Source organism: Muntiacus reevesi, chromosome 5, assembly GCF_963930625.1.
Source record: "Muntiacus reevesi chromosome 5, mMunRee1.1, whole genome shotgun sequence".
In the NCBI taxonomy this organism is placed as follows: Eukaryota; Metazoa; Chordata; class Mammalia; order Artiodactyla; family Cervidae; genus Muntiacus; species Muntiacus reevesi.
The window spans coordinates 43,122,171-43,176,463 of NC_089253.1; the positions used below are offsets into that span (position 1 = coordinate 43,122,171).

General features: G+C 52.5%; 3 protein-coding genes across 5 annotated transcripts; 2 read left to right on the forward strand and 1 right to left on the reverse strand.

Annotated features, from left to right (window-relative positions):
- Positions 1 to 221: 221 nt before the first annotated feature.
- On the reverse strand, positions 222 to 5,682 carry CABP2 (calcium binding protein 2). Of its 3 annotated transcripts, XM_065936663.1 has the most exons (7): positions 4,649 to 4,705; positions 3,970 to 4,158; positions 3,366 to 3,396; positions 2,406 to 2,540; positions 1,609 to 1,718; positions 1,361 to 1,508; positions 222 to 247 (listed from the first exon to the last, which is right to left on the reverse strand). In XM_065936663.1, exons 1-7 carry the CDS (start codon positions 4,703 to 4,705, stop codon positions 222 to 224), a joined length of 696 nt encoding a protein of 231 aa, XP_065792735.1. The 3 variants fall into 3 exon arrangements, with proteins under 3 accessions (XP_065792735.1, XP_065792736.1, XP_065792737.1); XM_065936664.1 differs by lacking the exons at positions 3,970 to 4,158; positions 4,649 to 4,705 and adding an exon at positions 5,518 to 5,682; XM_065936665.1 differs by lacking the exon at positions 3,970 to 4,158.
- A 7,191-nt stretch (positions 5,683 to 12,873) lies between these two features.
- On the forward strand, positions 12,874 to 15,436 carry GSTP1 (glutathione S-transferase pi 1). Its single transcript, XM_065936590.1, has 7 exons — positions 12,874 to 12,890; positions 13,022 to 13,057; positions 13,456 to 13,562; positions 13,656 to 13,743; positions 14,732 to 14,835; positions 14,931 to 15,038; positions 15,204 to 15,436. Coding segments are annotated over exons 1-7 (633 nt in total). The 5' UTR covers positions 12,874 to 12,889; the 3' UTR covers positions 15,393 to 15,436.
- A 26,688-nt stretch (positions 15,437 to 42,124) lies between these two features.
- Positions 42,125 to 45,354, forward strand: LOC136168871 (glutathione S-transferase P). Its single transcript, XM_065936591.1, has 7 exons — positions 42,125 to 42,247; positions 42,448 to 42,483; positions 42,756 to 42,862; positions 42,984 to 43,071; positions 43,891 to 43,994; positions 44,812 to 44,919; positions 45,086 to 45,354. Coding segments are annotated over exons 1-7 (633 nt in total). The 5' UTR covers positions 42,125 to 42,246; the 3' UTR covers positions 45,275 to 45,354.
- Positions 45,355 to 54,293: the final 8,939 nt, after the last annotated feature.

A 54,293-nucleotide genomic window follows, 5' to 3' on the forward strand; every position in this document is an offset into this window, starting at 1 on the left:
TGTCCCCAGCTCGAAGATGCTTTATTGTCAGAGAGAGCTGGGTTTGGGGGCTCGGTGGAGGAGTGGGGTGGGGGTGTTGCAGGCAAGGGCTGTGCACACAGGTGCGGGCAGGGAGGAGAGGGAGAGGGGCCCCAGCTGGAGGTGCGGGGCTCCAGGAACACACTGGCAGGCAGCGGCTCTCGTCCCCAGTCCTGTCTGCTGCTTCCAGCTTCTGTGCAGGCTCAGCGAGACATCATTCGCACAAACTCTGCCAGGACAAAGCCAACATTTCAGTCTGCTCTCTGGACCTCGACCCCCCGGAGTGAGGCGAAGATACTGGCTTCTAGCGGCCAAGGGCAGGGCCTGCAACGGAGTTCCCTGAATTTGGTGGAGAATAGGCCAGGAAGAGGGGCTTTGTCTTATGGGGGGAAAAAATCTTGTAACTGAACCGACTTTCCTCTTTGCTTTGGCTGCTAGGAAGCTCGGGAACACTTCTGGGCCTACCTTGGAGAATTTCTACACACTGACTTTCCTTGTGTGTGTTTAGTCGCTCAGTCGTGTCCGACTCTTTCAGACCCTATGAACTGTAACCCACCAGACTCCTCTGTCCATGGAATTCTCCAGGGAAGAATACTGGAGTGCGTAGCCATTGCCTTCTTCAGGGGATCTTCCTGACCCAGAGATTGAACCTTGGTCTCCTGCATTGCAGGCAGATTCTTTACCATCTGAGTGACCAAGGAAGCCCTGACTTTCCTTGAAAGTGAAAGTGAAAGTCGCTCAGTTATGTTTGGCTCTTTGCGAGCCCATGGACTGTATAGTCCATGGAATTCTCTAGGCCAGATTACTGGAATGGGTAGCCTTTCCCTTTTCCAGGGGATTTTCCCAACCCAGGGATCAAATCCAGGTCTCTCACATTGCGAGCTGATTCTTTACCAGCTGAGCCACAAGGGAAGCCCAAGAATACTGGAGTGGGTAGCCTTTCTCTTCTCCAGCAGATCTTCCCGACTCCAGGAATCAAACCAGGATTAGCCGCATTGCAGACGGATTCCTTACCAGCTGAGTTATGAGGGAAGACTTTACTTTCCTCGGCTTCCTTTTATTATTTAATCCTTGTTTTCCCTCTGTTGGGAATGGGTAGGCTTCCTGGATCTAGATGCTGGCTCCATCCACTTCTTTTGCTAAGCACCCTCGCTTCCCTAGGAACTTTCTCCTCCCTAAGACTTTGTCCTCCTTATGGGGTTAAGCGTAGCTTCCTCCTAGGTTCTCCAGATGGTTAGCTGGGAGAGGAGGTAGGTGTGCTTAGCGCAGAGCCTTGCGGCTCTTCCTCTGAAAACTCGTGCAGGGTCCGCGGTGCTGAGCGTAGGGGAGCGGTGGGCGGTACCTTCGAAGTCCACCAGGCCGTCCCCGTTGAGGTCAATGTCGCGGAGGATCTCGTCCACCTCCCGTTGGCTGAGCCGCTCTCCCAGCAGGGCCTTCAGGGCCGCCCGGAGCTCACCCAAGCTGATGCAGCCGTCCCCGTTGGTGTCGAACTGCGACGACACCGGGTCACGGACCGAGTCATTAATTAGCGCGCCCCCTCCCTCACCGCAGACACGCAGGCCCCGACCCCGCCGGCCCCGGGGACCCCACCTCCCGGAAGGCGTCCCGCAGCTCCCGGACACCGATCATGTCCGCGGTCTCCGCCAGCAGCTTGGGGCCCATCAGCTCCACAAAGTCTTCAAAATCCACCTTCCCGCCACCTGGGGGCCACGCCCATAAGAGACCCGGAACCATCAGAGACCCCTGCCCAGCCCTGGGCTCCTCCACCCTCCTGGCCTCTGTCCCTTTCCCCGCCCCACTGAATGGGACTTTCCCTCCCTCTGGGTCTCCTAGGCTGTGTCTCCAGCTGGCTTCCCTTAATTTTCCTGAAGAGCTCAGTTGGGCTCAATTCCTGGCTCCAGTGGCTAGGCTGTGTGACCTTAAACAAGTCACGGGAACCTTTCAGAGATGGTGACTGCGTGCTAAGTCGCTTCAGTTGTGTCCAACTCTTTGTGACCCCGTGGACTGCAGCCCGCCAGTCTCCTCTATCCATGGGATTTCCCAGACAAGAGTACTGGAGTGGGTTGCTATTTTCTTCTCTAGAGGATCTTCCCAACCTAGGGTTTGAACCCTGGTCTCTTAAGTCTGCTCCATTGGTAGGCAGTTTCTTTACCACTAGCGGAGACTGTTCCCTCACCAAAAAGTGGGCCTGCTGGCCCTTGACCCACCCTTCTCATGGGGGATGGTGAGATTCTCTGGAGGCAGAGAGCTTGCCGTGAGAATGACCAAAGTCCCGGGTTCTGGGAGCCAGCCTGTGTAGACACCTCGGTTCCCTGGGCTGCCCGGCTGCCCTGACTGTGGCCATGGCCTCTGGAGAACTGGGGGTGGGACAGGTCTCAGGCACATACTGATTTGCTGGGAGATCTCGATGAGCTCCATCTCGGTGGGCATGTAGCCCAGCGTCCGCATGCAGGCCCCCAGCTCCCGGTAGCCGATGTAGCCGTCCCGGTCTCGGTCAAACTCCTGGAAGGCGGCCTGCAGCTCTGCCAGGCAGGGCGGGGTCAGTCCTTTCTGCATGTCCCCTGGGACCCCAGCCTGGATTAGACCTTCTCACCTTGGTCTAGTCATGTCCATGCTTTCTAAACAGCCGTTTCTCTTTTGCTACCCCAGGGCCTTTGCATATGCTATTCCTTTCATTCACTCTGCAGATATTTAAGGGACATCTGCTCTGTGCCAAGCGCTGCTTTAGGTACTGGGGATGTGGCAGTGAAGAAAGAAAAAGATGAAGGAGAGAAAGAGAGAGGGAGGGGAAGAAAGAGAGAAAAGGAGAAAGAAAAGGAAGGAAGAGAGGAAGGAGAGAGTGAAGGAGGTGAGAAAGAAAGAGCGAGGGAAAAACAATCCTTGACCTCATGAAGCTCACATTCTGGAACATTCTTGGTCTTTATGCCACCTATTCAAGGAGGTCTTCTCTCTCAATTCAGTCCCCTCTGGCTCCTTTGATCACTTCCTTGAGAGCACATAGCACCATTTGTACTGGCAATTGACCTGTTGACGTCTCTCTCCAGAGGACACAGGCCAGATCTATCTGGTTGGCCACGTTTCCCAGCGCTCAGAACTGTGCCAGGCCCACAGTGGGCACCCAGGAAGTGTTTGCTGGATGAATTAAAGGGGACCGTGTCCCGCAGGGAAAATAGAACCAGGAAACTGACAGCTGGGGATTCTCTCAACCCCGCCCTACTCCTTCTGGTCCCCGACTTCCCAATCGGATCCCCTGCAGCCTGCTTGCTCCTAGTTCCTCCTGGAGACTGCTCAGACTCCCGCCCAGTGCCCCCAACCCGGAAAGTCTCATTCTGTCCCCAACCCTTTACCTTCAATCTCCTCAGGCCGCAGCTCCCGGTCCTGAGGGGAGACAGAGGGGTTAAGAATTCCCTGGACAATCCCCCAGGTACCGGCACCTCCTCATTCTTGTTCTCTGGGGCCCCCCACCCAGCCCACACAACATGCAGGCACTGCTGTCCTCCCACCATTCCTGCTGATGGGCTGGGCATCTGGGCCCCCTTCCCTGTCCCCTGTGCCCCGCCTCCTGGAACTCCATTAGTCGGAGGTGGAGCTGGGGTTGGGCAGACCCTCGGGCTTGGCCATGGGGGCCTCGGGGTCACCACATCTCTCTGGTTCTCTCTCTTCCTCTTTGGGGGCCCTGTCCCCTCCCTGCCCGTCCCCTTGGTGGCTCCTGTCTCTGCCGTTTCTCCGAGTCGCTCTCTGCCCCACTCTCCTCTCTTTCCTGGCCTGTTTCTCCAGGCCCCCCATTTTGATCCTATGTTTGCTTCTCCACGCCTCTCTGTCCCCCACATCCCTAGATCCGCGAGCCTTTGCTGTGAGACCCCCACTCAGTCCTCTCCCCGCGCTCAAGGAGAGGCAAAACCTGGGGGCAAGGGCGGGGCCCGGAGGCAGGCAGGTGGTGGCCGTACATACGAGCTGGGTGGCGGCGATGCTGGGCCGCAGGAAGATGCAGGCGGGCCCCACCACGGTGGTGAGCGCGGAGTAGCCCTGGACGCCAGGCCCCAGGGCCCCTGGCTCCTCGGGACTGGGGCTGGGGCTGGGGCTGGGGCCCAGGCCATGGCGGGACCCCCCTGGGGGCGAGCCAGGCCACTGCCAGCGGTCCTGCAGCAGAGCCAGCCATGAGCTGGGGCAGTGACGCCTCTCCACCCTCACTTGCCAGTCTCTCCCGTCATTTAGAACCCAGCACAGGACAGTGGAACCTCACTATCAACACTCTTTACTAGAAGGGGCCACTCCCTTACTGTCCAGTGGGGCAAATCGAGGCCCAGAAATGGGGCAAGGCACAGGGCCATGGTCACTCCAGAGGGCAGGGGCAGCAGCAGGAAGGGGGCAGTTGGATGGGCAGCCGGGGTGGGGGGGGCCTGACGAGCTTGGCAGGGGGAGACCCAGAGGTCTGCAGGAGCCAAGACAAGGATGGGTCAGAGTCTGGGGTGTGCCAGGGAAGATCTTGGTCGACGGTGGTGGGTGCCAACCCCTCCATCCCCCTGCTTTGCCCACTTGCGACCCCAGTCGGGCCCTGCCCACCCCATCAGACCCTTTCAGGGTCCAGCCCAGCCTCCCGGCTTTGGCTTCTCCCCCTTAACCCTCCTACCTTAGGCCCCCGGTGCCGGGGCCGCTTGGCACAGTTTCCCATGGGCCCTTGAACCATGCCAGGCCTGGAGTCCTGGGGGCAGCCCAGGGCTGGGCCTCAGAGGATGCTGTGGGCTCCCACCAGCCCCCAGCTGCTCCCAGTGAGAGTCTGGGATCACTGCAGGGGATTTTCCAAGGGTTTTGTGGGGAAGATCGCGGGCGGGTGGGCAGGCGGGGAGCCCGGGGCACAGGGGCTTGGGTCCTAATCCGGGATTATCTCTGAGCATCTCTGCTGGTGAGGGGGGCCACTCGGGGCGCAAGGCTCCCCCTGGAAGGCACAGTCTCCGTGTGCTCACTCCTGAGGGTCTTGCAGACACTCCCCCTCCAGCATCCTCTCCCCCCAGCCCAATCTGGAGAGATTTAATGTCTTCAGAAGCAGGGCCTGGAACTTGGAGGAGGAAGCCAAGTGCCTTGATTGCCGGGGTGAGCTGGGTCATCTCTCCAGGGAATGGCAGACCCAGGAAGCACCTGCCCCTCCCCGCTGGACCCCTGCTGTCACCTCAGAGCATCCGCCCAGCCTGCCTGCCCTCGGCACCCCTGCCTGGACCTGTCCCGGCCCTGCTACTTGGGCAAGGACCCAAGGACAGCTGACTCTGGGCTCCGTGGACTGGAAACAGGGCTCAGTGATGGCAGAGGTGTGGGTGGGGATGCCAGCCTCCCTCTGGGCAGCTGAGCGGCTGCCGGCCCCTCCATCAGCGTGCGTGTCTGAGCTCCCCTCCCTGGGTTCAGCCCTGGGTTTGTCTGATGGGGCCCCAGCTAAGCCGTGGGGTCCTCGCTGTTCCCCCAAGGTGCCCTTAGCTGAGGATGACCCCACACCCCGTCCCCCTTTACCTGCCCGTAGGCGGCCTGCACCTGAGCCTCCAGTTCCCGGAGGAGCGCCCGCCGCCTGGTGGCTGCTGGGCTGGCAGGGGCCCGGCTAGGCCCTGGAGTGCCCTCGGAGGGGGTGGGGTCCCCCGTGGGGAGACTGCCATCTGCCGGGCCCCGGGGAAGGGCCATGGAGACGAGCGCTTGGCACCTCCTGCCGTCTGAGTGGCACTGCCCCACTCCACATTCCCAGGGCCTGCGGGAGGGTGGCTTTGTGGGCAGCTGCGGGTGTGGTCCCCGCAGGGTCCCTGCTACTCTTCTTCCTGATTCCGGCTTCAGGCGCTGGTGGGCCCCAGACCCTCCAAGCACCCTGTCTTTCCTAGCTCCCCGGACCCCTCGCACAGCCCCTCCCTGAAACCCTGCCTTGCCACCCGCCGCATTCAGGCTGCCACAGACCATGCCCAGGGCTCCTCGTGTCACAGCGGCCTCTCTGCCCATCTGCCCAAATGCCACTCCCCTCTGAGTCTGTGTTGCTCTCTGCCCCTCCCTGGCCCCTCTGCCCCAGGGGTCTCTCTGTGTCTGTCTCACATGCAGCTCTCGCTCCGCCCCCTGCCCCCTGCTGGCATCTGCCCAGCAGTGTCCCCGTGGGTCCCTCTGCCTGCCCGTGCCCGTCTCTTTGTCAGTTTCCTCCCTCTGTTGGGTGAGACTCTTTCCCACATCGGTCTGTCCCTCTTTCTGTCTGTGCATTCTTGCTCTTCCTGTTCTCCATAGATGCCCTCTCCCAGGATGGCTCCTGGACTCTGGAAAGACCATCCCCCTAAGCCCCATACCAGATCTGCCCCTCTTTCCCCCACCCAGAGCCCTGGGGTACCTCTGCACTTGTCCACCTCCCCACTTCCGCCCGCACCTCCCACCTAACCTGTGCCAATCTCCAACTTCCTGCTTCTCAGGGAGAAGGGTGGGGGTGGGCCAGGCAGCCTGCAGAGGCCTCTTGTGCGCCCCTCCCTCCAGGTTTTGCCCCCCAGCCCACTTACCGCCCAGCTGCCGGCTCCTCACCTCCCAGAATGAGGTCAGTTGTCCTGCCCCGGCCCTGCTCCGGGCCCCTCATGATTTATTCACCTGCCCCCCGCCCGGCCTTTGTCCAAGGGAACCAGATCTCACCAAGAACCTGCCACCTGAGCTGGTGGCGCTGGCCTCTCTTGGCCACAACATGGCCATCCATTCATGTATTTCTTTTGCAAACACCCGAGGTCTGCCGGGATCCAGCCCCGGGCCAACACGACAGATCCCGTCTGCTCCGAGGGCCCTGTTTTCAGGCACATCTAATTCAGAAAAGGGCCGAGAGACAGTCTCCAAGAGCTTTGGGGCATGGACCCAGGCATCAGGAAGGCATCATGGGGGAGATGGGCAGATGGGCAGCATTCTAGGCATTGCCCACTGATGTTTACCTGGGCAAGTCCCAGGGTCCCAGCAGGGACCAGCTGTGGACATGGGGTATTCAAAGGCACTGGAATCCAGCAGGGTCTGTGGGTGGAGGCCCTCAGGAGGGAGGAAGGGTTTGTAACCCCCTACAAAGGCTGCAAGAGGTAGGAGAAGACTCCCGGGAGACTCGATTTCAGCAGATGTTTGTGGACCCCCTGCTGTGTGCCTTTCTGGACCCTCCCACCTGGTTTGCACCTTCAGCAAACCCAGAGAGGCTGTGGAAGGGTGGGTGCAGGGAAGGGCCTGGCCGGCTGTCAGAGGAGGAACGTGGGGACCTTGCTGCGATAGGGGCTGGGAAGTGACCTGTGAGCCGAGACCAGAGGAATGAAGGGAGTGACCGCATGAAGGGGGGTGGGTGGACTTGCAGGCAGAGGGAACGGCCTCCACAAAGCCCTGAGTGAATCTGAGCAAAGGCCAGGGTTGAGAGGCAAGTGGATGCCGGCTGGTGGTCAATGGTGGCTCATTGTGACCATTCACATTGACCATCTGAAGGCTCAGCTTCAGCATCCTTAAGTCCCTCTGCACCCTGAGTCATAGCTCCTCCCAGAGGCCAGGCGTGCACGGCGTGCACAGCATCCCCAGCGGGACCGGAAACCTCCCTCAGAGAATTCTCCTGTTTTCTGCACGGTCTTAGAACTGACCTGCAGGCCTGGGATCCCCCTGCATTTGCTGTGTGACCCTACGCAAGGTATTTCACCTCTCAGAGTCTTACTTTTCTTATGGAAAGTAAGTTCCATGGTAAGAAAGTTTCCTTACCTGGAAAGTAGGGGCTGACCTAGTATTTGCCTCATGGTGCCTTTGTGAAAATTAAATGAGAAAAGACCAATCAGGTTCCTGGCATATTGGAAGGGCTCAAAAAACTGTGGATGTCACATGAGATGAAAGAATACATGTCCAAATAACCTCCTAAGAAGGTGGGGAAGTGTTGAGAAATGTGTCCCAAAGTATAAGCCAAAGAAGTGGGGACTATCACTGGTCAGGGTATGTGGGCTGGAAGCATTTTCAATGAAGTAGCAAAGCCTTCATGTCTGACTCCAGGGTCCAAGATGACCAGGTGGATCAGTGGTGGACAAACGAATGGATGGATGGTTTGGTAGATAAGTCAGTGGTTGGATCGGTTGCCAGATTCTGTGATGGGTTGATGTTTGAATGGTTGGTGGTGAGAAGGATGAACAATTGAGAAGATGGATGGATAGACAAACATGGATGGAAGGATGAATGGATGGACAGGTGGATGTATAGTTGAGTAGATAGATGGAAAGTTGGATGAATGAATGGATGGACAGTTGGGTGACTGACTGCATGGAAGGATGGGTAGATGATTTGATGGGCTAATGGTTTAATAGACAGATGGTTGGTTGGATGGATAGATGGGTGAATGAAAAGATGGAGGGATAGACAAGTAGAGGATGATTGGGTAGGTAAATGAGTAGTGGCTGGATAAATGAAATGGTGGGTAAATGGACAGGCAGATGTTTTGATGGACTACTGGTCTAATGTTTGGTTGTTGAATGGCTGAATAACTGGGTGAAAGTGAAAGTCGTTCAGTTGTGTCTGACTCTTTGTGACCCCATGGACTATATAGTCCATGGATTTCCCCAGGCCAGAATACTGGAGTGGTTTCCTTTCCCTTCTCCAGGGGACCTTCCCAACCCAGGGATCGAACCCAGGTCTTCTGCATTGCAGGTGGATTCTTTACCAGCTGGGCCACAAGCGAAGCCCAAGAATAATGAAGTGAGTAGCCTATCCCTTCTCCAGAGGATCTTCCTGACCCAGGAATCAAACCAGGGTCTCCTCCATTGCAGGTGGATTCCTTACCAGCTGAATAACTGGTAGATGGGTATATAGATGGACAAACAGATAAGTGGAGGCAGAGAGATGGCTGGGTGGATGGACTTGCTGTTGAAGGTCTTACATTCTTTATTCAAAGAGTTCATTAGGGTAAAGACCATATTTTACTTGTTTCAGTGTCTCCCCTGATGTCCAGTCCAATCATTGCTGAAACACACTAATTAATGTGTGAATAAAGACCTGTGCTTGGAGACTTCCCTGGTGGTTCAATGGTTAAGACTCTGCACCACCAATGCAAGGGGTGTGAGTTTGATCCCTGGTTAGGGAACTAAGATCCCACATGCTCCACAGCGCAGCCAAAAAAAAAAAAAACTCAATAAGAATTTCAAAAAAAAAAAAAGACTTGTGTCTATCTCCTCCTACTCCGAGTTGAGTTGTGATTCCCCTAAAGGCAAAGATGATGACTTCTTCTCTACCCTGTTCCCCATAAACCAAACCCAGGCATGGCTCGTGGTAAGATATCACTTAAGATATACACAGATCCATATTTAGATATCACTTCACGGTCACCAGGATAGCTACAGTGAAACAGACAAACAATAACAATCATTGGTGAGAATGTGGAGAAGTTAGAACCTTCATAGGCTGCTGCTGGGCTTATACAATGGTGAAGCCACTTTGGAAAAGAGTTTGGCAGTTCCTCAAAATGAGTTACCACATGACTCAGCAACTTCACACTTAGATATATACCCAAGGGAACTGATAAGTTCACACAAAAATTTCTGTGTAGCACTGTTAGAACTTTCATAAAGTGAAAGTTGCTCAGACATGTCTGACTCTTTGTGACCCCATGGACCATACAGGCCCTGGGATTCGCCAGGCCAGAATACTGGAGTGGGTAGCCTTTCCCTTCTCCAGGGGATCGAACCCAGGTCTCCTGTGTTGCAGGCGGATTCTTTACCAGCTGAGCCACCAGAGAAACCCAAGAATGCTGGAGTGGGTAGCCTGTGCCTTCTCCAGCAGATTGTCCCACTCAGAAATCGAACCGGGGTCTCCAGCATTGCAGGCATATTCTTTACCAACTGAGCTATCAGGGAAGGTGTTACTCATAACAGTCAAAAAATGAAGCAACCCAAATGTTCATTAATACATAAATGGGTAAACATAATGTGTATGTCCAGACAATGGAATATTATTTGGCCATAGAAAAGAATGATGTCCTGACCCATCCTACAACATAGATGAAGCTTGAAGACATTATACTAGGAGAAAGCAGCCAGACGTGAAAGGCCACATCGTGTATGATTCCATTTATATGAAATATCCTGAAGAGGCAAATCTATAGTGACAAAATAGATTGTGTGCGTGCGTGTTAGTCACTCAGTTGTGTCTGACTCTTTGTGACTGTAGCCCACCACGCTCCTCTGTCCATGGGATTCTCCAGGCAGGGATGGCAGGAAGAGGAATGAGGCGTGATGGTCCAGGGTTTCTTTTCGGAGTGATGAAAATGCTCTGGAATTAGTGGTGATGATCACGCAACACTGAGTATACCAAAACCCACAGAACAGACACTTTATAAGGGTGAATTTTGTGTAGCAATAGAGCTCTTACATATACTTTAAACCCCACCAAACACAGGGGCTGACATATACACGGGCTGGAGGTGGGGGATGGACACAGGAAGCTGCCTGCCCCATGCGACTGGGAAAGCTGTGCTCTGGGCCTCAGAGGAAGAGGCCCCAGGGTGGCCACAAAGCTAGACCACAGGCTGGGCTGGGGGAGCCAGAAGCCTGTGGGTAAAAGCAGTCACCAGAATACTGCAGCATGGTGCTAAGGCCTGCCCGGCGGGCCCGAACCTGACGGCGGGGGTGTGAGCTGGCGGGAGGCCTGCTGGCTGTCAGCATGTCTCCAAGCTCCCAGGTGTGTGATGCTTGTACACAGAAGGTGTGCAGGCGTGCTCCAGGCCAGAGTGGCTAACCGAGTCTTTCTGAGCCTTGGTGTCCTCTTCTGCATAATGGGAACACGACCCCCTTCCTCCCAGGCTGCGGTGGAGATGACATGAAACCATTTATGCAAAAGCTCTTTGTAAGCTGCTAAGTGCTGGGCAGATGTTCCTGCAGCTGTGAGTCAGGGATAGATCCCAGCTCTGGGGCCACCTCGCCCACCCCCTCCCAGACCCAGGCAGCTGTGGGCTCCATGAGGCTCAGGGATGCTCCTAATCGGGCTTGCCTGGTGTTTTCCCACGCTTGCGCTGGGTGCTTCTGCACATGAGGAAGGACAGCTTCCTCTTTCTGGTGGCTCTGATGGGAAAAGCAGGCTCAGTCAGGTGCCAGTTCCCAAGAGGACCCTACCCACTGCCACCCCCAGCACCAGGAAGGGGCAGCCAGGAGAACCGGGCTGTGGGTGCAGATGGGCCCGTAGGGAGGCTGGTACAGGCCCCGCCTGGAAAGACACAGCCCTCCCAGGTCCAGAAAGTCTTGCTCACTCCAGTTCATCTGTCTTTCCATTCACCCGTATCCCTGGGCTCAGCCTGCATTTGAAGAGTACAGAGCACTTTGTTGTTGTTTAGTCACTAACTCATGTCTGACCCTTTGCAACCCCATGGGCTGTAGCCCACCAGGCGCCTCTGTCCATGGGATATCCTAGGCAAAGGATACTAGAGTGGGTTGCCATTTCCTTCTCCCGGGGATCTTCCCGTCCCTGGGATTGAATTCATGTCTCCTGCATTGGCAGGGAGATTCTTTACCACTGAGCCACCTGGGAAGCCCTCACAGAGCCCTTCAGTTCAGTTCAGTTGCTCAGTCGTGTCTGACTCTTTGCGACCCCATGAATCGCAGCACGCCAGGATGTCCTCCCTGTCACCAACTCCCGGAGTTTACTCAAACTCATGTCCATCGAGTTGGTGATGCCATCCAACTGTCTCATCCTCTGTTGCCCTCCTCCTCCTGCCCCCAATCCCTCCCAGCATCAGGGTCTTTTCCAATGAGTCAAGTCTTCGCATGAGGTGGCCAACGAATTGGAGTTTCAGCTTCAGCATCAGTCCTTCCGATGAACACCCAGGACTGAGCTCCTTTAGGATGGACTGGTTGGATCTCCTTGCAGTCCAAGGGACTCTCAAGAGTCTTCTCCAACACCACAGTTCAAACGCATCAATTTTTCGGCACTCACTTTCTTCACAGTTCAACTCTCACGTCCATACATGACCACTGGAAAAACCATAGCCTTGACTAGGCGGAACTTTGTTGGCAAAGTAATGTCTTTGCTTTTTAATATGCTGTCTAGGTTGGTCATAACTTTCCTTCCAAGGAGTAAGCGTCTTTTAATTTCATGGCTGCAATCATCATCTGCAGTGATTTTGGAGCCCCATAAAAAAATCTGACACTGTTTCCCCATCTATTTCCCATGAAGTGATGGGACCAGATGCCATGATTTTAGTTTTCTGAATGTTAAGCTTTAAGCCAAATTTTTCACTCTCCTGTTTCACAGAGCCCTTAGACATAGTCACATAACAAGGCCCTGCAGAAGAAAGAGTGAGGGTTGAAAGTGATACCCCGAAGCCAACCTGACGTCTTCACGCTCTGACCTTGGGAACGTCACCCTGTACTTCAGTTTCCTCCTCTGTAAAATGGGATCTGAACAGGACCAAGTCTCCGGGTTGTAAAAGATGTAAATTTCTCAGCGGTAGCCCTCGGTCCCTGAGGGTTTGCTATTATTATCAAGGAGAGAGGCTGCGGAAATGGGTGTTTATTGAAACAGCATTCATTCAAGCAAAAAGCATTTAGGGAGCACCTACTGTGTGCTGGTGCTGGGACGCTCAGCCCTGGCCCTCTGGGGGCCCTGAGGATGCTGTGTTCAGGTGTGGTGAGGAGGCCGGTAGTGGCTGCTCAGTGCTGAGTGTGGGAGCCTCTTGTAAAACCGCTGCAGCAGCAGGTGGGGTGCAGGGCTGCAGAGACCCGGTGGGCCCCTCCGGCCGGGCTTCACCACACCCACACCTCGCCCCAACCCAGATCCGCTCGGTGACTCGGCGGATTCCCGGGGTGGGGCGCCGGGGTGGAGCAGGACCTTAAATATAAGGCCTCCGGGTCCTCCCCACTTCCTGCCACACTTGAACTCCGCCGAGGCCTCCAGTGAGTAGGGTCTGGACCGGGCGGGGGGAGGCGCCGGCCGAGCCACCCCGCTCTCCGGGCGGCCTGAGCGCCGGGCTGCCAGCCCCTGGGGTCCTTCGTCCCGCAGCGTCCCGTCTGTCTGCCTACCCTAGTGCCGCCCTACACCATCGTCTACTTCCCGACCCGAGGTGCGGCCGCTGCTCCCTTAGGAGGGCGAAGGGCCCCGGCAGGACGCGCAGACTGGACAGCGCCCGAGGCGGAGGCGGGACCCCGGGGCGGCGGGGCAGGATCGCGGGCTGGGGTCCCGCCGCGGCGTCGGCTGTCGGGGCGGGGGGCCCGCGGGCGGTGCGCTCTGTTCCTTCCTGGGGCGAAGTGGGCTGGGCCTCCACCCCTGTCCCCCTGGCCCAGACGCTGCGGGGGCCCGGGGCTCCACTCTGTATCCGCAGCTCATCTTCTCAGCGGGCTCAGAATCTAGTCTGTGTCCTGTCTCCGCATCCAGCTCCCATCCACTCCTGACTTCCCCAAGGGGCTGCTGTGAGGCTGGGGTCTCTGCCCACCCCCACTGCCCCGTCCTCCCCTCCCCCAGGGCGCTGCGAGGCCCTGCGCATGCTGCTTGCTGACCAGGGCCAGAGCTGGAAGGAGGAGGTGGTCACCAAGGAGAGCTCTCTGCAGGGTCCACTCAAGGCCTCCTGCGTGAGTGACGGCGCCCAGACAGGTGGGGCAGCCCTTGAGGAGGGGGCAGCTAAGCTCAGTGTCCCTCACCAAACCGTGCCCCACCCCTCCCAGCTGTACGGGCAGCTCCCCAAGTTCCAGGACGGAGACCTCACCCTGTACCAGTCCAATGCCATCCTGCGACACCTGGGCCGCTCCTTTGGTGAGTCCCGAGGCTGAAGGCAGCCCAGTCCAGGAAGGCACCTGAAGGGTCCCACCCAGATGTCCCGGGATCCAGTCCTACGGCTGGAGGACAGGCCAGATGGCCCTTCAGGAAAGGGCAGGGCCTGGGTTAGGAGGGCTCTAGGTTACAGAGCTGGGGTCTCCAGTCCCCCCAGGGGCAGGGGCCACATGGCTTGTGCCGGCAGCCCTCCTGGGTTCATTGCTTCCTGGATGACAGCTCAGAGGTGGTCACTGGCCCCCACATGGTGCATGCTGCTGTAGGCTAGAGTCACTGTGGGTGTGACCAGGAGCTGCAGGGCCGGTCTCCCTGCCCTGGCCTCACCTGAATCTGGAAAGCTGGGGCACTCAATGAGCAGGCCCGTGGCCTTGTTTCAAAGGTGGCAGGAATGTGGCTTGGGGAGGTGGCTGCCTCTTTTTCGGCTAGCTTGTGGGAAGGGGATCCCACATCAGGGAAGTCAGGGAAGGGGAGTGGGAGCAGCCAGGCCCAGGCCCACCCTGACTTCGGCGAGACCCAGGGTGAGAGGACGGAGGCCTCTAGCACAGCCTGCCTCTCGTGGTCCCGCCCTGGGCAGTCCTGCTCTCAGAGGGACACGCCAGTCTGCAGAGCTGCGTTCTGGCCAGGCCCCACAGTGGGTACCCCTCAGGCCTGTGGTGGGGGCGTGATCAGAGGCCTGGCCGGCCCTTGCAGGGGGACAGCCTGGAGGAGGGACTGGGGGTGGTTTGGGCTGGGAGTTCCCGAGTCCCAGGGACCAGGGTATGGTCTCAAAGACGAGCGCCTGGGCTCCTGCTGGTACGTTCCTGGGGCTTGTGGAGATGGGAGTGGCAGAACTGGGCAGAGGGGATCCCCCAGCACAGGGGACCTGGGTGCCCAGACCTGAGGGCTTCAGGTTTTGGGGGAGAGGGGAGCACTGAGTGGGCGGGAGGCCAGCCCGGCCAGAACGTGACCCTCCGCCCGGCCGCTGGTGCAGGGCTGTACGGCGCAGACGAGCGGGAGGCGGCGCTGGTGGACATGGTGAACGACGGCCTGGAGGACCTTCGCAGGTGCTGCGGCCACCTCATCCACCACAAGCGTGTGAGCTATCCGGGCTGGCGCTCAGGGCTGGGGCGGGGAGGCTGCATGGGGCCAGGCCCACCGCAGGCCGCCGTGGGCATCCCTTCCTTTCGCAGGAGGCGGACAAAGCCCAATATGTTCAGGAGCTGCCGGCGCACCTGAAGCCTTTTGAGACCCTGCTGTCCCAGAATCAGGGGGGCCAGGCCTTCATTGTTGGCGACCAGGTGAGCGCTGGGTCCAGCCATCGGAGGCCCATTTCTCAGATGGGCAAACCGAGGCCCAGAGAGGGCCGGTGAACTGGCTCCCTGGAGCAGCCAGTGTTCTGCATCCCCCAGCCGCCCGCCCTGTCTCCTGGTCCCACTCAAGCCCTCCTGCCCCCTGCCCTGCAGATCTCCTTCGCCGACTACAACCTGCTGGACCTGCTGCTCAATCATCAAGTGCTGGTCCCCGGCTGCCTGGACCCCTTCCCCCTGCTCTCGGCCTATGTGGCCCGCCTCAGTGCCCGGCCCAAGCTCAAGGCCTTCCTGGCCTCCCCGGAGCATGTGAACCGGCCCATCTTTGGAAGCCGCAAAATATGAGCCCAGCCTCCCCCGGGAGAGGGACTGCCCTTGAGACGAATAAACACAGTGAGAGGGAAGCTGTGCTGTGGTCACTGAGGGCCCGGGTGGCCGCTGGGGAGCCCCAGCCCTTCCCAGACCTTCTCAAAGAGGATGAGGGCTGGGCTGGGCCTTGAAAAAGCTCCATGCCCTCAGAGCTGCCAGGACACAAAGAGGAGTTCCAAGTCCAGAGAGAAAGATGAGATTCCACACCTCCAAGATCCACCCTGGAGGGCTGCCTGCAGGAGGGGGTTGACCCTCCCGGGGCCGCGGCAACCTGGGAAGCGTCTCCATCGGAGAGAAGGGCCGCCGTGTGGGGGACGCGCAGTTCCTGACTACTGTGGGATGAGCTCCATGACCCAACGCAGGCAGGGTGACTGGTCTCTGCACTCTCCGGTGCTGCGCACACGTGTCACTTGGAGTGACGCACACACTCGAGTGTTCCACACGCGTGTCCATGCTGCCCGTTCTTGGGTGTCACCCACGGTCGCCCCCAGGCAGTGCGGCAGGTGGCCGGCAGGGCCCTGGAGTGTGGCTGAAGACAGACCTGGGAGCTCTGGGCATGCCGTGCTGCTTGGGGACGGGGGTGGGGCTGGTTAGTCATGTTCTCCTCCAGCTCCTGGGGCCTCTGTCAGCTCCTCCCCCCGACTGTGGGAGCACCCCACCGCCTGTCCAGTCCCAGCCCAACTCTCCTTCCTGCGGGGCTGTGGCTGCTCAGCCTGGCCCGGCCCTCCTGGTGCTCCTCAGACAATGTGCAGGCAGATAATTCCAGAAGGCCTGCATTCCCAGTGCAGAGCTCTCATGGCTCCTCGCTGCTCTCCAGGCAGAGTCCTCAGAATGATGAGCCTGCCGGGCCTTCCTACGTCAGAATTCTCTGGTTTCCAGAACATTCCCCACCCCCAGCGGCCGGGTTCACCCTCAGAGCTGCTCTCTGCTCTCCGGGTAGCCCAGCTCTCCTGCCCCTCCCCGCCTTTGTCCAGCTGATGGCCCACGTCCCCGTCCACACCTCGCCTCCCCCACTTTCCCCGCCACCCCCCACAGTCACGCCCCTCAGCCCTCACCTCCCTGCCCCTCTTCAGCCAGGTGCCCTGGGCACCTCTGCCTCTCTGCTCTGTGGGGTCTGGCCGCCCAGTTGTCTCCCCTCCAGCCCTCCCCCTGTGAGGTCAGAGACCGGATCAAGTTCGTTTCTGTCTCCCCTGGCCCCTGAGGTGAGGTGCTGCTGACTCGCCTTTGTTGTTGCTCAGTCGTGTCTGACTCTTTGCAGCCCCATGGACTGCAGCACGCCAGGCTTCCCTGACCTTCACCATCTCCCAGCTTGCTCAAACTCATGTCCATTGAGTCGATGATGCCATCCAACCATATCATCCTCTGTCACCTGCTTCTCCTCCCACCCTCAATTTTCCCAGCATCAGGATCTTTTCCAGTGAGTCGATTCTTTTCATCAGGTGGCCAAAGTATTGGAGCTTCAGCTTCAGCATCAGTCCTGCCAGTGAATATTCAGGCTTGATTTCCTTCAGGATTGACTGGTTGGATCTCCTTGCTGTCTGAGGGACTCTCAAGAGTCTTCTCCAGCACCACGGTTCAAAAGCATCAATCCCTGTGGTGGTGGTGGTTTAGTCACTAAGTCGTGTCCGACTCTTTGCAACCCCATACACTGTAGCCCGCCAGCCTCCTCTATCCATGGGATTTTCCAGGCAAGAGTACTGGAGTGGGTCACCATTTCCTTTTCCAGAGGATCTTTTGAAACCAGGGAGCGAACACAGGTCTCTTGCTTTACAGGCAGATTCTTTACCATCTGAGCCACCAGGGAAGCCCATAACCTCCTTTAAGATGCCACAAGCCAGGATTTGAACCTGGGCTCTCTGGTCCCAGAGCCTGTGCTTATAACATTTCTCCCAGCTTGAACCACTATTTTTTTATATCCTGGCCCAGGGTGACTGCAGTTACCAGGTTCCCTGTGAGCTGGTAACTCTGGTGACCCCTTCCCCCACTCAATTATATGGAGACAGGAACCCTAACGGGTTGGGCTTCCAGCCTTTCAGGGTCGGAGTGGAAGTGGAACTGGTTCCAGTTTAAAGGCTGGATCAGGAACTTCCCTGGTGTCACAGTGGACAAGAATCCATCTATGAAGGAAGGGGACACGGGTTCGATCCCTGGTCCAGGACGACTCCACATTCTGAGGAGTAGCTATGTCTCTCTGCCATAATTACTGATGCCCACACACCTAGAGTCCGTGCTCTGCAACAAGAGAAGCCACGGCAGTGAGAAGCCTGTGGACCGCAGTGAAGAGTAGATCCCACCCTCGACAACGAGAGAAAGCCCGTGTGCAGCAACAAAGACCCAGTGTAACCAAAAATAAAGAGTTGCAGGGGAAAAAATGTGGGGTGGGTGTATGGAACTGGAATATTTAAAGCCTGTTGATTGGATTTGCTCTCCAGCTGGGGAGGAGGGACAAGTAGTTAAACGGACTCAAAATGCCGGTCCTTGTGGGTGCTCCCAATCCTCAACCAGCTGCAGTGGGTCAGAAGAGGCGGAATAAAGGGGTTGATCCCAGTTCCTGCGAGGATTTGCCCTCTGGTGGCAGCTCTCGAGAGTCTCCCTCCCTGGGGCATTAGCCCAAGGAGGTTGGGGGTGAGGGGTTCAGGGAGCCACCCCAGACCTCAGAGGTAGAAACCCAGCCTGCTATATCGCCTTGAGTCCAGGTCTCAGCCTATGGGCCTTGCTCTGCCGCCACTCCAGAAGCTGCTGGAACGTCAGCTGAGCCCTTCCCAGGCTCGCCTCTGCCCTGCACCACCTTCCCCCGGCTCTGTCAAGGTCCCAGATGGCTCTAGGTTGGGCTCCATTCCCCGCCTCCAGCCCATTCCCCCCGAGCCCACTTGGTAAGCCACCTGAAGACTCTTCCCAGCCCTGGAGGTTGGAACCCCTGGCTGCCTTTCCCCAGGTGTATACCCTCTCTGGGCCTGTTTCTTTTCTTGACGTCACAAAAGGCCACAGTGTTTACCAAGCACCTTCTGTGTGCCAGACACTCGGTGGCTCTTAAAACTTCCATTTTACAGATGAGAAAACTGAGGTCAGAGCTGGAATTTGCACCCAGGCAGACTGACGGCCTAGCCTACATTCTTTCCCAAAGAGCCCCAGCAAATGCTCTCAAAAGTGCTCTGCACGAATCTAGCCTTCAGCGGAGTGGTTATTTGCAATGTTAATGTTAGTGAAATGTTAGTGTTAGTGAAATGTTAAATATCCTGATTGCAATCAAGAGGGAGCCACAGGAATTTTAGAAGCCGAAGTACAGGTCATGTTCAACCGCTGGCCTGCTTTGTGGTTTGCTGTCAAGGCCGAGAAGCTGGAAACCAACTCTGCAAACATGTGGAGATGAAAACAGGGTGAGCACGAACAACTGGGAGGAGCCTCTCATGACCCTATGGAGACGTTTACCCTCAAGAACTGTTGTGTTTCTCCAGAAAGTGCTTTTGGCAGGAAAACTTGAACTCCAAATCTTCCTCTTGGAAGAGTTTCCACTGGGGTGGAGTGGGGAGCCTATACAATCTCCAGATGGGATTTTTCACAAAGTCAGGAAAATAGCCCAGGATCCCGCGAGCTCTGGTTACTGTCCCTCCAGCTTCCTTGCCTGAGCCTTGATCTTAAGAGAAGCATCTAGGGGAGAAAATAAAACGAAGGCTTTTAGTTCACCCATTGGCTGATCCCCAGCTGGGTTCTGGCTCAGAAGTGTATCAACCCTGAGAAAATGGTGGTTTCCCAAAGATTTGGCCTCAGTATGTTTAAGTGTCCAGCTAGACCTACTGATTAGGCCGCATCTGGGGCAAGTTGGTGGCTCAGTGGTCAAGAACCCGCCTGCCAATGCAGGAGATGTGGGTTCCATCCCTGGGTCAGGAAAATCCCCTGGAGGAGGAAATAGCAACCCACTCCGGTATTCTTGCCTGGAAAATCCCATGGACAGAGGAGTCTGTTAGGCTACGGTAAGTGGGGTCACAAAGAGTCGGACATGACCTAGTGAGTAAACAACAACGAGAGTGGAAAGTTACCATTTTGAGAGTTTGAAGCAGTAGCTTTTTCCTCTTATGCCAAAAATAAGACAACTGGGAGTTCAGCTCATAAATCAGGCCCCGGGAGACAGACACACAGCTGGCTTGGTCGCTCAGCTCTAACCTGGTGATGTCTGTGGGCTTCTCTTCCTCTGACTCTGCCAGCCCTCATTGTCTCCTGCTGGCAGCAGGCTCTGCCCTCCAGACACATGTGACCCAAACCCAACCCCCAGCCCTGGGCACAGTGTGGTCCAAGGGCTGAGCCCTGGCAGGGAGCTGGGTCAGTGCTGGCCAGGCACCAGGAGATTTCTCTGCAACCAGAGCTTTCTTTTCTTCACAGAAGTCCATGAAGGGACTTCCCTGGTGGTCCAGGGGTTAAGAATCTGCCTTCCAATGCAGGCGACACAGGTTCAATCTCTGGTCAGGGAACTAAGATCCCACACGCCACTGGGCAACTAATCCTGTGTGCCACAAGGTCTGAGCCCGCTCGCCACGAGGACGACCCAGCACAGCCCTTGCACAAAAAGAGTCAGTGAGGGCGTGACTTCAGAGCAGACTGTGGGGTTGGTTATAGCTGAGAGAGTTGAGCCCATGCGTGTGTCTGTGTGTGTGTGCGCATGTGTTTGTGAGAGAGAGAGAGAGAGTTTTCAACCATGATTCCAGTCCCCCAGAGGCCATGTCCTTGCTCTGATTTGTTCATGTGACCTCATACACGCTTCTTTTTTGGAGCTGAGCTTCTGTGATTTCAGCTGAAAGAGGCTGCGACAGTTTTCAAATATGTCCACAGATCCATTTTCCCCATCGGAATTTGGAATCAATCTCCTACCCCTTGGGTTTGGCTGGACTTAGTGACTTGTTTCCAGCTCACAGGTGTGGGAGAGATGGTGCAGATTGTCTGGGACTAGGTCGTGGAAGGTCTGTGGCTTGCTCCAGGCTCCCTCTCAGGGAAGTCTGATTTTCTGTATTCTGATGCTCTCTGACTGACCCTGCAGGGTTAACTAATTCTTACGGGAAAAGACTCTGATGCTGCAAAAGATTGAAGGCAAAAGGAGAAGAGGGCAGCAGAGGGTGAGATGCTTAGATAGGATCACTGACTTAATGGACATGAATTTGACTAAACTCTGGGTGATAGTGGAGAACAGAGGAGCCTGGTGTACTGCAGTCCATGGGGTCACAAAGAGTTGGATACGACTTGGCGACTGAACAACAACAAAAGTGATGGTAAACAATTGGCCTGACAGTGTGCCTTTCGAATGCAAACCAACCAATTCGGAGCCCATGTCCCACCTCCCTCAATGGGCTCTTATACCCTAGCCATACACCTGCCATAGTCACCCCAGGGCCAGGTAACAGACAACCAGAGATGGCTCCTATGCTCCAGAGCCCACTGCAATGATCCAAACTCACCAATCCTCAGCCTGCTTACCTGCCTTGTGTTTCTTTCCATGGAAGCCACAGCAGAGGCTCTGCCCAAAGTTTCCCTTCTCCCTCTGCCTCCTGACCACCCCTGGTGCACCCTTGGGTGGACGTCCCCCACCGCTACCCCAGAATGGCGTGCCCCGTTCTCTTGGGATTTGTGGGAAACTAACTATCTCTTTGATGGCAGATGCCTCTTGATCTGTTGGCCTTGCCAGACCTAAATAATAATAAAGCCTATATTTAAAACAGTGACTCTGGGCAACAGCAACTCAGCCAAGCCACTCCCAAATTTCTGACCCGGAGAAGGAGATAATACATGTTTATTATTTTAAGTGAATAAACTTTAGGGTCATTTGTTAGACAGCAATAGATAACTAATAGAGGGTCGGAACCAGGCCAGCACCATCTGGTCCCGGCGTAGGATGGACGTGGAGCAAATCTCCAGGTTCACAAAGCAAGGCAGGTGCTCTGAGGTTTCATGAGCTACTTTCCAGAGGTTTTCTGGTTCCTTTGGTTGAGGTTTGGTGTCTTCTCTGACACCACTGGGCATAAGAGCTGGTTAGTGCTCGGGATAAAGGCGCATTCTTCAAACAGGAATCTTTCCTTTGATGATCTATCTCAATTCCTGGTTGCAAACCCAGCATGGTCCAACACCCCAATGCATATTCCAATGATTAGTTTTTCCATGCAGGTCATTCACATTGAAGAGCAGCTAATGAGCTTGACTTCAGGTCCCATCCCTTTCCCTCATTTGCTCTGTGATCCTGATCATCATACCCAAACAAGGCAATACATTTAAAACAGCTCGGGACTTTCCGGGTGCTCCAGTGGTGGTTAAGAATCCGCCTGCCAATGCAGGGGACACAGGTTCGATCCCTGGTCAGGGAAGATCCCACATGATGCGGGGCAACTAAGCCCATGTGCCCCAACTACTGAGCCACATGCCTTGAGCCTATGCTCCACAACAAGAGAAGCCACTGCAATGAGAAGCCGTAATGAAGAGTAGCCCCCGCTCACCGCAACCAGAGAAAGCCCACGTGGCAAAGAAGACCCAGAGCAGCCAAAAATAAACAAATAAATCATTAAAAAAAATCTTATCTGTGTCTCCCCTACTGGTTCTGTTTCTGGATGCAGCGCTGACTAATACACTATTTAAACAGAAGAATAGGATACTTCCCTAGTGGTCAAGTGGCTAAGACTCCACGCTCCCAAGGCACAGGACCCAGGTTCAATCCCTGGTTAGGGAACTAGATCCCACACTCTGCAGCTGAGACCTGGAGCAGTCAAATAAATAAAAATAAGCATTTAAAAATAAATTAATAAAATTAAATTTAAAATAAAAAATACAGAAGAATCACTTATTGAGGGCTGTCTCTGAAAAGATCACTTTTCTTTCTGTTGTGATTAGAACAATCTGTTATTTATTTATTTTTAATGGAAGGACAATTGCTTTATATTATTATATTGGTTTCTGCCATACATGAACATGATGGCTTTAATTCTTGCATTACATGTTGATTTTAAAAATTGAGTAATAGAAAACTTGATTTAAAAAGCTTTACTTGAAGAGGAAATCTCAATGTAGTAATATTTCTTTGTTTCATTCTAGACCCAAGTGCTCAAATGATGACTTGGCTGAAAATGTTGAACTTCAAGTTTTGCCAGAGGTCAACATACCATCAGTTGTTTTTTTTCCCCTCTTGCTCGCTCAATTGCATATTTGTGCAAAACGTATGGTGAAAGAAGAGATGCCACCTTCTGAAGATGTTGAGATAGCCCCGAAGGTAAGGGTGATGAAAATACCTGCAGAGCTGGCTTCTTACAAAAATTGTGTTCAGCTATTTATTGAACATTTATTATGGGCCAGGCATTGAGCTAAATGTTTTCTTTATTTTTTAAAAAAATTTGGGGGATCTTCCTTGCATCCTGCGGACTGCCCTCTACTTGTGGGGCACATGCTTCTCCCTGAGATGGCTTCTCTGGCTGCAGGGCCTGGGCTCTAGAGCGCAAGCTCAGAGTTGTCCTGAGCCAAGTGGAGTCTTATTTTATACCTAGTAATTTGTATCTGCTAATCCCAAACTCTTAATTTACTTCTCCCACCCCTTTCCCCTTTGGTAACCACAAATTTGTTTTCTATGTTTGTAAGTCTGCTTCTGCTTTGTAAATAAGTTCATTTGTATCATTTGTTTTTAGATTCCACATATAAACGATATCATATGATATTTGTCTTTTTCTTTCTGACTACTTCACTTAGTATGATGATCGCTAGGTCCATCCAAGTTGCTGCAAATGGCATTCTTTCATTTTCCCACTTTTCCCTAGTGGCTCAGATGGTAAGGAATCTGCCTGCAGTGTGGGAGACCTGGGTTCAATCCCTGGGTTGGGAAGATCCCCTGGAGAAGGGAATGGCTACCCACTCCAGTATTCTGGCCTGGAGAATTCCATGGACTGTACAGTCCAGAGGGTTGCAAAGAGTCGGACACGACTGAGCAACTTTCACTTTCACAATTTATGGTGGGTGTGCATGTGTGTGTGGGTGCTAAATTTCTTCAGTTGTATCCGACTTTTTGCAATCCTATGGACTGTAAGCCCTCCAGGCTCCTCTGTCCCTGGGATTCTCCCGGCAAGAATACTAGAGGGGGTGGCCATTCTTTTCTCCAGGGGATCTTCCTGACCCAGGGATCAAACCTGTGTCCTGTGCATTGCGGGGAGGATTCTTAACCACTGAGCCACTGGGAATCCTCCAAACTAACACAGATATCCTTCAGTGGGTAAGTGGTTAAACATACCAAGGAATACGACTCAGGAATAAAAGGAATGAACTGAGACTTCCGCAGTGGTCCAGTGGCTAAGACTCCACACTCCCAATGCAGGAGTGGGGGGCAGGTTTCGATCCCTGGACAGGGAGCTAGATCCTACATGCTGCAACTAAAAAAAAAAAAAAAATACTCCTCATGCTGAAACTAAAAGATTGAAGATCACAGGTGGGGCAACTAAGACCCAGTGCAGTCAAATTAATTAATTAATTAATTTTTAATAAGAGGAATGAACTATTGATTCACAGGGCGTCCGGAATCCAGAGAAGTGTGCTGAGTGGGGGAAAAAAACTGATCCCAAAAGCTTACATACTGTTTGATTCCATTTATATAACATTCTCGTCATGACTAAATTATAGAAATAGAAGACAGATTGTGGTTGCCAGAGATTAAGGACAGGCGAGGGGATTGCAAGTGGTGGGGAATGGGGGGGAGAGACGTGCGTGTGGTTATAAAAGATGATGTAAGAGATTGTGTGGTGAGGAACTGTTCAGGGTCCTGACTGTGGTGGTGGATGCGTGAAACTACACAGGTGATAAACTTGCATAGAACTAGACACACACACATGCACACAGACACACACAGGCACACAGGAATCCAGCTGAAACCAGGGCAATCTGCACACAAGATGTTAGATTGTATCAATGTTAATATCCTGGGTGTGACATCACACTCCAGTTTTGCAAGATGTTATCTCAAAAGGAAAAGGTTAGGTCAAAAAAAGTAAACAGACATAAAGGTTCTAATTAAAAGACACAGGATGTCAGAATGGCAAAAGAACATTAAATTACACTCTCTGTAGAAGAACACATTTCAAGCGTAGGATACGGAGAGGTTGAAAGTGAAAGGATGAAAAAGGCATGCTGCGCAAACACCACTTGAAAGAAAGTGTAGCTGCATCAATATCGGGACAACAGCACTTGGAAGCCGCAAGTCAATACATAACAAGCGAAAAACTTAAAAAAATATATAGAAGGAATTTTGTTGATGTGAAAAGCCTCAATATTTATCCAGAAATAAAAAAATTCTAAGTTTGTATGTATCTAATATCATGGCCTCAAACTTTATAAAGCAAAACATGATGGAATTGCAATGAGACATACCCAAAGCTGAACTCATTACATGTGTGTGTGTATTTTCCAATCTTGTTTCATTTATATTTTCTTTCAGTCTGTATTCAGATATTTTAACATGCTTCTCTTAGCAACTGATAGATCGGGCAGAGAAAAAATGCAGAATAACATGAAAAAGTCAGACAACCACAGAAAACACTTTTCTTTCTTTATCTGGCTGCGCTGGCTCTTAGTTGCGACACGCAGGATTTTTCCTTGCAGCACACGGACTCTCTAGTCGTGACGAGCTGGCTCAGTAGTTGAGGAGTGTGAGCTTAGTTCTACTGCATTTGGGATCTTAGTTCCCCGACTAGGAATTGAACCTGTGTCTTCTGCATGGCGAGGAGGAGTCTTAACCACTGGACCACCAGGGAAGTCAGAATACACTTTCTTTTCAGCTCGTGTATAACCTATACCAAAATTGATTCCATAGAAATGTCAGGGCATTCCAGTGGATTGAAATTGTAGAGTTCGTTGTCTGTGCACAGTGCAAGTGAGCTAAAAGCCAATTTCCAAAAAGACAACTTAGATGTTTGTGTTTAAAGGACTATTTCAGGAGCTGAGTCCTCATGCCAGCGAACCACAAGTACCACAGAGAATCATTGCTTCATAGAAAGCAAATCAATATGCAAAATGGTAAAAGAAAAATTTACCTCAACTTTTTTTTAGAAAACTAGTTTATTTATTTATTTGATTTTAATTTAATTTGGGTCTTCATTGCTGCGTGGGCGTTTCTTTAGTTGCGGCCAGTGGGGGTTACTCTCTAACTGCAGAACGCAGGCTTCTCATTGCAGTGGCTTCTCTTGTTGTGAAGCATAGGCTCTAGGGTGTGAGGGCCCAGTAGCTGTGTCTCGAAGGCTCTAGATCACAAGCTCAGCAGCTGTGGTGCATGGGCTGAATTGCTCCCTGACACGTGGAATCTGCCCAGATCAGTGATCAAACCTGTGTCTCCAGCTTTGGCAGGAGGATTCTTTACCACTGAGCCACCAGGGAAGCCCAAATGTGTATTTTGGTTTTTGTTTTTTAATTTTAGGGATAAATTTTGCTGTTGTTGAGGTATTATACATCTATAAATACATTATTATGCCTATACTGCACATACGGTAAAGTGCACTCCTCTTTAAGTGAATTTTGTGAGTTTTCCTATTCATGCAGACCTCTGCAGTTACCACCAGATCAAGAAAGAGAGAATGTTTCTAATATCTCAACCGCACAAAGTTCCCTCAAAGTTAGTGCTCATTCTCCCTCAAAATTAGTGCCCTCCAAACCACACATCATTCTGGCTCCTAACACCATAAACTAGTTTTGCATGTTTCTGAATTCATATAAATGGAATCGTATACCATGCATTATTTTGTGTGGCTTCTTTGGCTTAGTGTAACATCTGTGGGTTTCATCCTTGTGTGTGGCAGCGTTCCATTGGGTGTTTTAGTTGCTTAGTCATGCCCGACTCTTTGCGATCCCATGGACTGTAGCCTGCCAGGCTCCTCTGTCCATGGAATTCTCCAGACAAGAACACTAGAGTGGGCTGCCATTTCTTTCTCCAGGGGATCTTCCCGACCAAGGGATCGAACCCAGGTCTCCTGCCTTGCTGGCAGACTCTTTACCTTCTGAGCCACCAGGGAAGCCCTCCATTGGGTGACCATATCATAACTGATTGGTTGACATTTGGGTTGAAAGTCTTGTTTGGGGCTATTATGAGTTAAGGATCAGCTTATTTGATTGTGGAAGCTTGGTAAATCCAAAATCTGAAGGGTAGGCTGGCATTATCTACTGATTTAAATGTCAATCTCATCTAAAAAAAAAAATACCTTCAGAGAAACATCTAGAATAGTAGTTGACCAAACATCTGGGTACTGTGGCTTATTCAAGTTAACACATAAAATTAACCATCACAAATATATACCCAGGAGTGGAGCTTTAGTAGAGAACACAATTTTTCCAAGTAATTGAATCATTTTAACACTCCTACCAAGAAAGCATGAAAGTTCCAGTTGCTCTATGTCCTTGCTAACACTTAGAATTGTCAGTGCTTCCAATTTTTCTAATGAATGTATAGTGGTAATCTAATGGTATTGTAGTTTTATTTTTTCATTTCCTTGATGACTAATGATGTCACACGCCTTTTCTTATGCTTGAGGGTAATGTAATATTGCCACACAAAATATTTCCAAACAGCAAACTCTTTTCCCCCCTTAATTTTATTGAAAAATAGTTAATTTACAATGTTTTGTTAATTTCTGCCCTACAGCAAAGTGATTCAGTTATACCCATTTATGTATTTTTTTCATATTCTTTTCCATTTGGTTTATCACAGAATATTGTTTGTAGTGTTTTATGCTATTCAGTAGGACCTTGTTGTTTATCCATCCCATTTATACAACAAGCAGTTTTATTTTATTTATTTATTTTGTCTTTGCTGGTCTTAGTTGTGGTGTGTGAGATCTAGGGATGGAGCCTGGGCCCCCTGCGTTGGAAGTGAGGAGTCTTTTTTTTTTTAATTAATTAATTTATTTTACTTTACAATATTGTATTGGTTTTGCCATACATTGACTTGAATCGGGAGTGCGGAGTCTTAACCATTTCCCTGGGCCACCAGGGAAATCACAAACACTTTTTTGTGTTTTAACTTTTTTTTTTTTTTAATGATGAGAGTTGAACTCTGAAATATGGGCACAGGTGGCTAGTAATCTGCTCCCCTTTCAAACCAAAGTTTTTAAATATTTAGTCATCACATATTAAATATTAAGTTTGGCCATATAGAATCTGCTTTAAAAAAAAGAGATTGTTTACACAAACATACTCACTTTCATGGGGTGAAAAAAACCTTCATAGCCATTGCCTACCTTTCTGCAGTTCTCATTCTTGCTTCTTTGTTATTGCTCTTTGGTTACTCAGTCGTGTCTGATTCTTTGTAGTCTCATGGACTGTAGCCCACCAGGCTCCTCTGTCCCTGGGATTTCCCAGGCAAGAATACTGGAGTGGATTGCATTCCCTTCTGCAGGGGATCGAACCCACATCTCCTGCATTGCAGGTGGATTCTTTACCACTGGGCCGCCTGGGAATTCTTGCTTCCAATTGTGTGTTAATTGGATATAAATTCAACTGAGGTTACAAAGCTTTCAAATAACAGAAGCTGAAACAAGTTAGTTCTTTTCTTGCTCAACTAACTGTCCAGAGTCATCTGGATGGGCTGGTATCCACTCCCGTGGTGTTGGAGACCCAGGCTCCTTCCAGTTGTCACACAGCTGTCCCATCTCCTCTGAGTTCCAGCCAGGGGAAGGGGGTCTCTGAACCACACCTGCTGGGGAGGCACCTTCTGGGGTTTACCATGAAACTGGTAAAATAAGTTACTTACTGCCAATACCCAGCATGACCCCATGCAGCATTCAGTAAGGAAGTTCTGACTTTCAATTGACAATGATTTCTAGTGAATAGGCCTTGCAAAAATCCTCAGCAAAGAGGCAACGTTATCAAGAAGTCCCTTTTTCTCCATTTTCAGCTTTTGGGGGAGTGCGGATCAATTCATATTCAACCAGTTATTTAAGGAATCAAGGTTGGGGGAGGTAAGCTGCTTGCTGTATAACTGGTTTATTTCAGTTCTGTTTCATTTATGGGCCCCCAGGGAAGCTCCCCGTGGGCTCCGCCCAAGCCCCCGTCTGACTAGGGTGACACATCCCTGGTTTGAAGCAGCGATTCATTCACACTCTACCAAGCATCCCCTGAAGCCCACAAACGTGCCACCACCACGGCGGTGGAGGGCTCACTCCTAACACTCTCCTCCACTTGTATTAGGACGATTTGGACTGCAAGTCACAGAAACCCCACTCAAAGCAAAGTGAACGGACTGACCCAGCCCTCAGGGAGAGGACGGTGCTCCTGACTCGAGGCTCACTGGCTCAGCTCCATCCTGTCCCAGTCTCCCTGCCCCCTCACCCCTGCTCCCTGGACTGCCCCAAACCAGCGGCCTGCCCCAAGCCATGTCCTGGTCTCCGACTCTGCCTTCTGGGGAGTCCCAGCCTGAGACAGAAGGGGCTTGTTATGGTAAGTTTTTGGGTGAGTTTTTCCAACCTTGGGAAGGGGAGTGGCTGATATATTTAGTCCCGTGGGTATTTATTGATATGATCTGTCAATGCGCGGGGAGCGGGGGATCAGGCAGGTTCCATGGGCTCAGGGACTCTGGCTCACCCCCTGCTGAGTTCTCAGTGCCTTGACCTGTTCCTGATATTCAGTAGACGCTCAAGAAAAAGCTGTGGGGGGCGTGAGGGGGTGGGCGATCCCGCTGTTTTGGGGCAGCATCTTCTGGTCCTGTCTCTCTGTGCCGAGTTTCTTCCTGGGTCGCACCTTCCTCCTGGCCACTGCACTCCCCAGTTATGCCTCAGGAGGGTGCCAGAGCCTTGGCATCTAGAGAGGAAGGGCGCTCCCCACAGCCCAGCACCTGCAACTGATGGTCTGGGTGTCTCAGGATGTGTCAGGAGGGAAAATCCTCACCAGCTTCTCCTACACGAGGCTGGAACTCATCAGCCCCTGGTAGGTGTGGGGATGGCTCTAGGGTGGGGTGTGCTCTCTGGAGCCAGTCTCAGGGAGCAGAGATCCTGAGAGCAGAAAAGGCACCCAGGAATATTTCAGGATAGATGGGCAGGACCAGAGGTCTAGATCTTGAGTTGGCCCAGTGGGTTCTGACCACCTTCCCTCTGCAAACTGGGGAGGTGGGAGAGAAGAATCTGTGGCTCTGTTTGGAGTGCGGGGCAGCGGGCAGGGACCAGGCCGAGTATGAATGATACCTCTGTGTGCCAGTATCATCTCATTTAATCCCTACAGCTTGTCCCCACTTTGCACGTGAGGAAAGGGAGGCACAAAAATTCTAAGGAGCGAGGCCAAGGTTCCTGAAAGTCCGGGGGAGCTAGGACTTGAATGCAAGCCACTTGACCCCAAGAGTACACTCTTGCCCTTGAAGCCCAAGATGGGGAACTATAACCCAAGTGCCGCGAGGGCAGGGGACTTGCCTTCTTGATTGCTCAGTCTGTGGAGGCCTCTGCTTTCAAACTGTGGTTCTGGGGAAGACTCTTGAGAGTCCCTTGGACTGCAAGGAGACCAAACCAGTCAATCGTAAAGGAAATCAACTCTGGATATTCATTGGAAGGACTGATGCTGATGCTGAAGCTCCAATATTTTGGCCACTTGATGCAAAGAGCTGACTCACTGGAAAAGATCCTGATGCTGGGAAAGAGGGTAGAGGGATAGGGGGGCGACAGAAGATAAGATGATTGGATGGCAACATGGACTCAATGGACATGAATTTGAGCAAACTCTGGGAGATAGCGAAGGACAGGGAAGCCTGCGTGCTGCAGTTTATGGGGTTGCAAAGTCACAGCTTAGAGACTGAAACAACAGCTCAGTTCTGCACCCTAACTGTGCCTTCCCGGGCCTTTATTAATGCAGGCTGCGTGTAGGCTGGTCCCTGAGAGCTGTGCAATGCTGAGGTCGGGTCTATCTGGTGGCAGGGCTATTATTTTTCAATTAAAAATTTTTTTCTCAAATTTATTTTGGGCTGCACTGGGTCTTTGTTGCCACACACGGGCTTTCTCCAGTTGTGGTGCACATGCTCCTCATTATGGTGGCTCCTCTTGTCTTAGCGCACAGGCACACAGGCTTCAGTATTGGGGTGCACAGGCTTTAGTTGCCCCCAGGTGTGTAGGATCTTCCTGGACCAGGAAGTGGACCCATGCCCCCTGCATTGGCAGGCCGATTCTTAACCACTGTACCACCAGAGAAGTCCCGGGGCTATTATTGTTTTATTTATTTGTTGGCTGCACCACTTGGCATGCGGGATCTTAGTTCCCCCTCCAGGGATCGAACCTGTGCCCTCTGCAGTGGAAGCACAGACTCCTAACCACTGGCCCTCCAGGGCTGTCCCAGGACTGTCGCTGCTGCTTTCTCAAGGCCTGTGCGGGAGGAGCCGTGCCTGCAGCCTTCACCTGCCCCCGAGGGCGGAGAACGCCCGCATCCTGGCACTAAGCAGACACAGACCCTGGAAGAACCTCGCTGCCACCAGCTGGCCCTGCTCCAGTGCGGCTGGAGATGAAGGCCCTTCTGGGGTTTCCGGTTGCTCCGGGAGTTTGGAGGGGATTACTCTGAATGCTAAACTGCTACACGAGCTCACCCCGGTTATCTGGTTGTGCTGGGACACCACAAATGATGTGAGCAGGGCCCCGGAGCCCCAGGAATCTAGCCCCAGTCCCTCTCAGCCCTCTGGGGAGCAGTGGGGTGAAGTCATCTTCTCTTCGTGCCCCTGGCTTGGCCTCCGAGGCCTGACCGAACCCGAGTCCTTGGTCACGCTTCCATGGGAGGCTGGTGGGCACAGCATGGCGCTGGATCAGCCCAGGGCCGTGGGCTTTCCCTGGCATCAGCCCGCTCCTGGGGACCGGCTCTCCCGTGGGAGGTGGAGCGCCCGAGATGGGCTGCTGTCAGCCTCTTTCAGCGAGGCCCACGGCTGAGTCCCCAGAGGCCAGGCAGTCATGGTGACTGGCCCATGCTCGACCAGGCCCCTAGGCTCCTTCCCCTTTGGCAGGCTGCTGAACCCACCACGGGAGGGGCCCAGAGGGATTTGACGGGGAGCCTCCCCATTCCGGGCCTCCTCCTCCTGGGGCCTGGCTCCCAGAGGTGTCAGCCCAAGCTGCTGGGTGCTGTCAGGTTTGGGGGAGCAGAGAGGGGCTCCAGCTCCCCGGTCTACTTTCTTGCTTCACACCCTGATTTGGCTGCAGTGAAACTTCACACAGATTCTTAAGAAAGGCCTGGAAGCTGACTTTTTCGAGGCCTTCATATCTAAAATGTCTATCTTTCCACTTGACCCATCATTTGACCGCGTGGACATGCATGCTGGAAATCGTCCCCTCCTCAACCTGGAGGTCCTCCCACCTCTACTCTAGGTTGGTGGGGTGGGGAAGTGGTGGCATGCTGGGGGGTAGGGGTCTAAGGCCAGTCTGATTTCACTCTTTTGTGAGCAGTGCTTTTTTTCCTCCAGGGAAGCTTTTAGATTTTTTTCACTCTGGATATTCTGAAACTCCTCAGCCATGGCTGTAGATGTCAGTCGTCCCCCGGCCGCCCCTTCATTCCCCTGGATGCCTAAGGTTTATCAGTCTGGAGATGCACGTCCATTAGCTCACAAAACCCTCTCCTATCACCTGTGTGATAATGTCATTTTCTCTGCTCTGTTAGTTGGATGGCAAAACTCTTGGTTTCATTTTCCTTGTCGCTAGTCTTTTTCTTGTACTTGCTGAAGAGTAACAACAAAAAAATCATAAAACGTCTCTGCAACCCTTTAGTTAGATTTTTGTGTTGGCAATCATTTTGAACTTCTAAGAATTCTCTCTTCTGTGTTTCAGTTTTCCTCTCCGGGGAGATGCTGTACTGCCTGCTGAGAAGAATTCCCTTCTGAACCAAAGGGCAGGACCAACTCCCCAGCCCTGGGCACACTGGTGGCAAACAGCCCCGGGCAGTCTGTCCCCTTTGGAACTGCTTTGGAAGGCATTTGAGTTCACGCCTGAGTTCACGCCTCCTTCCCAGCCCACATCCAGTGACAGGTTGATTTATTTTTTAATGGAAGTTCTGCTTATTTATTTATTCGGCTGTGCCAAGTCTTTTTTCAAAAAATGATTTAATTTATTTATTTTTGGCTGGGCGGGGTCTTCATTGCTGCCCGGGCTTTTCTCTATTGTGGTGAGTGTGGGCTTCTCATCTCTGTGGCGTCTCTAGTTGTGGAGTGCAGCCTCGAGGGTGCGAGGGCTCAGTCGTGGTGGCTCCCAGGCTCCAGAGCACAGGCTTAATAGTTGTGGTCCACGGGCTTAGTCGGTCCTTGGCACGTGGGACCCTCCTGGGTCAGGGATTGAACCCGTGTCTCCTGCATTGGCAGGCAGGCAGCTTCTTCACCACTGAGCCACCAGGGAAGCCCCTGAGTTGAGTCTTAGTCGTGGCATGCAGGACCTTCGGTCTCTTTTGCAGCTAGGGGGATCTATAGTTGAGGCATGTGTGATCTAGTTCCCTTACCAGGCATTGAAACTCCAGCTCCCTGCATTAGGAGCGCAAGTCTTAGCCACTGGACTACCAGGAAAGTCCCCAGTCACTGCTGACAAAGGAGTGAAAACACTCAACCTTTGTTGAACTCAGGACAATCTTCCAGAACCATCCAGCTTCCACACTTCCCATGGGGTTGGCTGAGACCTTCATGGATACTCCACTTCAGCTCAGTTTATCCCTCCACTCAATCCTGTTTCCTTCCTTTCTCTCCCCTGGGTGTTGACCCTAAGAACTCTCCTTATAAACCTTCTGCATGCCGAGCTCTGCTTCCTGGAGAACCCATATAACAGCTAGTAATAGAAGTGACCCAGAAAACAGACACTCAATGGGAGTTTGGAGCAGGGTCACTCATCACCCAGCTGGCTGTGCCGATATGCCATGCTAGTGGCAGAGAGAGCTCCTGGCCCAGGTAACAGAATGACTGCAATACTTTAACTGGGGGCGGGGGGGAGGCAGTGGAAAGGAATGCACCAGCTGTCCAGCTAGATCAGGCATGTGAGAAACAGGAGGGCAGGCATACCTACAAGAATGGTGGAATCAGATGTCCATGGCTAAGCCTGATTGATGCTTTGTAAAAAAAAGACAGTGAAAGGCTGAGCACATTGAACTGGGATGAAAAGCTATGGGGTGTGAAGAGAGAGCTAGGCGGAAGCCTGCAGAGCTAGAGGCAGAGTGCCAGGCTGGGAACTTAATCCAGAGAGCAGCCGAGCTCTAAAGAAGGTACAGTTTCCATCGAGGCAGATCTGCTGTGCCAAGGTCGGGAGACTGCCGTATGGCAGGACAACATCTGGGCTGACACCCCCCCAAACTCTTGAATCCCCAGCTTCCCCTGAACCTTCAAGTCAGAAGTGGCCCACCACTCTCGGTTAAGGGCTAAAGCTCACCCCCACCCCTGTCCCACTTGCTTGAAGAAGATGCAAGCGAGGCAGCATGGAGACTCCCCACCTCCCACCCCCAGCCTCTTCCAGCTACTGTGCAAATAACTAGGTGAGATCACCAAATGACCAGGTGGGGACAAGTTGGGCTGATAATGGAGGAATAAGACCGCATTCAAAGGAGCCGGAGACCCAGACGGCACAGACCAGGAGCAAACATGCCAGGGGCTGGATGGTGATCAGAGGAATCTGATGTTGAATCAAGGAGAGTTTATTGACCTGGGAACACTCCCCCAGGGTTATTGGATTCAATTTCTGGCAAGGACCCCAGGAAATGGGGCACTAGGACTGTTAGGGTGGCTCTCAGCAAGTGAGATAGAACCACACCAAGTAAGGTAGAAATGCTAGGATTGCCATGGTAGATGGTGGAAGGTACAGGTACGGGTTAAGTCGCTAAGTCGTGTCTGACTCTTGTGACTGCATGGACTGTAGCCTGCCAGGCTCCTCTGTCCATGGACTTTTCCAGGCAAGAACACTGGAATGGGTTGCCATTTCCTTCACCAAAGGATCTTCCTGGCCCAGGAATCAAACCCGGGTCTCCTGCACTGCAGGCAGATTCTTTACTGACTGAGCTATGAGGGAAGTACAGGTATAAGGCTCAGAGAAGCAGGCACGCAGGACTGGATATTCTGCATAAGGCTGGGAACTCCACATAAACCAAAGCAGTAAAGATTGCGCTGGCAAGAAGGCCCCAGCCTCACTGTAAAGCTCACGGCCATGCCCCTCTGCAGGCCAGGGCTGACAGTAGGAGAAGCTGTGCAGATCTGGGCTCCCCATGGCAACGGGATGTCAGAACCCTGAAACAACGTGGCCAGGTGGGCGCTTATCCAGAAGGAAGTGGGAGCAATTATTGTTAAAAAAGGAGAGAGAGAGTAGAATCAAAGTGACAGCTCAGGTCCTGATTGCAGAGGGGTATGTTTGTTGTTGGTTTTTTTTTTTACTACAGAGCAGAAATTTGGTGTCATGATGATAAAGAAGAGAAGAGGAAATATATCACAGCATTTCTAAGAAGAAAACGTCTCCCTAAAGAACAAATCCAAAGTGCGACCACAGCTCTCCCTCTTGCTGGAGCTCCGGACGCATTTAAAATTGAAGTGCAAGGACAGGATGAAAAAGTCCTTCCCAACTTGTGGTTTTCAATTGTTGGAGATTGAGTGCCCCAGGGGACATCTGGCACAGTCTGGGGACATTCTTGATCATCCAGGGGAGGCCGCTGGCTCGTAATGGGTAGAATGCAGGGGTGCTGAGAGGCAAGCTGCAGAACACTGAACAGCCCTGGATACAGAACTATCCAGACCACAGTGTCCGTAGTCACATCTGAGGAGCTCCTTTTTACTTTATTTGAATTTATTTATTTATTTGGCTGCATCGGGTCGTATAGTTCACGGCATGTGAACTCTTAGCTTTGGCCTGTGGGATCTAGTTCCCCAACCAGGGATTAAACCCAGACCCCCTGCACTGGGAGTCAGGAGTCCTAGCCACTGGACCATCAGGAAAGTCTCAGCTCTGTTTTATCTTATATTTTTAAAAGAAGCTTCTTTTTGAAAAAATTATTTATCTCTTTATTTTTGGTTGTGCCTGGCCTTTGCTGTCAACCTGCTATGCTCGCAGTGTCCACATTACCTCTGCTATTTGCTCTTAATAAACTCACTCCTTTCTGCAATACTTTGTGTCTCGAAATTCTTTTCCAACCCTCACTCAGACAGCCTCAACAAATACATCATCTAGGAGTGCTACAGTCCATGGGTATCACAACAGAGCTGGACATGACTTGGTGACTAAACAATAACAAAACAAAAAAAGAAATTCATTAGAAATGTATCCATATAATTCTCTACACAAGTAAAAATAAAGGAGAAACACCATCTGATGACATTATGCAATGTAGGAAATGCATTTAATAAGATTTATTTATTTATGACACAAATTCTTATTAAACTGAGAATGGAAGAGAATTTCTTGAACTCAGTAGTTTCCATGCCAAAAATTCACAAAAGATATTCTGTATAATGGCCCTTAACCCCCGCTTAAGACACCCTGACCAGGGGCAAAGTCACCCCGAACCATGCAAAAAGGGAGGACTTAGATAATACATTTCCTTCTTCATTCATGCTCACCTATCCCTTTAATATGAGAAGCAAGATATTCATATTTAATATAGTTCTGGAGGTGCTGGTCAATGAAATAAAGGAAGTAAAATAAATTAAAGCTGTAAAGATTGGAAGAAAGGAGATAAAACTCTCCTCATTTGCAGATGATGTGAGCATTCATTTAGGATGGACTCAACAGACTATTAGAATCAGTAAGATTTCAGTAACATTGCTAGATAGAAACCTACAAAATCATAGTATTTCTAGAATTTCTCTACATCTTCAATACCCAGCTAAAAAAAACCAGATTTTACTCACAGCAGCTAGATACAAAGTATCCAGAATATATTTTGTTGTTGTTTAGTTGCTAAGTCATGTCCCACTCTTTGAAATCCCATGGACTGTAGCCCGCCAGGCTCCTCTGTCCATGGTATTTCCCAGGCAAGAATACTGGAGTGGGCTGCCATTTCCTTCTACAGGGGATCTTCCTGACCCAGGGATGGAACTCAGACCTCTTGCATTGGCAGGCAGATTCTTTGCTACTGAGCCACCTGGGAAGACCCATCTAGAATATATAAGAATATGTAAAACCTCTTGGCAGAAAACTTTAATAAAACATATAGAAGAGAATCTGAATAAGCAGAGAACAAGACCATCATGTGGGCTTCCCTAGTGGCTTAGGCAGTAAAGAATCCATCTGCAAAATAAAAAAATCTACCTGCAAAGCAGGAGATCCAGGTTCAATCGCTGGGTCAGGAACAACCCCTGGAGAAGAGAATGGCAACCCACTCCAGTATCCTTGCCTGGAGAATTCCATGGACAGAGGAACCTGGTCAGCTACAGTCCGTGGATTGCAAAAGTCAGACACGACTGATCGACTAACTTTCACTTTCTTTCAGACAATAATATAGGGTAAGATGACAAAATTATCAAGATGTGGTTGTCTCCAAATTCATCTCTAAATGTAATGCAGTCCTAATCAAAATTCAGTTGGATATTTTGGAGAAATTTGATAAATTCACAAAATCATTTTTATAGATGAATAAAGATCCATAAATAGCTAAGAAAAACTTCAAAGAAGAGGAGGGCTCGGGGAAGGAGTGTGTGCGTTTCCTTACCAGAGTTATAAGACCATGAAAGTGAAAGTGTTAGTTATTCAGTCATGTCTGACTCTTTGTGACCCCACAGATTGTAGCCCACCAGGCTCCTCTGTCCATAGGATTCTCAAAGCAATAATCCTGGAGTGGGTAGCCATTCCCTCCTCCAGGGGATCTTCCCAACCCAGGGATCGAACCCAGGTCTCTTGCATTGCAGATTCTGTACTGTCTGAGCCACTAAGGAAGCCCTGTAAGGCTATAGTAATAATAAAAAAGAAATTGCGGGAATTTCTCTGGGGGTTCAGTGGCTAAGACTCCTTCCTCTCAATACAGGGGGCCTGGGTTCGATCCCGGGTTGCTCCCACATGTTTGCATGCCACAAGCTGCAACTAAAAGACCCCACGTGCTTCAACTAGGACCTGGCACAGCCAAATAAGTAAATTAACTAAATAAATATTTTTTGAAAAATTATGGCAGTGGCCAAGGAACAGACACAGAAGAGGATACAGAACTGACGAGCAGACCCGACACCTTCAGGAGCTCCATATATAAATCAGTACCTTGTTCAGTAGATGGTGCTGGCGAGGTGAATTCCTCCCTGACAGTACAGGCAAAGTGGCCTCTTGATGGGTTGATGGTGTAAATGTGAAAGTGACTTGACAAAGTTAATAAAAGAAAACATAAGAGCATATTATTGTGATCCAGGGCCGTAATTAAAGACTTTTTTTTAAGTTGTTTTTGTTTTATTATTAATCCCCAAGCTGTGTGACCTAACTAGAAAATACTGCCTCTTACGCAAGTATAATGTTCCATGTATTCTCTCCTGTCATTAAAACAAATAGTAACAGGACTTCCCCCGTGGCTCAGTGGTTAGGACTCCTGTTTCAAATGCAAAGGGCACAGTTTACATCTCTTGTTGGGGAAGTAAGATCCCTCATGCCCCACAGCATAGCTAAAAAGGACACAGAACAAAATAGAAACATTCAGAAATAAAAGGATTTTTAAACAAAGTTTCAAAAGCACAAAACGCAAGCAATCCACTCCCCCAGAGAAAAGCCTCCTGTTGAATTTGATTACATTGTTTAACAAAACACTTCTATGAATTTGATTACATTGTTTAAGCAGAGACATCTTGAACAAAGTGAAGAGACAGACTGAACAGAGAAGGTTTTTGTAATGCTTGAAACGTTTGTGACCTCAAGGACTGTCCCCCTCCAGGCTCCTCTGTCCATGGGATTCTCTAAGCAAGAAGAATACTGGAGTGGGTAGCCATTCCCTTCTCCAGGGGATCTTCCCAACCCAGATGGGAACCCAGCGCCTCCATCATTGCAGGCAGATTCTTTACTGTCTGAGCCACCAAGGAAGCCTGATATCTAGAATAAACTCCTGCAAATCAACAAGAAATAGGCAGCAAATCAAATAGAAAATGGTCAGGATATGAAGGGCAAAACAGAAGAGGAAAGCAAAATTCAAGGTGCATGGGAAGAGATGATACAGATCCTTAGTAAAGAGGAATGCCATTCAGAGCAACTTTATACCGTTGGGACTGGCAAACATGCCAAAGCTGCTGATGCTGCGTGTTGGGGGTACAAGGGTCTGGAATGAGTCTGAAGGGTAGGAATGAATCTGAAGAGGAGCTGGGGTTTGGGGCGGGCTGGAGCAGCCATTTGGACGGCAGCCTGGCGCTACTTATGTAAATCGAGTGTTCACACACCTGAGACGCAGCAGAATGGAATGTGGGGATAAAGGGAACACGGAACTGACTAAATGCACATAAAGGGGGAGGGTGGGGCCGGAGCAAGGACAGCGGGCCAGAATCTGAGGAGCATGCGTGCTACACACACACCACACACACCCTTGAGGTCCAGCAGGCAGGGACGGCCCGGGATGGCCCTGCGACTGTGCCGTGGGAGGAGAGGGGGACGCGACAAGCTGAAACGAACCCAGGAACCAACAGAGGAGTGGACAAAACACCTAAGCCAGCCCTCTGGCCTGACCCCTGGTCACACCCCTACCCTCACTCAATATAAGAACAAGCTCACCGCCACTGCCCCCCACAACACGCCAGAGAGCAAGGGCAACTGTTGCTTGCTCTGTTTTCCATCTCCCCTGCTGTTACCAGAAAGTAAAAGTGAAAGGATTAGTCGCTCAGTCGTGTCAGACGCTTTGGGACCCCACGGACTGTAGCCCACCAGGTTCCTCTGTCCATGGAATTCTCCAGGCAGGAACAATGGAGTGGGTTGCCATTTCCTCCTCCAGGGGACCTCCCTGACCCAGGGATCGAACCCGGGTAGAGGCCCCAATAAAGCCCTGCCTGAAAAAATAAAACGCACCCTGGAGATCTCTTAAGGCCCACGTGGCACGGGGAAGGCGTGCAGGGGTAGACAAATGCTCCTGTATACCCCAGGGCAATCAGCGAGGTTGAGTTAAGTCTACTCAGAACCGTGGGAAAGGGACAGAGATCTGGGGCTGGGGCCACAGCAGGACGGGTGGGGGCGGGGAACACCAGCCAGGGTCACCCCCCAACCTTGCCCACCTCACCCCCCCACTTCAATTGCCCAGACCTAGGAGGGGAAGAGGACAACAGAGGATGAGATGGTTGGATGGCATCACCGACTCAATGGACGTGAGTTTGAGCAAGCTCCGGGAGCTGGTGAGGGACAGGGGAGCCTGGCGTGTGGCAGTCCACGGGATCGCAGAGAGTCGGCCACGACTGAGCGAGTGAGCAGCAGAAAGGGCCCTGCCTGTACACGAAGACCTGAGGCCTGGCTGTCCCTCTCAGGCCCTGGAGAGCCCAGATGAGGGGGCCTCTGCGGGGCCTGGTGAGATTCTAGTCCCGATCATGTTGCGTGGGGGTGTGCAGGTGTGTTTGCATGTGTGTGATGTGTGTCAAAGGGTTGTGCGGGTGTGGGTGTGGAGGTGTCTTTGCAGGTGGGGGGCGCGTGGTCCTCATCAGGGCTGTGGAATGTGCTTCCAAGGGAGAATGTGGCAGGAAGGGAACTGTACAGGCGGGTTGTTTTTGATACAAAATTGCAACTGTTTCTTAATTTTTTTCTTTGCTCTTTGTAGTTCATTGAATACCGGATGTTAAGAACTGGGGGAGGCAAATTTCAGGTGACTCTTAGCTCAGGTCGAATAAGCAAAGGGAGCTCTTCTGGAAGAAAAAGAGAGTTTTGTGCCTTAAGGGATGAAGATGGTGTTGGTGGGACCTGAGGGAAGAAGGTTGTGAGTGGGGAGGAGCAGAGACCCTAAGTGCTGGCCCCTGGGGGGTGGGAACCTGCAGCGGTGCTGTGCTGATGGCTTGGCCCAGCCCTGCCGGGGGCCAAAACTGACTGCCTCACAGCAGTGCCTGTCCCCGCCTGTACCACCTCTGCCCCGGCCAGTCGTGATGTATAAGGAAATGATTGTTTCATTAGGCACTTAGAAAGTTACATATTGACGGTATTGCTCAAGCTTTGCATGGCCGCTGAAGAATCCCTGCTGGTGTGGGGTGGGTAGGGGTGCAGGAGATGTCAGGGGGTCAGGAGAGCTGCACTGGTCTTCAGGCAGGAATGCGGTGCTCCTGACTCCTGTCTGGGTTTTCTTTCTGCCTCTGCCCCCACCGCCACCCCAGTTCCACAAACACCTGGACTCGCCAGGTCCAGCAGGATGCTGGATGTCCTCCCAGTGGCTGCCTCTCCTCCCGGGTCCCCCTCTCTGTCTCCCATAAGGCTTCCTTCCCCACACAGTCAGCAAGTCCAGAAGCTTCCACTTGGCTGTGCTTGGAGAGCTTAGCCAGGGCCCAGCCCAAGGCGTCCTGCTTGGGGCCTGGCTCCTCTGGAGTCTCAGCCAGCTCAGCCAGCTCTAGGGGAGGGGTCCTTATGAAACACTGCCTGGACACCCCTCTCTGAAGCTTCTCCATCACTGCCATCAGGGAGACCCAGAGTAGGGCCTGAACAACCCGGAAAGGGGCTCCCAGGTGGACAGTTGGGGTTAAATAGCTTGGATGCTTGTCCTGGAATCCTTTAAAATCGCTCTCAAACCTGATGGAACTGAAGGACACTGATCAGCTGGGTGTAATTGTGCCAGAAACTCCTAACTTTGCTGCTAGTGGCACGTTTGAAAAGGGAAGATCAGACCGTAAAGAATGTGCCTCCAGTGCAGGAGACCTGAGTTTGATCTCTAGGTCGGGAAGATCTCCTGGAGAAGGAAACAGCAATCCACTCCAGTGTTTTTGCCTGGAGAATTTAATGCACCACAGAGCCTGGTGGGCCACAGTCCATGAGGTCACAAGGAGTCGGACAGGACTGAGCAACTAACACACACACACACACACACACACACACAGTGTCCCATTGTCTGGGATTTAAAAAACCATGTTGTTCTCAGGTCGAGTTTCTATGGTGAGGTGCGTGTCACAAGTGGTGTTTGCTTCCACTTAGGGGAGTAAGACAGGTTCCCTCTGCAGGCATATCTGAGCTGAAGTGAGAATTAATTAATTTTTGTGTGTGCTCAGTCGCCTCACTCTTCTCCAACTCTGTGACCCCACGGACTGTAGCCCGCCAGGCTCCTCTGTCCATGGGACTCTCCAGGCAAGAATACTGGGGTGGATTGCTATGACCTTCTCCAGGGGATCTTCCCGACCCAGGGATGGAACCAGGGTCTCCTGCACTGGCAGGCAGGTTCTTTACCACTAGCACCAGCTGGGAAGCCCGATTAATTTTTAAATTAATTAATTTAGAGAAAAATGGTAAGGAAGGGGCAGCAGGGCGCATGAGTCATACAAGAACCCCAAGGTGGCCTCCAAACGGTCCATGAGTCTGAAAAGACAACCTAGGGTGTGAGCTGGGTGTGCGGGCGTCGGTGCACAGGGGTGTGTCTCCGTCTTTGTGTGAAGCATCTGCCTTTTGTCTGTTGAACAAGTGTCCACACGCAGGGGTTTGCGCGTCTGGGGTCTGCGACCCCACTAGGGGTCGGACCGCGCGGACCCTCCGGGCTCTGGAAGCCCTCGCCCATCAATGCCTGGCGGACGTTCGGCAGTCGGTCCCGGGCAGGCTGCGGGCCCCCAGGGGACGGAGGTTAAGCGGTGGGGCGAGGGGCAGCGGCGCCGCGGCTCGTGGCCAGCGCCGTGACTCAGCACGGGGGGCGGGCCGGCCGGCCGGGCCGGGGCGGGGCGCGCCCACCGCTATAAGGCTCAGGCCGCTGCCGAGCGCGCTGGAGGTTTGCCGCCGCCGCCACCGCCGCCTTTGCCGACTTCCCCGTCGCCAGGAGTGAGTTTCCCACTGCCTGGGGCTCCCAGGGATTCCGAGGGGGGCGCCCAGGGTGTTTGGGGGGGGGCAGTTTGGGCTCTCGAGGGGCCGGGCTGGAGCGCCCAGAGCCGGGGATGGGACCCCGGGGAGGACGGGCCGTAGTCGTCTCCCCCGGAACAGGCCTCTCCCGCCGTTAAGTGGCTTCTTTGTGCATCTTGCAGTGCCGCCCTACACCATCGTCTACTTCCCGGTTCAAGGTAGGGGCCTGGGATGGCAGGGTGGGGGTGGGAGGGGAGCCAGAGGCTGGGGGCTGCAGTCCACACCCCCGCTTTTCCCCCTGGCATCACGTGGCTACTAACTCCAGCCTCCTTCCTGGGCCCTGGAGCTGCCGGGGCTAGCCTACCTCAAGCCTCGCGGCCCTGGCCCGCCCCTCTGCCTAGTGCTGTGAGGTCTTCCGAGCAGCCCCCAGCCCCTTGGCCCCTGCCCAGGGCACTGCCCACCCTCACTGCCCCGTCCTCCCCTCCCCCAGGGCGCTGCGAGGCCATGCGCATGCTGCTGGCCGACCAGGACCAGAGCTGGAAGGAGGAGGTGGTGGCCATGCAGACCTGGCTGCAGGGCCCCCTCAAGGCCTCCTGCGTGAGTACTTCTGTCCCGTCCCCGGCTCAGGGGCGGGACCTTGTGGGGGCGAGTGGGGCGCAACACTAGGGTGAGGGGCAGCCGAGCCCAGCACCTCTGACAGAGCTGTGCGTCCCCCCAGCTGTACGGGCAGCTCCCCAAGTTCCAGGACGGAGACCTCACGCTGTACCAGTCCAATGCCATCCTGCGACACCTGGGCCGCACCCTCGGTGAGTCCCGGCGCTGCAGGTGGCTCAGCCCAGGCCCGGGGCCGGCGGCATCAGCCAGCCTTCCTGAGCACCTGCTGAGCCTCCTCCATGTCAACCAAATCGCCCAGCTACCCTGTGGAATGGAGGCGTGTGGAGGTTATCTAGGGCTTCCCTGGTAGTTCAGTTGGTAAAGAATCCGCCTGCAACACAGGAGACCCAGGTTCGATTCCTGGGTCGGGAAGATCCGCTGGAGAAGGGGTAGGCTACCCACTCCAGTATTCTTGGGCTTCCCTTGTGGCTCAGCTGGTAAAGAATCTGCCTGCACTCTGGAGAAGGAAATGGCAACCCACTCCAGTACTCTTGCCTGGAAAATCCTATGGACGGAGGAGCCAAGTAGGCTACAGTCCATAGGGTCGCAAAGAGTCGGACACGACTGAGCGACTTCACTTCACTTCACTTCACTTTATTATGAAGTTGTATTCCACTGAACAATTATATCATAACATTTTATAATTTATATGTTGGTGGTACCCAATTAGCAATATGTTGGTTAAGTGTGTCTCCTGGAATTAAAAAAAAAAAATTAAAAGGGCTTTGATTCATAAAAAAAAAAAAAAAAAGAATCTGCCTGCAATGCAGGAGACCTGGATTCGGTCCTTGGGTTGGGAAGATCCCTGCCCTATAGCGGGGCCACCTGCCCCTGAATTCTGAGCACGGACTCAGCCCCTTTCTTCCTGCCTGGCCCAGGCACACCGGCAGCCACGTGGCCTGGCTGCGGGAGGTCAGGTTGCCGTGGCTTTCAGGCTTCCACTCACGCCCTCTGCTCTCCCGCCACCCCAGGGCTGTATGGGAAGGACCAACGGGAGGCGGCCCTGGTGGACATGGTGAATGATGGCGTGGAGGACCTTCGCTGCAAATACATCTCCCTCATTTACACCAACTACGTAAGCGCAGGCGCGGGGGGGGGGGGACACGGAGGACAAAGAAAGAGAGGGGCTGGTTTCCTTCCCGCCCTATTCCTCCCCCTCTTGTGGCTGTGGCTGATCCCCACCCCGGGGCTGCGTCCGGTTCTGGGGAGGGGGTGGTGGGAATCAAGAGCCATTATAGACTGGACATACCCCACTGCCTCCCTGCCTGGAGGAGGGACCCGGTCAGGTAGCAGGCCATGGCAGAACGGTGCTAGGACAGGAGACGACCAGCCAGAGGTGGTTCCCTGATCCTCAGCCCGGGGAGGTCAGGAGGGCTTCCTGGAGCAGGTGCAGAAGGAGGAGCTTCTGGAAGGGATGCTGGTACTTTCAGATGCACGAAGTGTGCAGGCACAGGGCACATCTGGGGACTTGGGAGCAGTTTCGCAGAGGCAGGGTGTGCCTCTGTGTGTGTGCGAAGGAGAGTGTCAGGAGATGGATGGAGCTGAAGGGACAGCAGGCCCGCTCCTGAAGGCCTCGGCCAGCTGGCTTGGAGATGCTCTTTGGGGAGTCTAAGCACGGTGGTGTCTGTGCGATCTGGAAAGATCCTGTGAGGCTTTTGCAAGCCTGGGGAGTGATCGTGACAAGAGTGGACTAGAGAAGGCTCAGCCTCTGAAATGGAGAGGATGTGGCAATAGCCTGGGGTGGGGAGTGAGGAGAGGAGGGCGGGGCTGGGCGGGTGGGATCCACTGAGATGGAGCAGACGGCAGGGAGCATCCCCGGGGGCGGGGGATGGGGACGGGGTGGGCAGCAGGCCAGGGCCAGGAGGATGATACGCAGTGGCCTCTTCTGGCAGGAGGCGGGCAAGGAGGACTATGTGAAGGCACTGCCCCAGCACCTGAAGCCTTTCGAGACCCTGCTGTCCCAGAACAAGGGTGGCCAGGCCTTCATCGTGGGCGACCAGGTGAGCCGGCCCCGTCCCCGCCCCTTCTGCACCCAACTCTGTCCACATGGCGCATCCGGGCAGAGACAGCACGGGGGTCATGGGTTCAGCGAAGCTGGGAACCGCCTCGGGCGCCCTGCCCCCCAACTCCCACACCCTCTGAGTCCCACCTCGCTCGGCCCTGCAGATCTCCTTTGCGGACTACAACCTGCTGGACCTGCTTCGGATTCACCAGGTCCTGGCCCCTAGCTGCCTGGACTCCTTCCCCCTGCTCTCAGCCTACGTGGCCCGCCTCAACTCCCGGCCCAAGCTCAAGGCCTTTCTGGCCTCCCCGGAGCACGTGAACCGGCCCATCAACGGCAACGGGAAACAGTGAGGGCTTGCAGCACTCTCTGCAGGAGGCAGGGGTCTGCCTGCTTCCCTTTCCCCAGGACCAATAAAACTTCCAAGAGAGAAGCAGTGAGCCTTGAGTTTTCTGGGCAGGGGGCCTCCCTGATCCTCTCGGACTCTCAGGCTTGGGGAGGGCCGGGGCAGCTGGCTGGGATACTTGGATCCTAAAACACAATCGGGTTTCCCTGGTAGCTCAAACAGGAAAGAATCTGCCTCATATGCAGGAGACCCAGGGTCAGGATGATCCCCCGAGGAGGGAATGGCAACCCACTCCCGTATTCTTGCCTGGAGAATTCTATGGACAGAGGAGGTTGGTGAGCTACAGTCCCTGAGATCGCAAAGAGTCGGACACAACTGAGCGACTAACACTTTCGCTTTCAAAACATAATTGGTGTCTTCCTGAAGCCCTTGGGCTGGTCTGTGTTTACTGAACTCCAGAAACAAAGAGGGGAAAAAAGGAAAAAAAAAAAAAAAACAGGAAGAGAAATTAACTATGGTCCCCGCTCTGGACATCCACACAGTCTAGAGAGACAGCCTCACTTAAATAAACATGCTTTCTGGTCTCAGCCAGCCACCTGCCAGAGGGCCCCTGTGCAGGACAGCAGGAGCTGAGGGGCCCTTGGCCAAGAGGAGGGGCGTGGAGAGGAGCTGAGTGGCTCAGAGCAGCCCCCGCTGGGGCGGTGGGAGGGTCAGTCACCTGTGCTCAGGTGGGGCTGTCCTTGCTTCCCCGTGCCTCCCGGGCGCGGGAGCAGCACTGTGATCCACGTGCCTTGCCTGCTGCCTTCTCCTCCCATCCTTGTTAGCTAGGCAGAGAGAATAGCCCAGCCTGGGTGAGCTGGCTCGGGTGTCCACAGTGGGGAGGCATTGGGGTGCAAATAGCTTGGGGCTCTCAGGGCTCTCAGGAATGACTGGAGGGAAGGGTCATGGGGAGCCCCCTGTAGTGCAGCCTGGAGGAGAAGCCCCTTCTCTGGGAAGGCTTGCCCAGCGTCAGAGCTTCCTGCTCAAAGGAGGAGATCTGACCTCTCAGGAAGTCTACCTCTCATTTCTTTTTTAAAGTAATTTTTTAAATTAATTAAATTAAAAAAAAAAAATCTTGGCTGTGCTGGGTCTTTCTCGTGGCGCACGGTTTTCTCAAGTTGTGGTGTGCGGGCTCAGTTGCCCTGCAGCTTGTGGGTTCTTAGTTCCCAGACCAGGGATGGAACCCGCATCTCCTGTATTGGAAGGTAGATTCTTAACCACTGAACCACCAGGGAAGTCCCAACTTCTCTTGTTTCTAATGAGAGAACTCATAATAGGTTGAGACTTCCAGGAAATGTCACTTGAGGGCCAAGGGGGAGGCATCTGTGTGGCGATTAAGGTTTCCTGCCTGCCTGCTTCAGGGGTGATGGGTTGGCAGAGAAATACCTGCATGTACCCATCCCACACCCAGAGGCCCTATTTAGGGGCCATTCATGGTGTCAGAGGAGGCGTGGCTCCAGCAGCAGGACTGAAAGCCTGAACACCCACGGAGAGGCCTGGGAGCACAGAACAGCTGAGAGCAGTGCCCTCGGGTGGGTGGCTGGGGAAACTGACTAGAGGCTGGAACAGACATTGCCAGTGGGGGACTTTGGGTTCAGGGAGTGTGGATCAAAACTGAAGCGGCATGCATCCCCCAGCCCTCTATAACTGCCCTTGCAAATAATGGTAATAATTACTAAAGCTTATCGAGTCCCTTGGATGCCAGGCATCATACGAAATGCTTCAGTATATATCATCTTCCTTAATTCTCCCCACCCTTGAATAGGTACGCTTATCCCTATTTATGGATGAGAAACTGAATCACAGAACGTTTAACTTGTTGATGTGTGAACAAAGGCACTCGCAAGGTTATTCATTTTATTGCTTGTGGAGTCAACAGGAGACTGGCTAAGTACACTAGGTGCACACACAATGGATCTTGGCGTGTGTGCCACGGATTTTACTGCTGTGAAAAAGACAAAGGAGGTCAAGATTAGACTTTTATGGAGTACAGGAGGCTGGGCCAACAGAGTGAAGCCCTCCTTGCAAGACCTTTTCTATTGCACATCCATAACGTGGGAAAATCAAACTTCCCTGTCCCCTCTGCAATTGGGAGGGGCCACGTAACAGGTTCTGATGCTGGACTGTGGGTAGAGTGGGTGATTCACTTCCAAGGACAGCATAGAGCAAGGCATGTGGAGTGGCTGAGCAGAGACCTGTGGTTTTACACTACTGGCATTTTCTTTTTTAATTTTTTAAATTTATGACTGCATCAGGTTTTAGTTGGAGCATGCAGGCTTCTCTCTGGTCGAAGGGCATGGGCTCAGTTGCTCTGAGACTTGTGGGATCCTAGTTCTCCGACCAGGGATCGAACCCACGTCCCCTGCATTGTAAGGCAGATTCTTAACCACTGGACCACGAGGCAAGTCCCACTACTGGCCTTTTCGAGTTGCTGTTACTGCAGCATAACTTGACCCAACCTGTCTGATCCACCCTTCACTATCAGGTCAGGCGAAGGGAATCCAGTCACCTCCTACCTTTGTCCTGCCTCTGAGGGTGATCAGGGGAGGAGAGAGGGCTGTGACCCTGGGGTAGTCTCCCTCGCTCAGGACTAGGTCCCTCAGGCTCTCTCAGACCAGGCCCTGAGGGCTGTCAGTGATGGGAAAATGTCTGAGAATATGTCTCTCTGGAGGGTGGTCGGGAGGAAGACACGAAGCTGATCAGAGCCACTAAAGGGCACAGTCCTCTCCTTCACATGGACATTCAGCTGCAGGGCCAAAGTGGGACAGACCCTCCTGGGGACAGGCCCGGGCCTGGCGACCCTGACCGGGTGACTTTGGCCCCTGGGGAGAGCAAAGGATGGTGTCAGAGCTGGGCTGGGCTGCTCCCTCTGCCCGGGAGCTCACTGCACTTGCACATCTAGTCCACTGCCCCCGTGGACGGACAGAGACTGTCGGTGCTCCAGCATCTCCTGACCGCAGCACCTCCATCATCTCTTTCGGAAACCCCACTTTCCTCCTAGCTGGTTCTAGCAGCCCTCTGTGAAAGTAAAGACCAGCAAATGAGAACAAGCTGCGTGTGTCCTCAGGGCAGGAAGAGCTCCAGCAAGGGAGTCAGCCACAGCCATTTGACCCGCAGAGCTCAAAGGCAGACAGAGGAGTGGGGAAGCTTATGGGGTTGAAAAGGGGAGACTTCAGGCGTGCCCTGAATGAAGGCTGTCGGCCTGGGGCGCTCTGGGTGGGCTCTGGACCGGAAGTGGGACATCCTATGTCACTGCTTAGGGGAGCAGATTTGTCTTCCTCTGGTTGACCTTAAGTTGGAAGGTGATGGTTAAGTTGCTCTGTCATGTCCCCGACTCTCGTGACCTCATGGACTGCAGCCCGCCAGGCTCCTCTGTCCATGGGATTCTCCAGGCAAAAATACTGGAGTTGGTTGCCACTTCCTTCTCCAGGGGATCTTCCTGACCCGGGGATTGAATCCAGGTCTCCTACACTGCAGGCAGATTCTTTACCCACTGAGCTATGAGGGAAGTCCCCTAAGTTGGAAGAGGGAATGAAAATTAAGGAAGCAGTCACTTATTGGGGCAATTATTACAAGGGTTATCCTAAATCATCCTAGAGGGAGTCGTCAGTCTTCCTACAAGTCTGACCTAAAGTCTGACAGGCTGGGTTCTTGTCTGGTTACTGTAAATAAGAGGTTGGTTTTCAGTCAGGTCACTGCAGGCCGTGGGTCAGATTCTACTTTTATATATAGTCTGGCCATTGTCTGTTGTATTTTCAGTCTCCCTTGCAGAGGTGACCCAGCCACAGCAACTGGAAGCCTTTTCCTCTGCCATTTTCCTCCTCAAGTGGAGAAATCCTGTTGGGAGAAAGCAGGAGCCCACACAGTCTCTTTCCAGGAACAGTTCTTGGCTCATTTCTGGGCCCTGGAGGAGACTGAACTCTCGGGGCACCAGAGGATCAGTCTGACTTGCCCCTGAGAACACCAAGGCAAAGATGGTGTGCCAAAGGGCACTGCTTCCCCTGCATGTGGTTATTGAGGGATCTGGGAACCTGCAGGAGTTGGTGATTCACGTTGCCAACATGCCTGTACCCACTCCACTTGGCCTGGAGGACCCTGGGAGCTAAGAAAAAGCTGGGCTTCCAGCTGGGGTGGGCTGCCCTGAAGGACCCTGGAGAAGGATGCTCTCCTCAAGGAAGAACTTTGAGTGGCAACTCTCACTGCCCACTTCGCCAGGAAATGAGAGAAGGCCAAGGTCAGCGTCCAGAGTCTGGGGCAGAGGCTAGTGATCAGGAACTTGGAGTGGGCAAGATCGGGGGGTGGGGGTGGGCAAGACTGGGGGTTGGGGGGTAGGCAAGATCAAGGGGGTGGGGGGATGGCTGGCACTGAGGCTGTTGGCATAAAGGGTTAAGGGAGGACCTTAGGATGGCTGGTGGGATCACCCTGCTGCAGGAAAAGAGCTCCGAACAATCAGAGGCGCTGAACTCTCAAGGTTCTTGGCTTCCTCCCTCCCCAGCTGACTCAGTCCCGGTGGGTTTCGAGGCACCTACTGCAGCAGCGCAAACTTGGTGGCATCACTCTCTCTCAGGAATCCAGGCCTGGCGGAGATCTGGGTTGACCTGCGCTTGGCGACAGGCCGTGGGCGAGGCTGGCTGCCTGCAAGCCCGAGCGCAGGTCCCCAAGCTCCGCCTGCGTCGCCAGGCGGCTCCAGCCCGCATGTGCAGACAGGCCTGTGCCGGAGGCGCTGAGGGGGCATCTGCGAGAAATGGAAACTGAGCCGCTGGCCGCAGTCCTGCCTTGCAGATCACAGTCCCCTCTGTCACCCACTTGCTGTTGCTCAGCCGTGGCTCTTTGGGACCCCATGGACTGCAGGAGGCAGACCTGCTTCCCTGTCCTTCACTGTCTCCCGGAGTTGACTCAAACTCCTGAACTTCTGAACTTCCGTCAAACTTCCTGCTCATTCCTCACACCGCAAATCAACAGACAACAAACAATGGCCAGATATTTGAGATGAATCTCTAGCATGTAAGTCATAACAATGAACAGGAAGGAGAAAGGAACTCAGAAGACAGAGACTGTGCATGAGAAAACTTCAGTTAAAAATAAACTTTAATGATTATCTTCAGGGAGATAAGAAAAGTTATTAACTCAGAAGGTTGGTGGTGGTGGTGTTCAGTTGCTCAGGCACGTATGACTCTTTCTGACCCCATGAACTGCAGCACTCCAGGCTTCCCTGTTCTTCACTATCTCCCAGTTTGCTCAAGCTCATATCCACTGAATCCGTGATGCCTTCCAACCATCTTGTCATCTGTCACTCCTTCTCTTCCTGCTTTCAATCCCTCCCAGCATCAGGGTCTTTTCCAGTGAGTCAGCTCTTCACATCAAGTGGCCAAAGTATTGGAGTTTCAGCTTCAGCATCAGTCCTTCCAATGAATATTCAAGGTTGGTTTCCTTTAGGATTGACTTGTTTGATCTCCTTGCAGTCCAAGGGACCCGGAAGATAAAGTGAGGCTATTAGAACGTTCACTGGGACTTCTCTGGAGGACCAGTGGTTAAAACTGGATCAGCTTTCATTGCAGGGAGTGGCGGTTCAATCCCTGGTCAGGAGACGCACAAGCCACGTGGTGTGACCAAAAGGAAACAAACAAAAAAGTTCTCAAAACTGAAAGTACCTTTTAAAAAAACCTAAAATATGATAACAAAAATGTAAAATCTCAGAAAATAAAGTTGAAAAAAAGAAAACTCTTAAGAGTCCCTTGAACTGCAAGGAGATCCAACCAGTCCATCCTGAAGGAAATCAGTCCTGAATATTCATTGGAAGGACTGAAGCTGAAACTCCAATGCTTTGGCCACCTGATGAGAAGAAATGACTTATTGGAAAAGACCCTGATGCTGGGAAAGATTGAAAACAGGAGGAGAAGGGGACGACAGAGGATGAGATGGTTGGATGACATCACCAACTCAATGGAAATGAGTTTGAGTAAACTCCTTGAGCTGGTGATGGACAGGGAGGCTGGAGTGTTGCAGTCCATGGGGTTGCAAAGAGTCGGACACGACTGAACTGAACTGGTGTTTTATATCTTGACTAGATATTCCGAACTCATTTCCTCTTCCTGGGCACAGAGCCCCCTTGAATCTGGACGCAGCGGAAGTGAAGAGTGTCACTCCAGGGCTGGGCAGTGGGAGCAGGTGCGCCTTCATCCCCGCTCCCTCCTTCCGCTGCCTCTCTCCCCCTCTCTCTCCAGCTCTGGTCTCTCCACGTGCGCTCTCTCTGTGGCAGCCTCAGGGCAGCTGGACCTTCTACACGATGGCTGAAGTGAGTGTCTCCAGAGACACCGCAAAGCTGTGTGGCCTTCTCGAACTTAGCCCGGGCAGCCCCACCTCGTGGCTTCCTCTGTCTTCGCTGAGGCAACAGCAAGGAGCTGCCCAGCTCCGTGGAGGGCACGGAGAGGCCCAAGTGTCAAACCATTTGTTTCGTCATCACCACAAGATAAGAGGCTGTTTCAAATTCTTTATGCCTTGAGAGTGGTGTTCTCGCTTCACAAAGTTGCATCTGCCTTCTGAGGGCCCTGGAATTTCATGGTTGGCTCCTGTATCAGTCTTGGGTCCTTTTTCATTCATGCGCTGGGTACTTATTACGCTTTTCAATGTGACAGCTCTTCTTCTTCAGGCCTGAGAATATGTATTATTCATCTGATAAGTGAAAGTGGCTCAGTCATGTCAAACTCTTTGTGACCCCATGGACTATACAGGCCATAGAATTCTCCAGGCCAGAATACTGGAGTGGGTAGCCTTTTCCTTCTCCAGGGGATCTTCCCACCCAGGGGATTGGACCCAGGTCTCCCGCACTGCAGGCAGATTCCTTACCAGCTGAGCCACAAGGGAAGCCTATTCATATGATAATCTGGCCCCTACTATTTTTTTCCTTGTCTCTCTCCCTCTCTAGATTTCCTCGACTAATACTTTATTTTCCTCATTTTTCCATGCTTTTATCTTTTCTATTTTTATGCATATTTTTCAACTTTTAGTTCAGTCGCTCAGTCGTGTCTGACTCTTTGCAACCCTATGGACCGAAGCACGCCAGGCCTCCCTGTCCATCACCAAAGCCCGGAGCTGACTCTTCCCATCAGGGGGCCAAAACATTGGAGCTTCAGCTTCGGCATCAGTCCTTCCAATGAATATTCAGGACTGATATCCTTTAGGATGGACTGGTTTGATCTTGCTTAAGATCTCTGCATATACAGGAACTTGATGTGTAATAGTAGTAGCATCACAAATTTCTGAAGAGTTCTTTAGTAAAACTGATTCACTGTACTGAGAAAAAGGAGTGGCTTCTTACCTCATGCCATTTACAATAAACTCCAGATGGATCAGTGGTTCTTAATAGGGGGTGACTTTGTCCCCTAGATTATGTTTGGCCATGAACTTCCCCGGTGGCTCAGACGGTAAAGCGTCTACCTACAATGCGGGAGAACTGGGTTCAATCCCTGGGTCAGGAAGATCCCCTGGAGGAGGAAATGGCAACCCACTCCAGTACTCTTGCCTGGAAAATCCCATGGACGGAGGAGCCTGGTAGGCTACAGTCCATGGGGTCGCAAAGAGTCGGACACGACTGAGTGACTTCACTTCACTTGTCCCCTAGATTATGTTTGGCCATGTCTAGAGATATTTTTTTATCCCACAATTCAACTCTGATGTAGTTAACCAAGAGAAATGGAATTATGTGTCCACAGAAGACCTGTGAATGTTCATAAAGGCTTTACTCATCATAGCCAAGAAATGGAAACAACCCAAAGGGCCATCAGCTGATGAGTGGGGTTTTTTTAATTGTGTAAAATTATTTTTGTTGCCACAACTTATGGTGTGCTGCTGGCACTTAGGGATGCTGCCAAACATCTTATAATGCACAGGAAAACCACACACAATAAAAAATTCTGCAGCCCCAGGTGTCCATAGTATCAAGGTTCAAAAGCACTGCCACAGGGCTCACTTATGTGTGAACAAGAAACATAAAATACCAACGAGAAACAATATAAGATTTTTCTTTGTGACCTTGGACTGGGGATGAATTCCTTGAATGAGGCCCTCAAATGAATGAACTTAATAAGATCAAGACTCAGGATTTCTCAGGGACTTCCCTGGTAGTCCAGTGGTTAAGACCCCAAGCTTTCACTGCAGGGGGCATGGGTTCAGTCCCGGGGCAGGTAAATAAGATCCTGCATGTTGTGCGGCGCAGCCAAAAAAAAAAAAAAAACCTCAGGATTTCTCTTGTACGAGGATAGCTACTATTATCGGTTATTAGAGAGATGATAAAGGAGATATATTTGGAACATCTGACAGGGGAAGGGGGCCCAGTGGTTTATAACGTTGCAGATGGTGTTCCCACAAATCTTTCAGAATCCCCTCAAAGCCACAAAAAGCATAAAAAAGCAAACATGCACTCTATCTCTCAAGTTGGCAGGAAACATCTGAAGTGTTTATAGTTATGAGCTTCTATGCACCAAATAACATACCCTGACTTTCATAAAGAGAAAGCTGATGGGAAGACAGAGACCAAGACATCTGGAAACAACAAATGTCAAACTCTGCAATAAGGAAACAGAGAAGGCACCGTCCTTTCAATTGTTCCTGGGATATTTACTTCAATAACTATATATCATGTCTCAGAGAAAGTTTTACAACATTCCAGAGGGAGAAAAAGGGACAGTACCGACAATAGTCTCTCATTAGAAGTGACAAAGTGAAAAAATAACAAAACCCAGGAAACACAAATATCCTAATGTTTATAGATATAATATTTTATAGATATAATATTTTATAGATATAAATATTTTATAGATATAATATTTATAAGTATATTTATAAATCTCTCTTAATATGATATGTCAAAAAAGAAATCAAGGGCTTTCCTGGTGGCTCAGGGATAAATAATCCTCCTATCAATGCAGGAGACATGGGTTCGATCCCTGACCTGGAAAGATCCCACATGCCACAAGAGCTGGGAGAAA

Coding starts and splice junctions, on each gene's coding strand:
- GSTP1 (XM_065936590.1), top strand. Junction 13,058..13,455: donor CGTCTACTTCCCGACCCGAG/GTGCGGCCGCTG, acceptor CCCCTCCCCCAG/GGCGCTGCGAGGCCCTGCGC. Junction 14,836..14,930: donor ACCTCATCCACCACAAGCGT/GTGAGCTATCCG, acceptor TTCCTTTCGCAG/GAGGCGGACAAAGCCCAATA.
- CABP2 (XM_065936663.1), bottom strand. CDS start 4,705: ATGGTTCAAGGGCCCATGGGAAACTGTGCCAAGCGGCCCCGGCACCGG. Junction 2,541..3,365: donor GCGGCCTGAGGAGATTGAAG/GTAAAGGGTTGG, acceptor CCTGCCTGGCAG/AGCTGCAGGCCGCCTTCCAG. Junction 1,719..2,405: donor CGAGATCTCCCAGCAAATCA/GTATGTGCCTGA, acceptor CGTGGCCCCCAG/GTGGCGGGAAGGTGGATTTT.
- LOC136168871 (XM_065936591.1), top strand. Junction 43,072..43,890: donor ACACCTGGGCCGCACCCTCG/GTGAGTCCCGGC, acceptor CCGCCACCCCAG/GGCTGTATGGGAAGGACCAA. Junction 44,920..45,085: donor CCTTCATCGTGGGCGACCAG/GTGAGCCGGCCC, acceptor TCGGCCCTGCAG/ATCTCCTTTGCGGACTACAA.